Below are 70,192 nucleotides of genomic sequence, written 5' to 3' on the forward strand. Positions count from 1 at the left end.
AGGGCATGTTGGCCTCTGGATTTGCAGCTGTCTTAGCCAGGTTCTCTTCATATTGATGGAGGACTCTCCATGGGTGATTCCCAGCTGCGCGAAGCCCTGCCAGTGAAGGCCTGCAAGGAGGACCAACCAAGGCAGGAGTGATTTGGCTCTTCTGAGATGTTAGGGGTGGAGCAGGCCTGGATGGAGGGCAGAGGGCCTGAGTTTAGGTTTAGAGGGAGGTCTCATGTCCTAGAGTCCTCATTCAAGGTTGAAAATACACCACACTTCCTAAGTGAGGCTGGTGACACCATCTAGGAGGCTGCCTAGACCCAGGACAGTGGCCCAGCCAAATGAGACTTGGGGCAGCAAGTGAGGAACCTACAAAGGGACAAGACTTGCTGAGGCTTATTAGCAGAGGTCTTTGCTGCCCCAGGGTTTTAACCCTATAAAATCCAGGCCCTGTGACCCTTGACCAGGGATCTATCTACACAGCAGGCTGGGCATTGACAACCCCAGTGACCTACACGGCTGCTCAGGCTCTGGTGCTCTTGCAACTGTTTTGGGCTTTGCTGTCACGCCAGTATCATGGTGCATAGTCTCTATGAGGGCCATGGTGGTGGCTCGGGGAGCAGAGGTCAGCCTGGGTAGGGGAGGCTGAATTGGGGATGAGCTGGCAGGACAGGAGGAGAGGTGGATGGAGCCATGGTCTGGGTCCAAGGGTACCACTCACCGCTGGGATCTGACACCCCATTTTCCAGGTGCACAGAACAGGGCTATTCAGTCTCCCATTGTACTGCTCCCGTTAGTCACTTGTCCTCTGTGCCTGCCTTATGCAGGGCTAGGACAGAGGGCAGGAGAAAGAGGTGGCAGGTCAGAGTGTGAATCAGGAGTGGGGCCAGCTCGAACATCGACTTCGTTCTTATTCTTTTTGATGCTTCCAGCGATCCCAGGAGTCAGTGATGGGCGGTAGATGAGGGGCCGAGCAGCTCGCCGTGGATCAGCCCAGCGCCTGTGCTTAGTTTCGGGTTCCTGTCCCCAAGTGCAACACTGGGAGCTGGCCCTAGATGCTGGGATGGCGCTGCCGCGGCTTCATGGGCTTCTGAGACAAAGGGGGGGGGGTCTGGGAAAGCCGCCACTGTTCTCACTGAGGGCCTTAGGGCCGTGTCAACAGAGACCCAGGAGGGTTGGGCCCTTAGGAGCATGGCCTTCTGGAATGGGTGAGGCTGTTGCCACTGCCTGCGCAGGTGAGCTGCTCCTTACCGGGTGTCTGGAGTGCTGAGCCTCCTGGGGGCTGGGGCAGGAGAGCTTCCCCTCCCCCACTTCCCCTCCCCCACTTCCCCTCCCCCACTTCTTCCCCTCCCCCACCGCTGCTCTCTTGTGCTCTCACAGATGCTGGCCACAAAACCCTGGAGGACTGACAGTCTGAGTCCCTGCCCTCTTCATCTAGCAGCTGGCTGGAAAATTAAAAACCACGGTTAGAGAAGGAAAAAAACCAAACAACAACAAAAAGCAAGTGCTCTCTTTGTTTGTTTATTTATTTATTTCTGGCTAGATGGCTCCAAGGTAGATACCACATTTTTTTTTTTCCCAAGCTTCCCCCCCCCAATGGCAGCATGATCAGGGATACCTGGCTAGGGTGGGGGATAGATTGAAGAACTCTGTAGGGAAGCTTACAGAGGAGGGGTCCCATCCACCCAGAAGCACCAAGGGGCACTTGAGTGGCACAGGAAGGGTGCTGGGGGAGTTGGGCCGGGTGGGTCAGCAGGATCATTGTGGGTAGAGGCCTCACTGGTACTGGTTGGGGGCGCATGGAGTCTTGCGATTGCTGTAGGACATGTCCTCATATACTACACACGGTGAGTCCTTATCCCTCGAGGCACACAGTTCCTTGATCTGAAAAGACAGTGGCAGTGGCCAGCATGGTGACCTGGGCAAAGCGTGCCTGTCTCCAAGCAACCTCTTTCTTCAACTAGCAGTTTCCTCAGACCTGGGGCGCTGACCAGGCTTCCATCTGCACCTGGTAGGGTCAACTGCAGGCAGGTCCCAGGGCCGACAGCTGAGCGATCAATAAGAGCTGACCACTGTCAGGACCCTTCTAGCCCAAACCCTTTCCCCTTCTCACCCAGCACATGGGGACTCAAACTAGTACATGCCTCAGATACTCCACATACCCCATATTCACATACGTATGTGCACACCCATGAATTTCACATACCATATACACACGCATATTCACACACATGCTATCTCACTTTGCTGTGCACAGGGGCCTGGTCAGAAGCCCCACACTCTACCTCTAGGCTTCATTTTGTGTCCCTGTGTGATGCCTTGCTCACACCCCCCTCTGCTCCTTCAGTACTTTGCCATGTGCCCCTGACCTTTGGCCTTAAGCCTTCTCTCTCTCCTCTGTCAGCCCGTGAGAAGGGCCAGCTTGTTGGTAACAGCCGTAGGCTCACACTGACCTGTGTTTTCCTCAGTGTGCACAGCACCCCAAGGGCCAGCCCCATGAAGAAGGAGCCCACAGCCAGGGCGGCTGGGAGGGAAACGGATATCCTCAGAGGTTCCTGGGATCTGTATGCTTCTTGGGACAGTTTTTCTGGGAAGATGATCAGAAAGAGCATAGGCAGGAGAGGACTCTACTGGAGGCCTTGGGGCTCAAGCCAGGGAGGAGCTATGGTGGTAGCTGAGAGGCAGCCACTAGGATGCTTCCAGGAACAGATAGGCTCTGAGCAGACAGTTCCAGCAAGTGAAAAGAAGGTCCCTGCAGCCAGCGGGCTCCTGGCCTAGCCAGCGGTAGATGGGCACATTTCCTACCTGTTACCACAACCATGGTGGACGAGCCACGGCTCGCTCTTCTTCTGACGGCCTCGCAGAAGTAGACTCCAGTGTCTGCCAGCCGGAGGAGGCGCATGGTGATGGTCAGGTTGTTCTGGGGACCGGAGAAATCAATTCGGCCAGAGAAGCGCTTGTCTACTGTGGACTCCTTCCCATCTTCAAAGTAAATCACATCAGAATCCTGTGGCCAACTCTGCTTCAGGTAGATTCCTTCCAAGTCTCCCCTTGTAGAGCAGGTGATGTTGATGGAATCCCCCTCAGAGGCCATCATGACTTGGGAAGACTGCTGCATCTCTGTGAAGGACCAGCCACTGTTACCGCTGGGCTGGCAGGGAGCTCTTTCTGCCTTCCCACACAGCACATGGGGACTCAAACACATTAACACATATCTTAGCGACTCCATACATCCCACGCTCATATATGTCCATGCACATTCAAGCATCCCCCACAGCACACACACGTGTATACTCACACACATGCTAACTCTCTTTGTTACGCACAGAGACCTCATACTCTACACCTTTAGGCTTCACTCTCCCATTTTGTATCCCTGTAAGATTCCTCTCTCAAACCCCTCTCTGAAGGCTGGTGTAGGGACTTGAGGCCAGTCCTGTGGTCAACCCTGTGCTAATGTGGCACTTCAGAGAAGGTGCTGTGGGGACCTGGGAGCAGAGCTAGGTGCTGACACCCCTGTGACTATGCCCGAGTTCTGAGCAATCCATGGGCTTCAGGGTGGGCTGTCTGCAACTTTGTTGCATCCCAGCACTGGGACTTCTTTCCTTTTGACCACTCCCTCTGCCCCCAGGCTCTACCCTTTGTCTCTCTTAGGTGAGTCAGACCCCAGACAGCCACCCTCCTCCTCCATCATTTCCAGGTATCCAGAGCCTGTGGCTCTGTAGAAGGAGCACATGTTGGCTTGTTCATGGGATCCCCACTCTTTCAAATCCCAGCCTAGTTTGCCCTGCCGGGAGCACCCCCCCCCCCCCCCCCGTTTCCCTGTGTACAGCAGACTGAGTGCCAACCTCAGCATCGCACACACTGAATGCTGTGCCTGGGAGGGTGCCGGAGCCTCCACACTCCTGTTGCAGATTTCTTGCCTCTTACCACAGGACTTCCTACAGCTGCTCTGAAAGGGAACTAGAGGACAGTCCTCACTAGCAGCAAGGGCGATTGTTAGCCATGTAAACAAAGCTTTCAAGCCCCCACTTTTCCACAGAGCGGAGACTACTCTAGGACCCTGAAAGTTCTGGGACTCAGGGAAGTCAAGCTCAGCCGCAACCCTTCCCAGGCAGGAGTGTGAGATGCTCCCTGGAGCCCTGTGGTGCAGAGAAATGCTTACCTTGGGCATCCAGGGGGCCAGGCAGGACTCTGGCTAGTGTGAGTAACAAGGCCAGCATTGTCTCCTGAGTCATGTTGCCCACATCAGCTGACCAGAGCCAGATCACCACTTGGGCTGCAACACATTACTGAGCACTGTGACAGAGATACCCCCAAACGCCCCGTGAGAGGAAGAAACAGGGGCGTGGTATTTCAGCACGGTTGGTGGTGAAGAGCAGAGGAGGTAGCTTCCCGGAGGTGGGGTGAAGGTGGAGACTTAGAGGGCAGAGAAGCACAGCAAGCTAGGTGGGGGAGGCTAATTACATTGCCACCTGATTCCAGCGGTCCTCCTTAGCTGGTTGTCTGGTCCACCTCTTCACCCCAACCCAGAGTTTCCACAGGAGACATTCAAGAGAGAGAAGAGATAAGGGCTAGGTTTGCGACTGTAGTAGAAAGATAAGGGGGTTAGATGGTTAGAGGCCAGGGGGCAGCTGAGATCTGTTTTTTTGGTGTAGTTTTTCTGCTGGGACATGCTCAGGTCTGTGGTGTCACTTGTCAGCTCTACTCAATGGAGTCTCAGCACTGGAATCACAGGGCACACCTGGTTATAGCCTCCGAGGAGAAGCCAGGTGTGGGGCCAGGTGTGGGGCCAGGTGTGGGTCCTAGGCCATGGTGGCCTTGAAGGCCTGGATGCTCCTTCCTTAGAAGCAGGGTTGAGTCAGACCTGCTGGGTCACAGGGTGGTTAGAAACACCTTCAACAGCAGCCCACCTGGGGTGAGAGTGAGGGCCCTGTGTCCGGCTCCCAGGTCAAGGGAAATCTAGGACTCTTGCCCACCACAGAGCTTTATTTGCCGGTACCAGAGCCAGTGAAGGGTGAGCTTTGGTGTGTGTACACTGTCACATAGGGGCCTAAAGCCAGTTCCTCTGTGGGGTCCCACTCTGAGTGACTGCAAGATACTTGGTCGTGTGGGTAGATTTGGAGTGTTATGATGTGGACGGGGTACTGTGTGGGGCACTCCAGGGCACGTGACAGAGGAACTCGGGTAGTAGAAGGTCAACTTTGGAATGTTTTAGAAACAGAGGATTAAGCAGGGGCTGGCCATTTGTGTTCAACAGAGGGACAACAGGTATAGAACCCTGTAATTTGAGGAAATGGGAGAGAAACATGAGGGGAGCTGGGGCAGGTGGGCAGTAGGAGAAGATCATGAAAAGACAGAAGTTATAGGGAAATGAGAACATTCAAAGGCCTTAACCTAGTCTCCCTCCTTGGATTCCTGTGGCCATATAAGGGGCACGTGGACTGGACCTTGGCACCCCCAGGGATGACCTTGATGTAGCCGTCATGAATGAATACTTTTGACTGTTGTAGGTAGCATGTGGCAAGTTTCAGAGGTTATAGACACATTTGGCCCTGTGGACTGTGCACAAATGTACCCAGTGCTCCAGGGGAGATGAAGGCCCAAACCCAATGGACTTCACTGATTAAAGAGACATAGCTTGGACCAAGTGCCCCTGGAACCTGACAGCTGGGCCACCAACATTTATTATTGCTGTGAGTCAGAAAAAAGGAGTGTGACCGTGATCCCCTGAAGCAAGCTGATGTGGCCCTTGTTAGCACTGGAGACTATCAGTGAGTGGAGAGGCTCTGAGATGAGGGATCCGGCTGAAGGGATGATGCCCAGTTGTGTTCTCTCTCTCTCTCTCTCTCCCTTGATCTCTCATTCTCTCACTATCTCCAGAACCTCACTATGTCATCCTGGCTGGTATGAAATCCCCTATGTAGATCAGGCTGCCTTGGACTAACAGAGATTGCACTGCCTCTGCCTTCCAACCCTTCCTAACTCTTCCAAGTGCTGGGATTTAAAGACATGTGCCACCACGTATAAATGGCAGAGGCAGTGGAACCTGAAGGTCAAGTGAATTAAGGAGCAAAATCCTAGGGTTTTCAAGAGTCATTCTGTAGCAGGAATGTTAAAAGGTCTTATTAATAAAAACAAACCTGGAGCCAGGTACAGGGGTCAACATTGGAAGATCAGAGAAGCAAAACAAGCCACAACTTCCTCACCTCGCCATTTCCTCAGCTGATCCTGTTTTCTCAGACGGGAAGCCTCTGAGTCATCATCCAGAATGAATCTCAGCTGAACTGCTTCTCGAAAGCCCGAATGCTTAACCAGCCAAAAAGCTTCTAGTTTCTGGCCCTCACACCTTATATACCTTTCTGCTTTCTACCATCACTCCCTGGGATTAAAGGCTCACTTCTTGGGATTAAAGGCATGAGTCACCATGCTTGGCTATATCCTTGAACACACAGAGATCCAGGTAGATCTCTGTCTCTGGAATGCTAGGATTAAAGGTGTGTGCTACCACTACCTATCCTCTATGTTTAATATTGTGGCTGTTCTGTTCTGTGACCCCAGATTAGTTTATTAGCGTGCACAATATTTTGGGGAACACAATACCATTACAGTCATTCACAATTTATTTAGCAGCAGCTGAATTTCTCGAAGTGCTGGGTGAATATATCTTGTTTCCTGTGGCTAATGTGTGACGTTGCTCTGTGGGTTCCTTTTCCTCTGAATTTTGTTGGGGTTGTGTGTGTGTGAATGCATAGCCACACACAGAATCAATCATAGATGTGTCTAGTGTCCTTGAACAGAGCACTGCATAGCTATTTCCTCAGAGTTGAAACTTCCCCTTGTAGAAGGCGGCACCACTATCCCAGAAGTGACCTCACCCACAATGAGCTGGACCCTTCCTGCATCAATCACTAATTAAGAAAATGCCTTACAGCCTGATCTTATGGAGGCCGTTTCTCAATTGAGGTTCCCTCCTATGTCAGAATGTGGACCCAACAACAATCTCCTTCCACATGCACCCTAACTGAACCCCATCTCACTAGACTTACCACTTTTTCCATAGTTCTCATAGCAAAATGTAAGTACAAATTTAATTCTTTCACATTTTTTTTTCTTGCACGTTTTGTCAGATATTGGCCTTTTAAGCCAGGCTCCATCTGTATCACCAAGCACAGAGAAGTCCATTCCTGTGGGCACTCTTTCATCATACAAAGACATCATTCTGTTACACAGGACAAAAAGAATCTGTCTCTCTCTCAAACACCCCTAATTCCAAGGCAGCATATATGCATACAAGTCCGACAGACTCTAAATAAAAATTCAACATTGGATCAAGTTTTTCCTTAATTGTCCTACTTTGCTTTCTATCACTGTTATAAAGATTATGACCGGGCTGGAGAGATGGATCTGTAGTTAAGAACACTGCTTGTTCTTAGGATCCTTCTGTACACTGTGAATATGTGTTGCTCTCATTGGTTAACAATAAAGCTGTTTGGCCAATAGCCAGGCAGGACAGGGTTGGGTGGAAAAATCAAACTAAGGAGGGGATGAAGAAGGGCAGAGAAGAACAGACAAGGAGCCATCCATCCAAGAAGCAAGGATGCCAAAGGACCCACAAGCCATGGGCCACATTGTGGTGATATTGTATCCCCTCAATATATGTGCACCCTAATAAACTTGTCTGGGGTCAGAGAACAGAACAGCCACTAGATACAGAGGCCAGAAAATGGTGGCACACACACCTTTAATCCTAGCATTCTGAAGGCAGAGATCCATCTGGATCTCTGTGAGTTCAAAGCCACATTTGAAACAGCCAGGTATTGTTTAATCCTTTAATTAATTAAAGGCACACATGCCTTTAATCCCAGGAAGTGATGACAGGAAACAGAAAGGTATATAAGGTGTGAGGACCAGGAACTAGAGCCTGATTAAGCTTTTAGGCTTCTAGCAGCAGTTTAGCTGAGATCCATTTGGATGAGGACTCAGAGGCTTCCAGTTTGAGGAAACAGGATCAGCTGAGAAGCTGGCAAGGTGAGGTTAGATGTGGCCTGTTCTGTTTCTCTGATCTTTCAGTGTTTACCCCAATATCTGGCTCCTGTGTTTTTTATTAATAAGACCCTTTAAGATTCGTGCTACGCCACATGGTAATGTATGGATGAATAGAAATGGATTAATTTAAATGTAAGAGCTAGTTAGCAATAAGCCTGAGCTACTGGCTGAATGTTTATAATTAATATAAGCCTCTAATTTGGGAAGGGGCTGATGAGTATTCAAGAACAGGCAGGTGGGAGAAAAGCCTCTGTTTACAGTTATAAAGATTATGACTGGGCTGGAGAGATGACTTAACAGTCAAGAACACCAGCTGCTCTTCCAGAGGACCTGGGTTCAATCCCCAGCACCCATGTGGCAGCTCACAACTGTCTGTAACTCCATTTCCAGGGGATCTGGCATCCTCACACAGACATATATGCAGGCAAAACACTAATGCACATAAAAATAAAATAAAATAAGTTACTAAAAAGATTATGACCAAAAGCAACCTAGGGAGGACAGGGTTTATTTGGCTTACAGGTCCTGATCACAGTCCAGCACTGAGGGAAGTCAAGGCAGGAACTCAAGACAGGAACTGAAGCAGACCACAGAGGAATGTGTCTTAGGGCTTGCTCCTTATGCCCACTCAGCTTTCTTTTCATACAATCCAGGACCTTCTGTCCAGGGTGGCACTGTACAGAGTGGGATGAGTCCTTTCACACCAATCATTAATCAAGAAAATGCTCCCACAGATTTGCCTACAGGCCAATCTGATAGATTTTTTTTTTTTCAGTTGAGGTTCCCTATTCCCATAGGACCCTAGCCTGTGTCAAGCTGACAAAAAACTAGCCAGAACAGCACTTGTCCTAACTTGTCTACTTGGCAAGATTGTACCCTTTCTCAAGAAGCCCGTTGGATTCCTGTTCTCTCTAACAAACAATAGTGGGTCCTAAGCGATCCCCTGAGTCTTACCTCTTGTCTTGGTTTGAATGAGGGGCTCCATAGCTGATTAGAGAAAGAGTTCCATCTCTGTTGTTGATTTGACCTTGCTCAAGTTTGAATACTTGGTCCCTAGTTGGTAGACTATTTGGGAAATATTAGGGGGTGTGGCTTTGTTGGGGGAAGTGTCACTGGAGACAGGCTTGAGGTTTCAAGAGCGGAGCCAGTCACTGTGTTATCTGATGCCTGCTTATAAGATATGAGCTCCCAGCTGCCTCCATGCCTGTACTATGCCATCATGGTCTCTAACCCTCTGAAACCAGAAACCCAATTAAACTCTTTCTTTTATAAGTTTCCTTGGTCATGGTGTTTTGTCACAGTATTGTAAAAGTAACTAAGATACCTGTCAGGTCTCCAAGAAAGGAGGGACAAATGGCTGACTGAGGTGCCTATTAACATATCGAAGCAGATGCTGGCCAGGCTCTCAGCGAGTACCTGTTACAGAGTCTTGGCTCCTAAGCATTTCTCATATCCTCCCACTACCCTAGACCTCTCCAGCCACTGAGATTTCCTTCCCTTCTTCCCCTAGCTTCTCTTTTACTATGAACCCCAGCCATTTTGGCTATATGTTCTCTTGGCCTCTTGGTTCTTCTCTTGGCCCCATCATGGACCTCTCTTCTGTTTGTCCTCTCTCTTTTTCCCTCCTTCTTCTCTTCCTCTCTTCCTCCCCACCAACCCCATCTCCCCTCCTAGCCCAGTTCAGTCTGGACCCTTCTAGATGCCTCTGACTATTCTTTCTCTCATATCTATAATAAAGCCTTCTCCTCAACCACAGCTAGGAGCAATCATGTCCTAATTTTCACTCAGTACCTATACTGGGAAATAAAACAGTCTCAGCACCACAACACCAAATCCCTAAATTTCAACCTCTCCTTGGAGTGGTCATGACTTCCAGATATTTCTTTCATGTCCTAGCTTCCACTTTTGTTAAAATCCCTGGGCAGGAGAGACGTCTGCTCTCGCAGAGGACTTGGTTTTTGTTCCCAGCACATGTTTGCTTTTTTACACAACCCAGGACCACCAGCCCAGGAGTGGCAACACCCAACTGTGAGTTGGGCTCTCTCACATCAATTATCAACAAAGAAAACACACCACAGGCTTACCCATAGGCCAATCTTGTGGAGTCATTTTCTCAATTGAGGTTCCCTCTTCTAAGATGATTCTAGTTTGTATCAAGTTGACATAAAACTAGTCAGCACACCCTTCTTGTGTGGCTCAGCATTATTGCAGGAGTGGAAAGCAGAACATGTGTAATCAGATTGACTTCCTCCTCCTCCTCCTCCTTTTTTTCAAGACAGGGTTTCTCTGTGTATCCGTGCCTATCCTGGAACTTGCTCTGTAGACTAGGCTGGCCTTGAACTCAGACATCCGCCTGTCTCTGCCTCCAGAATGCTTCTTATGTTCATCATCACTTGTCAGTGAACTTACTGATGGGATTGGCCACCTTTCAGCAGCCCGCAAGGCCCTTCAGGACCAGCTTGGTCCTCTCTGCTAAGTAATTCTCCAAAACCATCATTCCTGGTTCTTGCCCGGCCCTGGGAGAGGAAGGTGGAGTCTATGCCAGTCCGTTAGGGACAGTGCCAGCTGCAGCTAAAAGACTAGAAGAACAGACATCAGACTTAAGAGAGAGCACTACTGAGTGACGGTGCCCTGGAAAGGCACTGGGTCTGGCTTTCCTGGTTACTAGTTCTCCTGGGTCCAATCACCTGCATAATTCTCCGTTTTTTGCTTTTTCTTACCTAACACTCCTGTACAGTTGTTGCAGATTACAGACCATAAAGATCCAGCTAGTACTGTCTCAGGAATATTAACTTTTACCATCAACACCAGTGCCTGCCTACTACTCCCAAGGGCTTCTTAGTCTTCAAGTAGTGCCACTCTCCAGCCTCGACCTCTTTCAATAACTACTCCTTCTCCCTTTAAAATGCAGCTCAAGCCTTTTATGCTTTATGGCTCTCTCTATGACCCTATGTCCGATAAGCAAGACCAACCAGGGTACCCCAAAGCCTCTCTCCATTCCTTCTCAAGAGCTTCATCTCTGCCCCTGATTGAACTTGTTGATCTGGGGGGAGATGGGTCTAGAAACCCAAAGGCCCCAAATTAAAAGCAAAAGGCCCAACTCTAACAGTCAGATAACGGCTCTTGGAGTTTTCTGAGCGACTTGTGGTGCCTTATGTAACTCCTAATGACCCATGACACCTCACCACTAATGATCTTGGTACTTACAAAAGTTACTACCTAAGAAGACAGTGAGAAGGCTGGGGAGATAGATGGCTTACCAGCTAAGAGTGCTTTGCTGCTCTTGCAAATTCCTAGCATGCACATCATCCCTCCTAACTGCTTGTAATTCCAGCTCCAGGGGATCAGTTGCCACCTTCTGGCTTCTGCTGGTACTGCACACACACACACAAACCCATACACACACATATACATAATTAAAAATAAAATCTTTAGCTGGGCATGGTGGCACACGCTTTTAATACCAGTACTCAGGAGGCAGAGGCATGCTGTGGAATAATCCTCTTGTACAGTGTAAAGAGTTGTCACTCAAACTGGTTTAATAAAACGCTGATTGGCTGGTAGCCAGGCAGGAAGTATAGGAGGGGTGACCAAACTAAGGATGCTGGGATGAAGAAGTGTGGAGTCAGGAGTCACCAGCCAGCTGCCGAGGAAGCAGGACATGTAGAAGGAAACGAAGTAACAAGCCATGAGCCACGTGGCAAAGCGAAGATAAGAAATATGGGTTAATTTAAGTGTAAGAGTCATTTAGCAACAAGCCTGAGCTATTGGCTGAGCATTTATAAGTAATATTAAGCCTCTGTGTTGGTGTCCCGGGCCTGATCTGGGCCAGGTCAAGGACACCAGGCAGTGTCCTCAGTCTCAGCCTTCATCTTTAGGATTCAGTGTGTAGTGCTAAGTAAGTGTTTTGTGGTTTTAAAATTTTTATTTATATATAAATAAATATATAATAAAATTTATTATAAATAAATTTGTTTATTTATTTTAGTTGGTTATTTGGGACCAGGACAGGAAAACTCCACCTACAGAGGCAGGTGGACTTCTGTGAGTTTGAGGCCAGCCTGTTTTATACAGTGAATTCCAGGCCAGACAGGGCTACTTAATCTGACCTTGTCTAAAATAAAATAAAATAAAATAAGTATTTTTAGAGGCTGGAGAGAATGGCTAGGCAGTTAAGATCACTTGTTATTCTCACAAAGGACCTGGTTTCAGTTTCCAGCATTCGAATAGTGGCTCACAACCTTTTGTAACTCCAGTTTCAGGGGATCTAATACTCTCTTCTCACCTCCAAGAGCACCAGGCAGCAAAATCATCTTTTAGAAAGAGGAGAAGGAGGAGGAGGAGGAGGAGGAGGAGGAGGAGGAGGAGAGGATTCCACTTTTTATCTATCCAAATGAGATTCTACAGAAGCAGCATGAGATAAAACCAAACAACTTCTCTTCTATTATAAAAGGAACATTTCCTTCCAGGGAGTGACTTAGTAGTAATTCACCCCTGGCCTCTGTCTATCCTACAGAATAAACTTATTACATTTTATACCCAGCACTAGAGACAGCTCACTGGGTAAGGTCCTTGCCACCAAGTCTGGTGACCTGACTTTGCTTCTCCACAGGGTAGACAGAGGGCACTGATTCCTACAAGTTGTCCTTAGACTTCCATATACACACCGCGGCACATACACACCTCCAAGCAGAAAATAATAAATTAATTTAAAAACTTTTATATCCAGAATGGATATACTTTTATCCTGACACCTTACTCTTCGTTCTTTGTGAAGAGAGATGGACATCTAGCCATGATCCATGAACACAGGGCCTGTTGGAGGAAGGGAGGTCAAAGGACAGAGAGGGGTAGGTCTCACGGGCATACCACAAGGACAGTAGATCTGGAGCCTGTGGATGGAGTGAGGGGAGAAAGACCCAGCAGGGAGTCGGGGTGGCCAGGCACTGCAGGGGCATCATTCTGCCTCAAGCAGAGGAAACCTGAAGAGGCAGAAGCTGTGGGGGAGGAAAGAAAAGCCAAGGGCTCCCATCCGGTCTCCCTTCTAGGAGTCTGGTGGCTGCTGAACTGGGGGCACCTGGATACTTGGCTCCTCCCATTATAACAAGGGTTCAGAGGTGACATCTGCTATGACCTTTAAGTAGCAACACTCTCGACTGGTTTAGGCAGCATGTAGCAGGTTTCAGAGGCCCCAGATGCATGGGTCCCATGAGCTGTGTCCAGTGTGACCCAGGGAATCAGAGGTGCTTGTGGGCCAACTTGGCTCGAATTTGCCCAAACCCAGCATCATGATGACAGGGACCTTAATTTAGACTAATAGGCGCACATCTCTGTGCACTTGGGCTCAGGGTCACCAACTCAAAGCTGCTTATGGGCCTGATCTGGGCCAGGTCAAGGACACCAGGCAGTGTCCTCAGTCTCAGCCTTCATCTTTAGGATTCAATGTGTAGTGCTAAGCAAGTGTTTTGTGAAAGGTTTTTAAAATTTTATTTATTTGTTGGTTTGTTTAATGTGTGTGTATGTGCACCTGAGGGTACGTCTCTGCACCACGTCTATATAGGAGCCTGTGGAGGCCAGAAAAGACATTGGATCCCCTGGAATTGGAGTTACAGATGGTTGTGTGAAGCGTGAATCTATCTAGTTTTATCAATAAAAACTGGGAGTCAGATATTGGGGTCATAACCTGAAAGATCAGAGAAGCAGAGGAACAGCCCCCAGTGACTTCTTACCTCACCAGATCCTCTGACTGAATGGGCCTGAGATCCTGTTTCCACCACCTCATATCCCTGTCTCCACTTCCCGATTGTGCTGGGATCAAAGGCCTGAGCCTCCACTGCCTGACCTCTATGGTTAACTAGTGGCTAGCTCCACCCTCTGATCTCCAGGCAAGCTTTATTTGTCAGAACACAAACAAAATATCATACAACAGCTGTGAGATGCCATGTGGGTGTGCTGGGAACCAAACTGAGGTCTTCTCCAAGAGCAGAAAGTGCCCTTAATCCTGACCCATCTTTCCAGACCTGTTTTGTGGGTTTTTATGTTTCTCACTGGTAAGCGTGTTTCCTAGCAGACCTATGGCTTTATATAATAATTGATTTACTATATTTACTTAACAATTTGTATCATGAAGTTTTTTTTCTGAAGCATGAGTTGTAGTCTATAAATGATGAAGTTATTCATGTTGGCATTACAATAAAGAAGACAACTGGGCCCAAGAGGAACAGCAGGTGAGGGTGGGGATAAGTAGGCAGTCAGGGAGAGGGTCTACAGAGAGAGGTTCACGGGGGATTTGAGGGCTTAGCTGTCCTCCCCAGGAGAGCAGTGTCCACCAGCAGGTATTGCGCCGGTGATGAGCTCCTTGTCCCCGAGGACACCCTGCAGACAGGCTCACTTCACCCCCTTGTGGCAGGAGATGGTGATGCATCGTTTTGGACCTCTAATTCTCTCAGACTCTGGGACCTACCTGACCACAGACAGGATCCCTGGAATTTGCTGTTGCTGTGAATTAGAGACAGATCTGTGGGCCTGGAGCAAAGCTGGTATAGCACCTTCCCACCACTCCCAGATGGTGCAGGAGACCATAGGGAAGTGGAGGGGGTTCAGCAGAAGGGAAGGAACCCCTTTTTAAATGGCAGAGGGGGACGAATCCTGAGGGCCAAGGGCTGTGCTGCTTGGAATTTCCCCAACTTTGGAAAAAGTTGAGGTGCAGAGTAAGCAACTAATGACCACAGGAAAAAGTCTGTTATTGTGAGTGCCAGAGAGAGGCCCGGGTCATTGCTTAGCAAGCCCTTCCGTGGTGAGCCAATGTCCCTGTTTCTGCACAGGACATGGATGGGATCCTGTGCCTCTCCCCAGACATAGGACATGGACTATTGTGCCTAGCAAACACAAACAGGATTCTTCCTTGTTGTCCCAAGTGGGTGGTGGTAGGTTCATGAATGTTTACAGGGTGATGAGGGCACCAAGGGGCTCCAGATCCTGAGAACATGATCAGCCCACGGTGCTGACCTTGCTCTGGGCTCTCCAAGCATAGGAATCCATTCTTCATGCGACTCCCCTCAGGTTCCAATCACCCATAAGGCTCCCTCGTCTGGAGAAAGAGGGAGATGGAGAGGGAGGATGAAAGGAAAGAAGAGAGAACAGAAGAAAGGGAGGAAGAGAGGAGGGAGAGAGGGGGATTGCCTGAGAGCCTGGCTTGGGCCTGTGTGAGGTACAGATCTGACCAGCACAGACAGCTTACACAAATAACCAGGTACACCACACACACTTGGGATACTCCGAAATACTTTGATGTCTCCCAAATCCCAACAGAGTTATGTTTTGAGTACAGGAGGGCTCAGTCAATTTCCAGGGCATCCTGAATCAAAAATCACAGCTCTGTCCTCAATATAAATTTCCCCTGGAGTCCTGGGAGGAACCTGAAGAGTACAGACCTCATTCTGTTCTCTGGGTGTCCCAGGGTCAAAGCAAGGGCTTGGGGACAGAGGATTTCTGTGAACCTGTCCCAAGTCAGGGCTTGGATTGTCAGCCATAGCCAGTCGAGGCTCTCTGTACTCTGCTCTCCGGAACTAATAAGGCCCCTTGAGTACCTTTTGGGGCAGGACTTGGGAGATCTTAGGCAGTGTCAGGTAGGGGATACCAGGAAACTTTTGAAGGCCCTGGGACTACAAATCTGTGGCACCTCAGGAGATGGGAGTGCTTGTACCAGGCAAATTCACTGATTCCTATTATGATGATGATGCTGAAGACGCCGACGACGATGATGCCGACTTCCTTGCTCACTGCAGATGGAGGCTCAGCACTGACTTCCAAGCTCTCTGGATCCTGGTTGGCAGTGGCTAGTTCTGGAGCAGAGAAGCAGATGATAATTGGCTTTCATACGTCATTCACTCTAGCATCACTCACGTTACCCCTGTACCCTTCCCACCCCTCAGCACTGCCATCATGGAGTATATGGGTAGGAAAGGGCTGTGGAGGAGGCTAGGAGAGGGCTAGGGGTGGGCTCTAAGAACAGTGGCTATGTGGCCGGAGGGGGAAATGTGTGAAGGCCTTATGCCTTTGGAATTGGAGAACATGAACAGTTTCTTACTTTCAACACCTTCCTGGTCTTGGGGCTCTGCTAGAGATAAATTATCAGAGTTGAGGACAGCAGCCATGATGTACCTCCAGGTTAAAGCACAGGGAATTCTGATGTCACCCCCAATTTCCTAGGGGCTCAGATGACTATGGTAGATTGAACTGGTGTTAAGGACCAGAGGGAGCAGAGCCGGAAGGGACTGTGCAGGAAGGAATGGGTGAGGGGGGGCAGTAGGTTTAGACACATAAGGTCCTTGTTTGTACATGGAAGCAGATGGAATCCAGAGCTCAACTGTGAGGGGTTCCTCCCTGATCCTTCCTCCCCTACTCACCAACTCACTTCCTAGCCTAAATCTCACCAGTAACATTCAGGATGAGGTACATATTTCTTCTCTGGCGTCCATTCAGTTGCCACAAGTACGACCCTGCGTGGATGTCCTGGGCATCTGTGATCACCAGCTGGGCCTGGCCTCCTTGAATCTGAAGCTGCCATGAATCATTAGAATAGTTTCCCGGGGGCTTTTTGTTGAAGATGGTCGTGGTCTTTCCATTGGCAGTCAGCTCAATGGTGATATCTCTGAAAGTGTTAGAGATGTTACAGGCCATCTCCACACAGTTGCCTCTGGGTGCAGACACTACTTCAGTGCATCTGGGGTTGTCCCAGTCTGTGTAAGAGAACACAATCTTTACTTTGTAGCCTAGGCATGGTCTTTGATACCCCTACCAATGCCCCGGCAGTGATCCCAGGACTGCTAGTGCTCTACTGTCAGCTATTTTCAGGGGTACATGACTTACCCTTCTGTAGCCCAGCTTCCATCATATTGAGTCTATAAAACCAAGGTCACCACCTGGGCCTGACCACGTCTGGCCTGAGGCCCTCCACTTGGGAGAAGTAAAACCCACACTTACTTTGATTATGGGCATTCAGGGAGACAACCAGAAGAAGGAGGGCCCAGAGAATTCTGGGACATGGGCCAGTGAATGTTATAGGGTAGGCCAACATGGCTCATTCATAGGATGGGCTCAGGAGACAACTGTTCTGGTCAGTGGTCTTTTGGACACTACCTAGAGGAAGGAAAAAGAAGGGGTCAGAAGTCCCCCAAAGCTGCTGTAGAGGTCCATGAAAACAGCACCAGCCTGACAAAAGCTCCTCCTGTCTGCCTCTCCCCAGGTTCCTGAACCTGTGTGTGGGGGGGCGCGTGGCAGGGGGGGCGCGGCAGGGGGCGGTGCAGCGGCGGGGGCGGGGGGCAGCCACCAGTGCACCACCCTCTCCTGTCCTTACATTTGCTAAGGAGTGTGGGGCTGGCTGAGGTAAAGCAATGGGCAGATAGACGAAGCCAGGAGTGAGGAGCATTGAGCTGGCTGTTCAGAGCTGTATAGTTAACCAGGCAAACTGCTAGGGTTGTACTTTGTGCAGAAACAGGGTCATGTTACAGTTTTGTCACATTGGCTTGACCTGTGCACTGCCCCTCTGCTGTGCACTAAGTGGCCTCTGTTCAGTGCGTAGCGCCTGAGGTCTCAGAGCTGCCCTGTTCTGACCAGTGGTGCCTGCTGTTCTCACATCCTGCCTGTCCTTCATTCACCTGCTCAGTCATCCTCACACTGAGCACCATGGCTTAGAGGATGTGGTCTGTGTAGTCCAACAATGGCTGTCTCATGTCAGAGAGGCCAAGAATCTGGTCATGGTTCAGTCTACTAGGCTGTCTCAGCTGTCCCATTCTGGGGCTGGAGGAGGCAGGATTGCTTCTGGGCTCCGGTTCTAACACTGGTGACAGAATGCTACAGCAACATTATAGAAGAAACTTCCAGCGAGGGTGAGGGCAAGCAGGCGAAAGTCAAAGCTTCTTCTTCTGTTCCTCTTGTCTGGGTGCCACCCGAAGGTGCTGCCCACATTCAGGGTGGTTCTTCTTGCTTCAAAGAATCTGATCAAGAAAATCCCACACAGAAGTTCCCAGCAGCTTGCATTTTAGTTGATTGCTGATCTAGTCAAGTCAGCAAGCAAGATTAGCCACCTCAGTAACTCATGCCAGTAAAGGCGAGACATTGGCCAAATCTGCACCCGTCTTTCAGCCAAGCAGCCTGCCCAGTGCCACCTTGCTTAAACCCTGAGCTCTGTCTACTTGCCCTGGTCACATATTACATTGTACTATACACTTCTAAAGCACGGGTAAGTTTTGTATTTCTTCTGTTTACCTCATGACAGGCTGCTTGCTACTTTTATTAGGTGAGCCATGTCTTCTATACCTCAAAATCAACCCAACTGACTGTCTTATGGTGGAGGCAACTCCAGATTCCTGGACATGCATGCTGCATCGCACCATCCCTCACAGCCTCAATGTGCAGTTCCCAGCACAGGACGGAGACCCTCCTACACATCCTCCTCACTAGTACAGCTTCTGTAATATGTGTAGATCCTGTTCTAGGGGTCCCTGGGACATTGACTGGCAATAAAGGAAAAGAGAAGGCTCTGCAAAACACTGACAGTTCCTGTGAGGGAACTTGTCCTCCAGAGAGCTCCCCAGAGACGGCATGGCCTGACTCCTACTTATAGTTTACTGCTTCCTTTGCAAAATGTGTAATAACCTGTTTCCTGACTCCTTCTACCTCCATAAATGTGTACACATGCACATATATGTACACATACACGCATGCATATACATGTACACAAATATTATGTTGGAGGAGGATGAGACAGCAGAGGTGAACCTTTAACAACCCTGATGATGTCACCAGCTCTGTTTCCCGCAGGCCTGGTACATACTCAGCACACAGTAGGTATTCCAACAAGTGCATCTGGACCCACTGAGATGTAGGAAGGGTAAGGGTCCCTGCCCAGCCTCTTCTGAGGCCTTACCTGACATGGACATGGAGCACAGCTTTACTCTTTGGGACCTTAGCCAGTAGCCCTTCAGGAAGGTTTGGTCAGTGCCCCATGGGAGGCCTAGTCCATATTCCTGGGCTGGAGCTAGACTGGTCAAAGGTCAGTCTTGGTCCTCATCTGGACCCAGGTGACATGGAAAGTTAGCAACCTTAGCCAAAAGAGTGTTTATGTAATGCCTACTGACCCACAGCTGGACTTAGGATAGGGACACCCACGGAAAGTGAAAGACAGAGGCTGGGCTCTGTCTTGAGGCTGTGGGAGCTAGGTCCAGCAGTCCTGGGAGGCTGTACTCTTCATCCTTGGACACTCAGCCCTCTGGGGGAGGCAAGAACCTCTCAGGGGGGCACCAAGTGTGATGGGAACTTTCATTTTCTACATGAGTCTCCTGGTTGGCTCTTAGGAAGCCTCTGAGATATTCTAGCATACCTCACACACCCAAGTCCTAATTACCCTGTAGTCATTTCACCTGACTCACTGTTTGAACCTACCTTCCTGTTACCCCTCACTCAGGAATCATACATCTGTGAAGCCCTTTAGAGTGTTACTGTGTATGAAATGCCACAAGACATTCCTATTAGATGGCATCTTGGCCCTGACGGTACACCAAACACCCCTGAAAAGCTGGAACTGACATCCTCATGGTGGCCTCCATAGGAAGCTGGAATCTTTGCTTGTCAAGAGTGCTGCCCAGGTTCAAGGCTTCTCCCACTGCCCAAAGCCAAGCCCATCTTCCAACTTCAGACTCTGATCATCCAAAACTTCTTTTCATGCTCACCATGCGGTCATCACAGCGGGAGTCCCAGATGGTTCTGAAATCCAGCTAGGAGATTCCATGGTCCCACCTCTCTTTTCCTCTCAGGTACCTCTGCTTGGGGTGGTGCTGTGGCTTTTGTTATGGCACCTATGGTGACTAAGTGAAGACCACAGTGTAGTGACAGACACAACAGTAGACCCAGAAGGACTGAGGGCCTAGGGGCCACATTCTTGTTCCTGGCCCAGATGACGCTGGGCAGGTTGCCCTGGCCTTGAGGTAATCTTTGTCTTGCACTATGGACATGGATGCCATGTGGTGTGAGGTTGGCCATCAGAGAACAGGACGAGCATAGCTATGTCCCTCAAGATACCTCTCAGTTCCCAAACTGAACAATCTTCCCATTGTTCCTGGAACTGGACGCCTATTTTCCCTTTCTTTCTGGGAGCCTAACTTTGCCTCTCCTAGGGACCCAGCTAGAAATAGATTCAGGAGCACAGTCAAGCAGGTAGGAGAAAAAGGCCAACTCTTTCCCTCTCTGAGCCGCAGGCCCTTGATGCAGGGGGATTTTGTCCTGACCAGAGCCTTGGGCAGCATTATAGTCTATGCCTTTCTGGGGACTTTGGACCTTCAGGCTGAGAGGCACAGGTGGATATTCTCTGCACTGAGTCAGGCGAATCCTCAGGGCTCTGAGAGTCCTGGGTCCCCTTTCACCCTCCAGTTGTACATGTTCTGCCCTTTCTTCCTTGTTGGTGACAGGACCAGCCCTGGCTGCCTGAGATCCTCGCCCCAGTTCAGCACAGAGAGTGGATGTCAGTGGTGCGGTCTGAGGGAACTGAGGGGCAGCACACACAGCAGACTGGGAGTGCCTCCTGACTGGCCTGTGACTATGTCCACCCCAGCACCCCATGCCTCTTTTTCTGAGGAAGGGTAGAAAAACAGGGAAATGATGGAGACATGGGAAAGAAAAGGAGCCTGAAGGAAGCCACTTGTTAGATGACAATCGAGAATTCCAGCATGGTTAACATTTTTTTTTTTGAGAGATTACTTATACAGAGACAATACTCCTTTATATAAAGATATTTTCAAGTAAAAATGTTAAAATAGTTGGCTGTGGTGGTACATACTTTTTTTTTTTTTTTTTTCTAGAAAGGATTTTTCTGTGTAGTTTTGGTGCCTGTCCTGGAACTCACTCTACAGACCAGGCTAGCCCTGAACTCACAGAGATCTACCTGGTTCTGCCTCCTGAGTGCTGGGGTTAAAGGCGAGCATCACCACCGCCTGGTTGGTACATACTTTTAATTCCAATAACTGGGACACAGAGACAAGCAAAAGCAGGCAGAACCCTATGAGTTCAAAGCCAGTTGGTTAACATAACAAGTCTAAGCCAGTTAGGGCTACACAGGAAGACCTTGTCTCAAAAAAAAAAAAAAAAAAAAAAAAAGTTAAAATAGCAATGAACATGCTTAAGGCCTGAGCATATATGAGCTAAAGTATGTCCTTATTCAATCTCCCTGATGTCTTCTGGTACTCAAACAAACAAGACTATTGCCTTCCGTTACGATAACGGTACCTTACCTTCTTGAATCTGTGATCCAGGATTTACTTTATCAATTGCAAGTCTGTCTAGTGTCCTCAGAAGTATCCTTGCAATCTCATTTAATTTTTTGAAAAAGATTTATTTATTTATTTGTTGGTATTTGAATATTTTTGCCTGCATGTGTGTGCACCACACACTTGTCTGTTGCCCTCAGAGATCAGAAGAGGGCATCAGATCCCCTGGAACTGGAATTATGACAGTTGTGAGCAGCCATGTGGGTACTGGGAACTGAAGCTGGGTCCTCTGCAAAAGCGCTAAGTACTCTTAACCTCTGAGCTGCAGCTCCAGCCTCACCATTTAAATGCCTTAGTAACCCATCGAAAGCAATAACTTCAAAACGCACCAAAATCCTATGCCTAACTATTTTAAATACAAAGAGGTGTGATTCTCCGTTGAGAGACTCACACCCACACTCTTGGGTGTGTCTGACTCTTTCCCCGAGTTGCTTTCTTTCTGCTAACCCTGTTCTCACATCAGTCTCTGTTAAATAACGTCCTTTAAGGGCTGATGAGGTGGCTCAGCAGGTGAAGGCGGTTGCCTCAAAGCTATGACCACTGGGGTTTTCCCCAGAAAACCTTGTAAAGACATAAGGAAAAACCAGACTCCACAGAGTTGTCCTCTGACCCCGCATTTGTGCGCACAAACATACCCACACCCACAGTCTCACACACACACACCTACACACATAAATTTTTAATTTATTTTTCCGAGTATGGTTGTGTCTGCCTTTAATCTCAGCACTCTGGAAGCAGAGGCACCAGAAAAATGAAAAAGAAAGAAAGAGCCATCTGCTCAGCAGGTAAAGGCACTTGTTGCCAAGTCTGATGATCTGAATTTGATCCTTGGGACACACATATTGGAAGAGTTTGGATCTCCACAGGCAATGTGGCTCCTGCTTTTCTCCAAAGCCCTAACTGCCCCAAGCGAGGGTCCTCAGCCTCCTTCCAGTAGACTGGGGTAGCGGACCACCCTGGCAGCTGTGAGAGCAGCTGGAGGGGGAAGCTGGTATTGCCCCCCTCTCTGGCCTCTGTCTAGTCCGTGGTCCCAGATCCTGGCCACCTAGGCTCTTGGGCCCTGGGAACCTCTGGAGTTCTTCCAGCTATAACAAGACCTCCTTACCTAGAACAACAAAATAACCAGAGGCGGGTGAGCCTGGCGTCTGCCTTGTTTGCAGCTGTCTCCTTTACGATCCAGTTCCTGCTCAACTCTGCACATAGGTATGGTATTACTCAAGTAGCACCCCTAAACCTAAATCCCTCATGGCTGGAGAAACAAAGACGAGTCACTGAGGCATCTGCCAGCTCTGTCCTGTTCCTGATCCCGAAGGTGCATGAAAAGTCTCCAGCCATTGTTCTTAAAGTGCAGCAGCCCTGGGTTTCAGAACAGTGCTCGCTTCTTGGGAACCCCATTGTCCCTTAAGTAACAAGGACTTCTTGGCAAACCCTACCCAATCAGAACTGAGTCAGTGACCACCTAGACCACACTGTGAGCCTTAATTATGTAGAACCTTCCTGTTCCTCTGCTTAAGCCCAAAACTCATGTTAGTTCCTTGGAGATGGATTGACAGACTCTGTTGCCATCCTCACCCAAGGATTGTGTTGGTTAAGTTCCTTTCTTGTGTTTTTATTTGCTTTCTTAGGGATGAGCAGCAGCACCCACATGGTGGAACCTCTAGAATCAGATCTGTTTCAGGACTCAGGTTACACAGACAACATGGTATGCCACCTTTCTGACACCCCCTTCCCAATGCCTTTGTAATAAGTGCCTCACTGAATCCGCTGGTGGGTCTGATACCCTGACCCATGTCTAGTGGATGTGAGTGCTGAGCCACAAAGGGGTCGGGAGCAGATTCGACCCCCCCCCCCCCCCCCCCCCCGCAGCCTGTCTCGAACGGCACAGCAGCCTCAGCTCAGCGTCAGGCTAGGAGTCACACGCAAGGAGCCTCAAGAATTTTGGAGTAGAAAGAAAGTCACAAAACGAATCTTCAACCCCACAACCCGAAGTTGGCTTCTACTTACATTAAGATGAGAACAAAAGGATCCACAGTGTCCCTGACCAAACATGACATAGATTCCCAATCCTGATTGACCAGCCTCACAAGTTCACAGATACCAACCACAGCTCCCCTGTGTGCACCAGGTCCCTCTTATGTAGACCTGGGCAACTGCATGCCCTGGCTTCCCATACTCATGGTCAGATGTGAGGTTGCCATTCTCCTCTTCCCATTCAGTACACACGGAAGAACCCAGCTGCTGTCTCTGCCCCTCCTGGATCTCAGTGTGGAGAGACAGATCTACCTTGCTCCGGGGGTCTGAGGCACCTGGGCAGTACCTCAGCCCCACTTTTATTCTGGACAAATCCTTGAGGCAAGAGGCAGCCAGTGAAGTGAGAGTCCCAGCGAGGCTGCAGCCAGGGACACCCTGTCTGAGGGTTCCATCTTCATTTCATATGCCCCAAACCCTCTGAGTGCTGCGGCCCCATTCCAGTCCTCACCTGTATGCATGCTCTCCAGCTTCTCACCTGCTCCTCTGGCCAAACTCTGTTGTTGCCACCAATGATCTCATCCAGCCCAGGGGTTGTGGCTGAGAGGAGGCATTCCAAGTACCGCCCATTCATATCTGGGTCTGGCCTCACCTAGGAAGAAAATAAGTTCTGGAAAGCAGTGTGACTTACAGGAACTACAACAGGGACAGAAGTATCTTAGTGATTCCCTCATTTATACATTTTAAACAGAAGTTCTGCAATAGCCACTCATCTTCGGAGGAGGGGCCAGGCTTTTTCTACGAGAGTCCTGGCTGGGGCTAATGTTTGATTCAGGGCTCAGGGGCTGCTCCTTTAGGAAAATTGGGTGATTTGTTTTCCTACGTGGGACAGCACAGGCATGACCACTCTGGGCAAGCGCATAGGGAAAGGCAGGAACTTTAGGATTGAGCTAAGGAAGATAGGAGCCTAGTGCCCCACACTGGACACGGTCCATGGATTCTATACTCATGGGGTACCCAGATACCCCTAGTGTCTACCCATATGAGAGGGTCAAATAACTACGATCCCAAGATCCCTCCTGGCAGGGCTTTGTCTGACAGACCAGAGGTAGGGGTCATTGGTAAGATGGGGCAAGAATGCCCTGTGGTAAGGAGTCTTGAAGGGCAGCTGAAGGGTTCCAGTGTCTCACCCCACCCATCAAAACCCTTTCGTGGTTGAATGAAAATGCACTGTGAAAGCGAAACTAGTTTGTTTGTTTTGAAACTACAAGGCCAGGAGAAGAACATTCCAAGTCTTCCCCGGTGACCGAGTCTCAACTTAGTGTCAATGTCCACAGGTGATGTGTGCTTAACCTTCTGGAGATTCTGTGTGCAAAAATACACTCCGGCCAGGCGAGTCTCCTCCCATGTGCACAGATAGACACAGCTGCTTGTGTCCCACCTAGCTCCACTAGGAGTCACCCTCTGCATGTCCCCTGATCAGAGGGACTGTGACACTTCCTGTCTCTGATCCATGGGGTTTTCAGAGAGTTATGCTCTGAGGTCACTCTCAATTTCTCCAGCAGGATCTGCTAAGGACTCAGGAGTGCTAGGTGTTTATCTCCTGTTGTCCCCTGTGGCTTAATCCTATTTTTAATTGTGTGTGTGTGTGTGTGTGTGTGTGTGTGTGTGTGTGTGTGTGTGTGTGAAATGTCCTACCTTAGGCACTGTCCACATTTTTTAAACAGGGTCTCTCATTGGCCTGGATTTCACCAAGTATGTTAGACTGGCTGGCCAGTGAGTCCCAGGGATCTCCCTGTCTCTGCCTTCTCAGTGATGGGATTACAGCTATGCACAGCATACTTAGCTTTTTATTTTTATTTTTTTCACAGGTTCTGGGGATCAAACTCGGGTCCTCATTTTGTAAAGCAATCACTTTATCAACTGAGACATCTCAGCAGTCCATCTCTTTGTCTTTCATGTTTACTGGGGTTGCATGCATGACTGCATGGTCACACACAGGGTCATTTGCACAGGTGGCTCATGTCTTTGTGTGTTCTCTTCTTGGGAAGCTGAGTTTTACAAGTGTCTCCATTATCCAGGTGGTCAATGGCATGGGTTACTCACTAACCTATTTGTACTGACTTGAGCCATCCGTGGTGGGGTAGGGGGAAGTAGAGAGCATGAAGTGTTAGTGAAGCCGGGATGGAGCAGGAGGAAAGAGGACACAGGGTGGAGGGAGGGGACAGATTGTAGCTGATGTCCCTGATGTCAGGAGCTTGGTCTTCAGGGTCCTTTTCCTCTGGGGTCTGACTTGTGTCCTTACATCTGCACCATCACCTGAACTAAAAGACTGGTCTGACTGAAGACCTGGCTCTGGCCCTGAAGAAGAGACACCAGGCTGTAACTGCCCCAGGAGTACAGCAGAGGCAGGTCACTGGGACCTATTGGTAGCCAGGAGATACCACAAGAGTGGCCCTTCTCCTAGGATGAAAGTGACAAGCTTGTGTCCAGACCCAAGGTCAAAAACCCTGCTGGCCCTGACCCCCCAGGACGGCAGGAGAAACATGTACTGTCATGGAGTCTCCTGTGAGCTCTCATACTAACGACAGAATCAGTGTGTGTCACTGTGAGGGTGATCTCATGTTCACATGCAGAGACAATGCATGTACACCATCATACAGGGATGCATGGCCCAGAGCACCTTCCTGTCTGAGTGAGTGACAGAGCTGCTCCCTGTGCTGCTAGTGAGTTTCAGGTCCTGTGACGTGGACAGCAGTACAGTGTATGTGCAGATGAGTTTCTTGGGACTAGCTTCCCATTCTATGAGGACAAACCTGTTTGGAGGCAGCGTGTGCCCGGGTGGCCTTTGAAGGTCCCTATAAGAATTCTATGTCCTGAAGGACTTTTCTCTTTGGCTTTGACGACAGAGAGAACCGGGGCAGGGAAACACTGTGGGACTGCCACTCACTCAATCCCCGGAAAAGAAAACTGAAGGAAGACCCACACTGCAGCAAATCGAGCAAAATTCAAGCCCCTGGACCTGTGGGCTCCTGTGGCTGCAGGGGGCAGAGGGACTTCAAGGACTTTGAAGTTTTCCCTTCTCAGTAGAGATTCAGACTTTTTATGGAACTTCATGCATCAGTACAGTTTATTGGTTTAGAAAACACATGACAAGCTTCAAAGTCCAAGACACACAGGGCCCTGAGCTGGTGCCCAATGTAAGAAGGGACCTGGGGAGCCAGTGGGCTGTGACAAGACCTGTGATCCTTATCCTGCACCGTCAACTTGATTGCATTTAGAATCACCGTGGAATCACACCTCTCCATATGTCTCTGGCAGTGTTTCCAGAAAAGTTTAACTGAGGAGGATGTGGGAGACATCATCCTGTGGGCTGGGATTTGAATTCCAGGTTGAACTCAAGAGACAGCAAGATGAGTACCAGCATTCTGTTTTCTGCTTCCAGCCGCTTCACACTTCTGCCACCACGCCTTCCCTGCTATGACAGACTGTATCCTCAAACTGAGCCAAAGTCAACCTTTCTTCCCTAAGCTGCTTAGTAACTAACACGTGGCTCCAAACAAGGACAGCACCGAAGTGCTGTGGATCACCTTACTGTGATCTGAGAAGCACAGGTCCTTCTGCATCTGGACACAAGCTGCAGCTCAGAGACACGCTGGGCTTGGCTCTGGAGACCACAGGCACCAAGCAGCATCCCTGGCCTCGGCTTTCATTCAGGCACCAGTGTCTGAGGTTTCCTGTAGATTTTTATGTTTTTGACTAATAGTTGTATTTCCCAGCTGACCTGTTGATCTCAGCATTGGTTTATTATATTTATTTAGAGATTAGCATCCAGGGGATTTTCTAAAGTACAGCATATCTAGTGGTCAATGAAAGGTTGCAGCCATTAAAAGCATTTACCTGATGACCTGAACTTGATCCCTAGAACCTATATAAAAACCAGACGTGGCGGCGTGTCTCTGCCATCCCAGCACTCTTAGGGTGAAAGCAGGAGGTAGAGTCTGGAGAACTGTCTGGATGCTCACGGGCTAGCTACACTGGAATATACCACACAGCAACAGAATCAAGAGAGATCCTGCCTCAAAACAAGGTGAAAGGTAAGGACTGACTCCCCAGAGTTGTCCCCTGCCCTCCGTACATGTGTCCTGGCATGCCCATTCCTGCACTCATACACAACAGCAACAACAATGCTAATAAACTAATAATAATAGTAATAACAATGATATATGGAATTTCTATAAAAAACTCCTTTTTTAATCTATATTTAAGGAAAAAACAGCATTGTAACCAAGACAAGAGGTCAGAAAAGAACAGTTGGTCATGGATTTGAATCAGGGAGTTGGGGCTGGAGGTCTGCTGAAGAGGGGTCCCTGGGGAGTCCCAGGGCTGGCCATCTTCCCTTGGAGAGCAATACCTGTCAGCAAACACTTACACCCTTCCATAGACCCTGTCCTGAGGGTGCTCCACCTTTCAGTGTCAGGAGTGGATGGTGGTTCATCTCAGACTTCCAATCTTCCTATTTTGGCCCCTGGAACTTAACACCTGGGGTTCCCAAACTTGTTACTATTGTGAATCAGAAAGCAGGTGTGTGCCCAAGTTCTACTTGAAGCAAATCTTGGTGCAGCCCTAGACTTGTACTGGAGATCTTTGTGTAGTGGAGAGACCCTGACCTCAGGGTCTCAGCAGAAGAAAAGGAGCCCAGGCCTTCATAGGAGGCAGAGAATGGGGATGCTGAGGGTCAAGGGCTGTGCAGATTGGAAAGACCTCAATTTTGGAAAGAGTTGAGGAGCTGATCAGATGACTGAAGACCACAGTCCAGAGGCTGCACTCTTGTTCATGTGACTGAGAGACGCCCAAACTGTTTTCCAGCTTCCAAGGCCCTTCTCCAGCAGGTCACTGTCCCCTCCTCTGCACAGAGCCAAGGGTTCCATCACCCTTGGGGAAAGATCCTAACATGAACAGTCTTTTGCTCTCCCAAGCATGTGATAGTGGTTCCATGGTGTTGGGTTCCAGAGGGTCATAGGGGCTGCCAAGGGCTAAGAATATGACATGCCCATGCTGGTGGCCTCTCTCTGGAAATCAGCTCTGCTGGCAGCTCCTTTAGCTTCCGCTGGCCCACAGACTTAGAGCTTCCTTATCTAGACAGGGAGAGATGAAAGGAGAGGGGGGGGGTGTGAATCTTTGAGCTCAGACCTGCGTACAGATAGGCATAGGCATGCACAGATGACCCATCATCTTATACATATGTGAACGGTCATGCCACCTTCGCTAAGAACACTCACCTCATTCTTACACACCTCCTCCCAGCAGAACCTGGGTCTAAGCCCACGGTGGGCTTACTTCCAGGGCATCATAGGTCTGAAACACCCAGGATCAGAAACCACAGGTTCCCTCCTAAACACAAGTTCCCAAGAGTCTTGAGAGGATCCTGAAGACTATAGACTCCATGCTGCTCCCCAAGGAGTCAGAATAAAGCCTTGAGAACAGATGACCCTTGCAGACCCAACGCAGGGCCCATGTTCTTGGCTATAGAAGACTAAAAATGTTCTTGCAGTGGGACCTGCTGTCTTGGTCCTGTGAAGCCTCCACAGTCTCCCTGAGCCCCTGTTGTAGCAGAACTCAGGGGACACCCCAAGGAGGTATGAGGGAAGGATCCCAGGAAGACCCCACACATACCTCAAGTCAGGCACTGACGAACATATCCACTGGAACTTCTAGGATCGGTGGTGCCTGTAGCAGATTAGTGTGCTGATCCCTGCGAGTCCCAAGATCAAGATCACAGTGACCACGACTCCCACCAGGGTCTTGGGCCTGGCCTCTTGCTGAGGGCTCTTGACCGGATCTGAAGTGGGTCAGGAGTAGTCAGGGGTGGTTTTTGTCATCACTGGTTCTTTGCTGGCATATTCCTCACTGGTTCACAGTCCTGTTCTTCCCGTTGTTTGCCACCTGCTGACCCTACACCCTCCTGGGCAGTGACACCCAGTGGGCAAGTACAGGAATGGCTAAGGGTGTAAGATCTCAGGTGGCCAGCACTTGGCTCCATGGCAGCAGGAGCAGCTGGAATGCTAAGAAGCCTGGGGACATGGTTATGACACCTACCTGGGGGGGATGTGGATAGCCTCGTGTCTGTGGCCTCATCCTTGTTTGAAGGCTCTGTCGGAGACATACCATCAGATTGAGTGTTATGTGACTACACCCCCAGTTCCAGCTGCTGTGGTCCTGTAGGGCTGGCTGGTCCCAGGAGGAACTACCATCAGCCTCACCTTCAGGGGCTCAGTGATTATGACAGACTGAACTGTTGTTGGGAGGGTGAGAGGGATATGGAGACTAGGGCCTTTTCAGGTGCAGAAAGGATGGAGTGGGCAGTGGGTTTCAGGCTGGGAGGAATCCATTTTTAGGTGCAGTAAGGATGGGCATCGGGGGTGTGCTGGTCTCTAGAGCGATATGGAGGTAACAAGAGGGCTGTGGTAGGACAGGGGTCTCCTGCAATTACTTTCACTTTGTGAATGATCATGGAAGTAGATAGGGTGGTGTTCTAGCTAGCCTTAACTGTCAACTTGACACAGCCTCGAGTTGCCTGAGAAGGGAGCTGTTGGGGGATGGCAGGATCAGATTGACCTGTGGGCGTGTCTGTGGGGGATTATCTTAATTGTTACCTGATGTAGGAGGGTCCAGCTCACTGTGGGTGGCACCATTCCCTATGCGGGCGGTCCTGATCTACATAAGAAAGCTAGCTAGGGTGCTACACACTTTGAATTCCAGCACTTAGGAAACAGAGGCAGGCAGATTGCTGTGAGTTCCAAACCAGCCAGGGCTACACAGTGAGACCCTGTTTAGAAATAGAGAGAGTGCAAGAGAGAGTCAGAGAAACAGAGACAGACAGACAGAGAATGGAGGGAAGAAAGAAGAAAAGGAGAGGAGGAAGAGGAAAGGAGGTGGGGAAACATGGACTAGACAGCAAGCCAGTGAGCAGCATCCTCCATGGTTCTTGCTTGAGTTCCTACAGACTTCCCTCAGTTACGGACATTGCTCATAACCTGAAACTAACTCTTTCCTCTCCTAAGTTGCTTTTGGTCATGGAGTTTGTCACAGCAACAGAATTTAACTGGAGCAGGTAGAAAGTGAGGCTAGAGTAGTGAGGAGGGTTCTGGGGAGAAGATCCAGGTACAGACAGGAGGGTTATCAGACAAAGGTCTTTGCTTTTCAACTCTTGTTTTGAGACAAGGTCTGACCCTGAACTCATGACTCTCCTGCTTCTCAGCTTTCCAAGTGCTGGAATCATATCACACCTGGCTGAACTTGCTCTCCTTAAGATGCACAGAGTCCGGGGCAAACCTCCGTGGTAGTGGATGTTTTGGGAAGGGGGATAGGATCACGGCAATGTGAATGCTGCTGGAACTGGGGCCTCACTCTGTGGTCACCAAGGCTTAGCGCATCCTTAGTGACAATTGCTATGGACTTCTCAATAGTAGGGTATAGCATGAGTGTCCTCGGCCAGACGGTGGCTGGATTCTTCTGGAGACTCCCAGAGCACAGAGGATCGGGGTGCAATTTTGTCTCCACAGCTGATGTGTGAGAGGCTTGGGGGTGGCAGGAAAAGATGTGTGTTGGCTTCAACTGCTTCCTGCCCACCTTTGATGGGCTTCTGCTCTGGAAATGGAACCCCTTTCCACATCTCAGACAGATGAAGCTCCTCAAAAAGACCAGAATCTCCACCTTCCCCTCTGCCCGCCTTCCTGTCCCCCAAGTCGCCATACTTCATCACACTCCGCATACTGGCCTTTATCCCCTCTCACTTCCTCACTCCACAGCCCTCACCTCACCTGAAACATCCAGGGTGATGTTTTTGAAAACTTTCTGGCGTCCATGCAGCTGCCACAAGTACAGCCCTGTGTGGATGTCCTGAGTGTCTTTGATCACAAGCTGTGCCTGGCCCCCTTGAACGTGGAACTCCCACCCACCCCAATGGAAGTTTCCTTGGGGCTTCTTCATGAAGATGGCCATCTCCTTTCCATTGGCAATCAGCCAGATGGAGACATCAGTGAAGGAATTAGAGATGTTGCAGGTCATCACTGTACGACTGCCTCTAGGCACAGACAACATGTCCTCGGTGCAGATAGGACTGTCCCAGCCTGTGTGGAGAAGATGATCACAGATGGGCAAGGTAGAGCTGCAGGACAGTTGCTGGCGCTCTTGTGGGCCATGGACAGAGGGGCAGGTGTCAAGGCCTCCAAGAGACAGAATGAAATACTTCACACGGACTGGGGCAAAGATAGGCACACACTGCATGGAAGGCATGGAATGGCAGTGATTTCACTACCTATGCCGGGGATGTTGGATCTGGAGAGCCGTGTTGGGGAACTCCCTGGGCCCTATTTTCTACACCCCTCTGATTGTCCTGAGTGTCTGCTGGCCTAAGGGTCCAGATGATGCCTAGGCTGCTGGACAAGGCTGGATGTATCCAGAGGAGGTTAAGCAGGTCCTCAGTTATGTGTTGGCCCTGTTGCCTGGCCAGGGCACCCTCTTTCCCTTGCAGCCTGGGTGTAGTTTTGGGCAATCCCACCAGTGTTCTAACACCAGCTCCAAGTGTTGCTGGCCCTCTGCTGTTAGCCATCCTCAGAGGTGCACAGTTCACACTTCTGTAGCGCCAGGCCTCCCGGCTGTCTTCAGTGCTGGGTGGCAGTTATCACCTGAGTCTAACCTCAGTGTGTCCTTCTCGTCCTGTCTGTACCCTTGTACCCTTCCGCTAGCATAAGACCCAGACCTACTTTCATTCTGAGCATTCAGGGAAACAGCAAGGAGCAGTATGCTGAACATCCTGGGAGTGTGGACAATGGACACCGAGGGGCGGGTCTTCATGGCCAGGTGGTGGAACGGGAGGCCTTAGGAGAGCCTTGTCATTTCCAGCTGTCTGGGAACACTGCCTAGAAGAAGGAAAACACAAAGGTCAGAGGCCTGTGAGGCTGCTGCAGAGCCTGGAGAGAGCAGTCCCAGCCTGGCCAGGGGTGTACAGCCCACAGTTCCCCAGCTGTTGACCAGCCCTGCCTGAGTACCCGAGCTTCTGTAGGATTCTGAGCCACCAGTATCTGGTGAGGTATCACAGGATGTGATAAACACATGAAGTTAGCAAGTGTCTGGATGGCACTGCTTATGGGAATGGAGTCATGGCAGAGAGAACATTTAAAGTCACTTGCTTGTTTGTTTATTTATTTAGACAGTATCTTGCTATGTAGCTCAGGGTGACCTTAAATTTGTACCCCCTTGCCTCAACATCGAAAATGCTGGAATTAGAGGCAGTTACCACCACACCTGAGTGATTTATAGAAAGAAATATTGACCAGAAAGCATAAAGGATTTCCATATACCTGTTTGACTCAACTCTGAATTTTCTTTGTTGCTGACTTCTTTCTTTCCTTTCCTTTCCTTTTCTTTGCTTTGCTTTCCTTTTCTTTTCTCTTTTCTTGAGAAAGGATGTTACTATGAAGCTCTAGCTGGCCTGGAACTTGCTTTGTAGCCTAGTCTGACCTCAAATCACAGAGATGCACTTGCCTCTGTCTCTGGAGTGCTGGGATAAAAGGAGTTTGCCACCATACCTAGTTCCTTTGTTGCTAATACCTTACATCAGCTGGTATTCAGTCACAGACTTATAGGGCATACCCTCAGTGCCCAGGGTCCACATTCTGCACAGGATTCCTTCTTCTTTTAAACAAACCCATCCAGAGGCACAGCATCCCATCTTGGGCTATGTGAGTACAACTCCAGACTCTCAAATTCCTGTCCTACCCTGTGCTCAGCACCAACTTCCACCTCCACCCTGGCTCACATCGCTCCTGTTTCACCTGCAACCTGTTCCCAAGCCCCTGGAGCAGACTCTGGGCAAGGCAAGGGGGCTCTCCCTCCAACAGATATTTTTCAAGCTGTTTCAGGGTGACAGCTTGAAGTTGGGTCTGCATTGTTGGTTCCAGGACTGCGGTTGGAGTATCTTTGAGTTTATGGCAGTTGGTGTTGTTTTTATCTTATTCTAAAAAGCTTTTCCAGACAAGCATAGTATTGCATGCCTGTTATCTTAGCCCGTGGGAGGTAAAGGCATGAAGATCAGAAGATCAAGGTCAATTCGCATTGCATAGCAAATTCAAGACCAGCCTGAGATTCATGAAACCCTGTCTCAAAAAACAAAACCAACAGTAACCTTTTCTTTTTTATTTAGAGACAGAATCTTCCTATATATCCCAGGGTGACCTTGAACTTAAGATCCTCCTGCCTCAGCCTCCTGAGTGTTAGGGTTAGAGGTATGTGTCACCACTCTGGGCCCTTTTCTTATTTCTAATTTATTGTTACAAGAAGGACAGTTTGCTTAAATCACTACATTTCTCCCATGCTTCTTTAAAAACAACCTGCAACAGAAAAGTATCAGGCAAGCTAGTCGTGGTGGCTCATACCTGTCATTCCAACACTGGGAGGGTGAGGCGGGAAGATTTCTTTGTGTTTGAGGCCAGCCTGAGCCGGAGACTCTGCCTTGCCACTACCACACTTCTCTCCCAAAGAAAGAAATAATGAAAAGTATATGATAGAAACTGCTAGGTAGACACAAGCCGAGAGAAGCCAGAAGCAGGTAAAACCGTCCTTCATGCATGCCCTGTGTATGTCATATGCACACACACACAAATGAGGTCATTTTTATGTGAAGCTTAGTTCCAACACCTCCCTCTTTCCTTTTCCTCATGCCTCTCCCTTTCACACCATCTGTCCCTCAAGACAATTATCCACTGAATGACTGTGACCTTATTTGGAAATAAAGTTAGTTCAGTGTAGCCAGTCAGGATGAGGCTGTACTGGACCTGGTGAGCTGTACCCAGTAGGATTGATATCTTAGAAAAAGGAATTTGGCACATGGGCACAGAGACGAAGGCCATCCGACACTGAGGCAGAGATGAAACTGGTGAAGCCACAACTCCACAGCCACAAAACCTAGTCTCCTGGAGCCTCAGGACAAAAATAGACCCTCCCCGAGCCTGTGCATTGTGGTACATAATTATGACCTCCATTTCTGACACCCAGGACTGTGAGAAAATAATTCCTGCAGCTGTGAGCTGTGGGATTTGTGGTCACCTGAAGACCAGAACACTAATGATGAGGTTGGGGATTTAACTTAGTGGTAGAGTACTTGCCTAGCAAGTATAAGGCCCTGGGTTTGGTCTTGCCCTAGCCTTTCCTCAATCCCTGCAGCCTCCCTCTAGTGACCAAGAATCCAGGCTTTACCCAACTGGTGTCATCACACACAAATCCCAGACACATGAAGAGGGTTTTAGAACCCTCTTTCTGCAACCTGCCCACTGCTCCCTGTTACTCACACATCCGTGGACTCACAGCACAGGGAGCCAGTGCTCATTTCCCAGGGCTGCTTCTTGCTCCTTGGGGGTTGGTTTCTATTTTGCACACTGCCCGTTCTAAGCCACTGTCAGTTTCTCATGCAGCCATCTGACTTCTGATTGGTTTATGAGACACTTGTGTTTAGAGAAGCACACTGTCTGCCTTACACAAAGTAAATTCCTTTCTCGGTTATTCCTCTCTCTCATTTCTTTTCCTTGGAAACCGAAAGACTGTACACATCGATGCTTTTCTTGCCTGTTTTTTTCTCTCCAAGCTTCAAGTTTTAGCTTTAAAATGTTTGCTGGAGGCTGAAGAGATAGCCCAGCTAGCAAAGTGCTAAGCAAGACGACCTGGGTTTGATTCTTAGAACACACATTTAAAAGTCAGGTATTGAGTGAGGCACGGTGGTGCACGCCTTTAACCCCAGCACTCGGGAGGCAGAGGCAGGCGGATCTCTGTGAGTCTGAGGTTAGCCTGGTCTACAAAGCCAGTTCCAGGACAGAGAAACAACACAACACAACACAACAACAACCAAAGTCAGGTATGAGTGCTAGAGCGATGCTCAGCAGTTAAAAGCACATTACTCTTCCAGGAGACCAAAGTTTGATTCCCAGTCCTGCATGCTGACCTACGATAGTCTGTAACTCTAGTCCCAGGGGATCTGATGGCCTCTTCTGACCTCCAAGGGCACCAGGCAACCAAGAACATTATATATATAATTAAATAAATAAAAAAAACATAATATTAATTTTTGATATACCCTTTAATAGCATATAACATATATTATTAGCCAGAATAAATGCAGCGCAAAGCACACAGCCCCGCACATAAGATTTAAATCTTTTAATTAAAAAAAGTCAGATATGGTGGCACACACTTATATCCTTGCCACTGGGGAAGTGGAAATAGGAAGATCCCTGGGGCTTGCTGGCAGCAAGCCTAGCCTACTTGGTAAGCCCCAGGCCAATGAGAGACCATGTCTCAAAAAAGCAAAGTGCCTGAGGAACAACACCTTTCACAAATATATACATATGCACCCATATATACATGCGCGGGCGCGCGCGCACACACACACACGTTCTCAAATCTTCCTGGAAGTCATGTTGCAAATTGTGACTATGAGAGTCTGCTGTGGGCAGCATGTCACGAGACGCTGGTTAAGCAGGACTAGCTGTCCACTACACCAAGAGCCCAGATGCTCAAGCACTTGCGGCCCTGACTTGGGCATCCACCTTTATTTTGCAAGTTTCAGCAAGCAGCTTTGACACCTGACTTAACACCTGGCTAAATAATCTCCCTTCTTTGGTTTTTATCTTCCTCTAGATCTGTTTCCCAGGCAGAATGGTGACCTAACTCTGTACCTTATTTCCTTAGAACCAGGAGTGTGCCAGAACCTATTTTGTACCCTACAAATGCAGCCTATGCATTTTAGTCTTCCCATCCCTACCCATCATCAGGGTTTACAAAACCAGTTTTCCAGCATTCCGGTTTGCTGGGGTGGAAACTTCTAGAAAGGTGTAGCAACTCTCTTAAGGGGGCTTTCCACCACTGACAAGATCTACCTAATACTTTCCCTGAGACAGTGCCATGAAACACTTTCTCCAAAGTTTCTGCCAGAACACAACCTCCTAAGTGACCTTGCTGAACACGCTGACTGTGGGTTTGCTGAGTCCCCATGCCTCCTGTCTGCTCTCAGAACCGTGGTTGATGAAGGGCCCTGCCTGGGGTGCTGTCCCATCCCAAAACTAGGCTGTGTATGGGGTTGCATCTCATATTAACCTCAGTCTGTCTTGCCTCTCTAACCAGAGGACACTAGGCAGGCCACTTCTGGATTTTCTGTTTCCCACCTGTCTCCTCTTCAGTAGATGAAACCTCAGGGCTGGAGTTGGCAGTGGGGTTGGGGACAGAATGGGTCCTTTTGGTTGTAGGTGTTTTGCTGGATCATGATGTATAAAGCACATCACTCAGGCTCAGCACCACTGTATACCATAGGGCCTTTGCAGGTCTATGTAAAGCCACCTTCCAGGATGGCCAAGGCCACTGTCTTGTCATAGAGGTCTGTCCTGTGTTGGCCTGGGCTACTTTGGATCCCTTCTGGAGGTCACTGAAGAATTCCTGGCCTTAGAGACAACACTTTTGTTCCTGACAATCTTTTGTCTCCTGGGCCACAGGCTCTTTGCTGCCTGAAGATGTCCTTTAAGAGATAAGGATGTACCCCAACTCCCCCACCCAGTTCCAGGCATAGCAGGCAGAGGGTAGACCAGGGTCTCTCTTGCCTTGAAGCATGTAAAGACATAATCCCAAGGACCATTGACTGAAGGCGCCAACCCCACAGATCCTGTTTCAGTCCCTTGGGAGATGTGAAGGCCCAGCAGGGCCAGTGTCACAGATGCAGTGGAGCATCCACCTCCTGGACATGAGGCTAGAAGCTGTCAGTCAGCTGGCCTTCTACAGTACAGTGCCCAGCTCAGTAAGAAGCACAGTGGGCCCTGATTCAGTTATTGCCTGAAGGATGACAGCCAGCATTTCCTACATGTTAGTGGCCTGTTGTGTGTGTCCACTCAATGCTAAGCCTCATGAAGTTTATGTCCTCTGGCATGTGGCTAGGAAGGGTAGCTAACACAGAAACCCTCCACCCTTGCTGGGAGCAGATGGCCCCCTCCCTGCTAGGACCCCATCCCTTTCAGGGCCTCACTTCCCAGAGACACAGAATAGATGCCCCAAGGGAATTAGGCTCAGCCTCAGAGTCTCTTGGCTGGAACTCCTAGACCCAAGAGAGATAATGTGATTTTCACACTGCAGATATTGAAGGTGGGAAGTAGTTTGAGAAAGTACTGCCCTCACAGGAAACAATGAGGGGAGGAGGAGCCACTGAGCACCCTGGTATCTAGTCAGAATGGGTATGTGTGCATGTGGGTATGTGGGAATGTTTGGGGTGTGGGTACGAGCAAGGGCAAAGGCTCAGGATCCCACCAAAAAGTGTGTGCACACACCCATGGGTGATGAGAATGTGCAGGAATCTCTGCTACTGGGTGAGTTCATTTTTCTTATTCACAGACCTGGAAGCACAGTGTCTGTCCTCCCATGCTCCAAATCCTCTACCATGCGTGTTAGAGGGCAGAGAGGAGAACTTCATCCTACTTGCCCCACTCAGTGAATGCTGAAGAACTACAGACTTCCTCTACTCCTCCAGAGCCAAGCTGGGGCACCTGAAGACACACAGGTGTCTCTGAATGCTGAATTCTGAATGAATGCTGAACACAGCCCTGACCCTTGTGTCCTGTGTTTTCTGAATCCCAGCTGCCCTGACTGGTGGCCCAGCTCTGCCTCTGCTCATTCCTTTTCTGAGGCAGCCCTTCCCACTCCACAGAACCCTCACCCCGAGGTGCACCTGGATGCTCCCTGCGCACCCCAGTCCCTCACCTGCTCCTTCTGCAGCAAGCTCTCCAATGTTACCGCTTCAGCTGCCACTGGAAGTCTGAAATTGGCCAACTCTCAGTAGGAAACTGAAAGCCTAGGGGGAGGGGCTAGAGAAGGCAGCCTGTCCAGTTCCTTGCCAGGCACTGTGTAGGAAACGGCTCAATTTTCAGGAACTACTCTGAGTTAACATAACAGTGCCATGAGTTCCTTAGACATTCCATCATTAATATGTTTTAATTAGAAGCCTTGCATTAGCTGCATCTCAGGAACACTAGAGGAGGGTCCAGGATTTTTCTAGGGAAGCCCTGGATGGAGCTGGTGTTTGCGTCAGGGCTCAGGGGACTGCCCTTTGGGGACTTGTGTGGGTTTGCTCCCCTGCAGGGGTCAAGGCTAGAGGCACTTTAGGGTTGATCCATCTGGACAGCTTTAGGGTGTGTGGCAGGAACAAAATGCCGGGTAAGATGGAGTGGGCAGCAGGAGAGAGCAAGAGGGTTTGTTTACATCCCGAGTGGCTTGCGAGCTGTGACGAGACCTGTATTTAGAAAATCTATGCCCACATGAGTACAGTGGACGTAAGACCTGAGGCCCCACAGTGATGTCTGTGGCCTTGTGGAGATCAGAGGGAGAACCCTGAGGGGTAAGCTCTGTGGGTGAAGAGCACTGGAAAGGCTATGCAGCAGGCCAGTCCCTTTCCCACACTGGACCTTAACGTGGCGTGCTGCACAGGGACGAATAGAGACCTCTGGACACTAAGAAGAGGCCTCACAGTCTCCAGACACATGGTGACCACGCCCTAAAGAAGGTGATTGGGGGATAGTGTGATGTGGTGGCCTCCCAGTTACGTGGAGGAGAAAAGGAAGCAGATTCCAACTCGGAGCCTGCAGCTGTGGGGAAGGGCAGAACAGACCAGAGTGACGTGGTGTGGGGCCCAGATGTTCCACAGGCAGAACTTCTAAATGTCACAGGCATTCAGGAAGTGAGAAGGGACACATTGGGCCTGGAAGAATGGCCAGCCCAGAGTACAGAACCACAGAGAACAATGTCTTCTGTGCTCTTTCAAAGCAGTAAGTTACTTCAAATTGGCAGATAAAACCAAGAGCCTGCAGCTTCAAGAAAGACAGTTCCATGTTAGTGTGGACTGCTTCCATGGGGCTCTGAGGCCAGGCAGCATCCTCACAGGTTCTCCAGACACTCCCAATGCCATCACATGCTGGAGAAAGTCAAATGCCTCTGACCTCGTGGCCTCTATACCCTTGCCCCTGTCCCTGAGACTACAGTCCAAGTTACCACTGCCTACTTTTTCTCTCCTCTGGCTGCATCTCCCAGGCAGGGCCACCAGGGTCTTCGTATGTGAGAAGTGCCTCTGGCTGATGAGGAGCTAAGGGGCGGCTGAGGGTACCCAGCGTCTTACCCACAGAGATGCCCTTCACAGTTAAGTTTATTTCCTCCTAAAGATCGTGCACATCATGAAAGTGCAACCAGTTTGTGTACTTCGAAAGTAGTAGAGAAAAAGAGCAAGAAAAAAGCAGGCCAGAATAATCCCAACTTCTCAGCAACAGTTCCCACTTCAGCTTCCTTTTTATTTCTTTGTCTCCATTTTTTTTTTCTTTTCTATTTTTCTCGTTATGGAGCCCTGGTTGGCCTGGACCTCCTTAAGTAGACCAGGCTGGCCTCAAACTCACAAAGACCAGTCTACCTCTGCCTCCAGAGTGCTGGGATTAAAGGTGCTTACCACCACTCATGGCTCCCACTCCAGTATCAACATCCACCAGTGACAAATGCTTAGTTTTTTGGAGATTTCATATTTCATATGCACAAACATGCTCTTAGGTCCAGCATCTTAGTAGCTGATTTGGACTGGTGTGAACCCTCTGTGATGGAGAGAAGTGTGTTGCAGTCTGAGTCCTCACTAGCAACCTCCAATAAAATGCACCAGGATTCTCTGGTTATTTTCTTTTAGACAGGGTCTTATGTAGCCCAGGCTAGTCTGGGACTCACTACATAGATGAGGATGACTTTGATCTTCTATTTCTCTTGCCTTCACCTCCCAAAGGCTGGGATTGTAGGTATGTAACACTACACCCAGAAATGCTGGGATTATTATTTATTTATTTGGAGACCAGGTCTATGTAGCCTTGGCTAGCCTAGAACTCACTGTGTAGACCAGGCTGGCTTTGAACTCACAGAAATCTGCCTGCTTCTGTCTCCCAGATTCTGGGAATGCTGAGATTATTATACCACATAATAGACTTTCAGAACTAGTCAATACAACACAAAGTTAGAATTTATTAAAAAAAGAATTTAGGACCCAGGGCAATGGCTCAGTCGGTAAGCTCTTTTTGTGTAAGAGAATCTCCAGCACTCACACAAAAAGCAGACATACCAGCACAGACTTGCAATGTCAGATCTGGGTAAGGAGAGACAGGAGGATCTCTGGGATTTGCTGGCTAGCCAGTTTAACCTATAAGTGCAAGGTTCAATGAGGGACCCAGTTTCAAAAACGTGAGGTGGAAGGGCTGGAGTGACGACTTAGTGGGTAAGAGCACCTGCTGCATGAGCACTTGGACCTGAGTTTGCATCCCTGGCACCCTGTGAAAAGCCACATATACCTGTGTACACCTGTGATCCCAGAGGACTGGAGATGGGGCGATCAGCAGAGCTTGCTGGCTAGCCAGGCAGCCTAACCAAAAAACCAGCAAGCTTCAGGTTCTGAGAGACCGCATCTCACGAGAATGAGGCAGAGAGTGATAGGGCTGGAAGTGCCCAGTGTTGACCTCTGACCTCCACAAGCACACTTGTATGTGCATATTCATGTATACACACACACACACACACACACACACACACACACACACACAGGAAAGAGATAGAGATAGAGTTTTAATATAGATTTAACTGTGGGGGAGGGAGACAGGATTTTCTCTTAATTTTTTTGATGTTTATTTATTTTGTTGTGGGGGGCACATGTGCCATGGCAGGTGTATAAAAGCCAGAGGACAACTTGAAGGTCTCTTCTCCAATATCATTAAGGTTCCAGAGATAGAACGTGGGTTGTCAGCCTTGGTGGTAAGTACCTTTACCCAACTGAGACATCTTGAGGGCCAGGTGCATCCTGGAACAGCACGAACTTCTGGAATCCAAAGGATAACCACATGTATGGATTTAGTGGCTTTTACAGTCATGATGGTCAAAGGTTTTAAAGATTAAATATCAGTGTTTCAGTTTGCTTATGAATGAGATCATAGGGTGGTTTTTTCAGGGCACAGGACAGTCATAGATGGCTAAGATAAAAACAGATCAAAATGTAGGAAGATGTGGTGGCACATGTTTTTAATCCCAGCATTAGGGAGGCAGAGGCAGGTGGATCTCTGTGAGTTAGAGGCCAGCCTGGTCTATAGAGCAAGTTCCAGGACAGCCAGGGCTATTACACAGAGAAACCCTGTCTTAAAAAAAAAAACCAAATAATAATAATAATAATAATAATAATAATAATAATAATAATAAAAAATTCAGGTGAAAATGTCAGATAAACCCTTGGCTTATTAGGTTACAAGGAAGTCAATGTATGTTTTGACTGTGAACAAGGCTGATTATGTTGTTTTTGTGATTCTTAGGAAATTACAGGACTTTGAACCAGAAAGGAATAAGGCTAAATTCAAATGAATATATGTTAGGATATAAACATGGATCATTGATATTTTAACATCCTTATCTGAGCTATGTCTATAAGTAAGAATTCTAACTGAGCATGGTGGCTCATTCTGTAACTCTAGCATTTTGTCATCTAGAGCAGGAAAAGTACCACAAATTTTAGGTCAACCTGGACTACAGAGTGGAGACTGTCTCAAATAGCAATTGACTCTGTAGACTTTCCTCACAGTTAATTTTATTCTGGTGAAACCTTAACTCTCAGCTGGTGAGAGGCCTCAACCAGACTCTAGGTGAGGGCTCATTTTTCTTTCTGTATCCCTGAACTTTCCCTGTCTTTCCATTCAGCCTCACTTTGCTGTTGTTGGTTTGTAAATGTAGGTTGCTGGATGATTCCAAAGGATTAAAGAAGCTACACCATTCAAAGAGGACTTGCTAGAGGAAGAAGCCAATACAGATGCATAAACAGTCACTACAAGTGGCTAGTTATTAAGGCATCCATGGGTCTGCAGGATAGCTTAATGGGTAAAGGTACTTGTCCCTAAGATTGATAACCTGGTAACATGAGTTACATTCCTGGAATCCATGTGGTGGAAGGTGAGAACTGACTTCTGTGGTGGTATTGTGTTCCCCAAAAAACTTATCTGGGGTCAGAGAACAGAACAGCCACTAGATACAGAGGCTAGAAAATGGTGGCACTCACATCTTTAATCCTAGCTTTCTGGAGGCATGGATCTCTGTGAGTTCAAGGCCAGACTGGAAACAGCCAGGCATGGTGACTCATGCCTTTAATCCCAGGAAGTGATGGCAGAAAGCAGGAAGGTATATAAGGCGTGAGGTCCAGGAACTAGAGGCTGGTTAAGCTTTTAGGCTTTCCTAGAAGCAGTTCAGCTGAGATCCATTTGGATATGATGACACAGAGGCTTCCAGTCTGAGGAAACAGGATCAGCTGAGGAATTGGCAAGGTGAGGTGGCTGTGGCTTGTTCTGCTTCTCCAATCTTCCAGCATTCACCCCAATACCAGACCTTTGGGTTTGTTTTTATTGATAAGACTTTTTTTTCTTTCTTTCTTTCTTTTTTTTTTTTTTTTTTTTTTTTTTTTGGTTTTTCGAGACAGGGTTTCTCTGTGTAGCTTTGTGCCTTTCCTGGAACTCACTTGGTAGCCCAGGCTGGCCTCGAACTCACAGAGATCCACCTGGCTCTGCCTCCCAAGTGCTGGGACTAAAGGCGTGCGCCACCACCGCCCGGCTTGATAAGACTTTTTAAGATTCCTGCCACAGACTTCTGCAAGTTGTCCTTTGATCTCAGCATTCACATCACAGCAGCCTTACGCTCTCACACACAAATAATAATAATGACCATGATAAGAAGATAATAAGGAAACTATTAGGAGGTCCAAAACTTAGCCGAAGAGTAGAATCAAGCCATAGAGGCTCAGGGTGGCAACTTCAGTGCACTATAGAGAGTGATGGAGATAGTCAGTGCCTTTACCAGCTCAACCATCTCACCAGCCTTAAAAGACATTTTAAATTTAGATTTTTAAACATGAAGGTTAAGAGAAGGAAAGAGGTGCTTGGGGAGAGGGTAAGACATGTCCTAGGGTGTGGGCACCAGTCACAGACAGCCAAGAATAGAATCTGGGTGGATTTTGAAGTGGCTCTTTTCAGAGGGTTGCTAATGAGATCTCAGTGTGGTTCTTGAGGGACACGTGACAGGATACTATCAGCAGAGTTAAAATCCAGATCACAGGAACGAAGGAAGATTACGTTCTGCCCCTGTACACAAAATTAATTGTCATGCATTACATCGATGTACAGGAAAGGAATGGCCTTCAGTCTGGTTCCTTACTATTTTATTTATTATCATTTTTCCTTGCTAATTGAACATAAAATATCTATAAACAAAAGGAATATTAACTGTATGTTGTTAACTGTGCTGGAGCTTCCTGGGTCCCCTTAATTCCTCATCTTCCTAGAGACAGGGTTTTATTACTAGGGTTTTAAAGATAAACCTCTAAAGGTGAACTAGGGTTTTAGAGGTAAACCTTTAAAGGTAAACTAGGGTTTTAGAGGTAAAGCTTTAAAGGTAAACTAGAGTTTTAGAGGTAAATGCTCATGCTTTGTTTTAAACACAAAATAAAAACAATTACATTAGCACTCTTAGATAAATCACTGTCTTAATTTTTTGCTTGTTTTATTTTGTTGAGACATTCTATGTAGATTAGTGCTGTGGGATATCTTTCTGTATGTTGTGAATATGTGTTGCTCTGACAAATAAAGCTGTATTGGCCTATGGCAAGGCAGCTTAGAGGCAGGCAGAAAATAAAGGCAGATAGGCAGGAAGAAGAAAGGCAGAAGAGAAGAGAGGCTGTGAGCCACCGGCAGGAGAAGCGAGATGTGAAAACATCAGCAAGCCATGGCCACGTGGCAATTTTTGAATCAATAGAAATGGGTTAATTTAATATACAAGAGCGAGCTAGCAAGAAGCTTGAGCCACAGGCACCCAGTTCATATTGATATAAACCTCTGTGTGTTTACTTGAGTCTGCGTGGTTGCAGGACTGGGCAGGACACAGGAAAACTTCTGACTACAGACTAGGCTGGCCTTGGAGTCATAGAGATCTGGCTGACTCTGCCTCTTGTGCTGGGACTAAAGACTTGCACCACCATGCCAGCTTTACTGTCTTAGTTTTGTTAGCCATTGCTGAGATAAAATACTCTGACAAGATCAACTTAAAAGAGAAAATGTTTATTTGGCTCACAATTTCAGGTCACAGCCTACCATTCTGGGAAATTCAAGGCAACAAAAACTTGAAGCAATTAGCCACACATCACATTGACAGCCAGGAGCAGAGAATAATGAATTAATGGATGCATGCTCATGCTGAACTCACTTTCTCTATCCTTATCCAGTCCAGGGTCCCTTGCCTAGGGAATGGTGCTGCCCACAGTGAGTGGGTCCTCCCATGTCAATTAACACAATTAAGATAATTAGTCATTCTCACTAACCAAGTGACTCTAGATTATTTCAAATTGACAATGAAAACTAACCATAGGGGCTGGAGAGATACCTCAGTGGTTAAGAGTACTGGTTGCTCTTCTAGAGGACCTGGGTTCAATTCCCAGCACCCACATGGCAGTTCCCAACTGTCTGTAACTCCAGTTCTAGGGTACCTGACACCCTCATACAGATATACATGCAGACAAAACACCAATGCACATAAATAAAAAGAAAAAAGAAAACTAACCACAACGATTACCCTAAGTTTAATTTGAATTCTCTCTAGGGAATATAGTAGTATAGATTTAATATTTTTCAGAGTCACACAAATCAAAAGAGGTATCTTCTATACTCTTGTTTTTCTCAGTTCCTTATTTCCTTTTCCTGCTTGCTACCCAAGATCCAAGCTGTCCTGGAATACCCAAATAGTTCAACAGAATTCAGATTTGCTCAAAAGTGCTCCGCAGGCTGGCCTGTCACACAAGTGGCAGTCACTCCAACGGTTCAACACAACTCTAATGATAAGGACACCACACTTCCTGTTAGACAAGTAGCAGAAAGTAAAATTAATTCAGAATGAGCCCAAACAGCTCCAAAGAATCTCCAAACTGCCCGGGGAAAGGATTACAGGTGTGTGCCACGACAGCCTTCTGCGTTTCTCACTTACAAAATTAGTGTTTCCTTGAAGGTGCTGTCAGCGGCAATGCACGCACCTCGTTAGTAGGAACACACGCCAGCAGAGTGGCCGGAAGCTGATTTTCAAAGAAAAAGACAGAGCAAGTCTCTGTGGTCCAGATCCTTCAAAGAACACCCTAGGAAACAAAGAATTTGCCACAGCATAGGACACTTCCACCCACTGCCTCATAAGAAATTCCAAGATTTTCCTTCTTTCAAAACCTGGGGCACCAGTAAGATGGCCCAGCAGGTAAAGGTGCTTGCCACCAAGCCTGACAGCCTGAGTTTGACCCCAGGGCTCCACATGGTGGAAGAAGAGAGCGGACTCCTGCGGGTTGTACACACACACACACACACACACACACACACACACACACACACACGTTTTAAATAATGTAAACAAACAAAGCCAAGGACAATTTACAATTTTGGGGGAACACAGGGTCTTACTGTGTAGTCCTTGCTGGCCTGGAAATTGTTATATAGACCAGACCAGCTTCAAACTCACAGAGATCTGCCTGTTTCTCCCTCCCGAGCTGGGATCAAAGATATGCACCACCATGGCCTGCCCGATTTCTTTTTAAATTGGGAATGGATAGGCAGTGTGGCACATGCCTGTGATTCTAGCACTAGGGAAGTAGAGGAAAGAGTATCGGGAGTTCAAGGCCAGCCTGAGCTACCTCATGCTCTGTCTCCAAAACAGAACAAAACAAACAAAACATCTAGAATGCTTTTTCTGTGAGATGTAGAGTCCTGTGTCCTCCACCACCCTATCTAAGTTTCTTTCAGTGGGATCTCCAGTTTAGAGTAACATCCACGTGGTTCCAACCCGTGCTGATGCCATAGCTAGTTCTTTTTTTGCTTGCATAAGCCTGGGCCTCATGTCACCACTGATAATGGACAGGTGCTGATATCTGTCTTGGCATTTGCACTCTAAATAGAGCCAAATGCTGCTTGTAAAATGGAGTCACCAGGGGCAGGCACAGCCTGAAGCCACTTCTCCACACAAGATGGAGTAACTTAGAGCCCGGCACAGCTGATCGAAAGAAGCCAGCATCTTGTTTGTTTAGCTGTGGCTTCAATTTAGAGTTCACTGTGCTGGGGTAAGGGGCGTGGCAGAAGCAGCTGTGCCAAGGACAGCTGACAAGGGCACAGCCACTGAGACAACTTCTCTTCAGAAAGAAGGCTGGGTGAGCAAAAGGAGGAAAAAGAAGCCACGGAGCATGCCAGCATCCGGACTCCGGACCATAGGACAAAAATAAAAATAAAGAAGGATGTGTGGCCAGCAGCATATTATGATCCTTTCTATCTTTATCATGTTCTTTTTTAAAAGTCTGTCTCTCTCTCTCTCTCTCTCTCTCTCTCTCTCTCTGTGTGTGTACCCAGTGTCACACCCAGGATTTCGTTCATCTTAAGTAAGGGCTCTACCACTGATCTCTCCATATCCCAGTCCTTGTTTTTTATCTACTATTTTTCAGACATGATCTCATATAGCCTAGGTTGCCTTGAACTCAGTATGTTGCCGAGAATGACTGAACTTTTGATCCTCCTACCTCCATCTCTCAAGTGCTGAAATGACAGGTGATAAGATGATAGGAAGTGGGATAAATATATCCCATATGTTGTTGATAAGGGAGAAAAGACAACAGGCAGGTAGCAAGCTGTAAGTTAAGAGCTGGCCACATTGATGTTTTCAGGGAGCTTTGCTAGGACCGGGAGGCAGTTTAGTAGGCAGAGTGCTTGCTATTTAAGCATGAAGACCGGGATCCAATCACTAGAATCCAAACCAAGAAGCAAACAAACAAAAAGAGAAAAAAGCAGCTGAGTAAAGAGCAAAGAAACCACTCAGTGAGGATCAGTCAGTGAGTTCTCTTTTGGAGGATCTGGATTCAGTTCCCAGTACCCATATGATGGCTCACAGTCATTTGTAACTCCAGTTCCTGGGGGGTCCAATGTGCTTCTCTGGCCTCTGGGAAGAGAGGGGTCAAAGGACAAGGATGACCAGGCACACACATGGGGCATATGCATATGTGCAGACAAAATACTACTCATTCAAAAAAAAAAAAATCAATACATCTTTCTGTGGTGATAATGTGTTCCCCAATATATCGTGCATCCTAATAAACTCATCTGGGGTCAGAGAACAGAACAACCACTAGACAAACATAGAGGTCAGAAAATGGTGGCACTCACACCTTTAATCCTAGCATTCCAGAGGCAGAGATCCATCCAGATCTCTGTGAGTTCAAAGCCACACTGGAAACAGCCAGGCATGGTGACTCATGCCTTTAATCCCAAGAGTTGAGCCTTTAATTCCAGGAAGTGAGGACAGAAAGCAGAAAGGTATTTAAGGTGTGAAAACCAGGAACTAGGCTGGTTAAGCTTTTAGGCTTTTAAGCAGCAGTTCAGCTGAGATTCATTCTGGATGAGGATTCAGAGGTTCCAGTCTGAGGAAACAGGATCAGCCGAGGAATTGGCAATGTGAGGTGGCTGTGGCTTGTTCTGTTTCTCTGATCTTTCAGCGTTAACCCCAATACCTGGCCTCAGGTTTGATTTTATTAATAAGACTCTTTAAGATTCCTGATACATCTTTTTTTAAATGCCAGGTATGGTGACATATTTCTATAATGCCAATGCTGAAGAGGTGGGACCTATAGATTCAAGTAGAAGCCCACTCAACTTGGTGAGCTCAAGGCCAATCTGAGACCCTATCTTAAAATAAGGTGGAAAGTGATGGCCTACATTCATGTGCACAAGTATGTATACACACACACACAAAGAGAAAAAAATCATAGCCTCTCATATCAGCTGGGTAGGGTGGCCCACATAATCCCAGTATTCGGGAGATGGAGGCAGGAAGATCAAGAGTTCAAAGCCACCCTCAGCTACTTGAGACCCTGGCTCAAAAAACAAAACAAAACAAAAACAAACAGGAAAGCTGGCTCTTTGTGCCAGAATATTCCTGAGTGTTTTTTTCCTAAAACTCCCCTTGTGCCGCTGTGTGCTGCATGATCGGAACACAGCGTTTACTCGAGGGCTCCGCTGGGCACCACAGTTCCTGTTCACTGGCCTTTCCTCGTTGCTTTGCTCTTGCGGGTTTCTAAGTTCCTTTATAAACACTTACTTAAAACAAACAAACAACAACAAAAGCCTGCCATACATACCTCCCCAGCAAGATCAGACCCGCAGTGCCCTCCGCCTCTGGCAGAACTCAGCACTCATCTGCTGACGGCCTAGACTGAGCCTTGCTGTTACTGGAATCGGGTTCCCGAGGCAGGGATTAGCAAAAGGAAATGCTTGTAGTCACTGTTTGACTCATGAAGTGGAGTGAAAAAACTTGCAGTTTCTTTTCACCTTCTCTGTAGCAATGTTAAGCAATGTTATGTAGAAGAGTAAAATGAAGTCAGGAAATACATACTTGAGGTCTAGCTGAGGTAGGCTATCAGAGCTGAGTTAACCCTTTCCTGTGAGTAATCTGTCAAGTCTTTCCTTAGACTGCTCTCATCCACAGCATAGGATGTCCTGCAGGAATTTAAATTCATTCTCTCCCTGCCTCCCCGCACCCACCTTCTTGAGACAGGGTCTCGTATATCCCCCAGACTGGCCTCAAAGCAGTCTACATAGCAAGGATGACCTTGAGCTTCTGATCTTCCTGCTTTCAACTCTAGTGTGCTGGTATTATAGACCTGTGCTACTGTGTCTGGTTTATGTGGTGCTGAGGTCAAATCCAGGGCCTCATGCATGCTAGACAAGTACTCTATCAACTGAGTTGCATGTCCAGCACTGAAATTTGAATTGTTTAGGGTCCCTGTTACTGCTTCATCACGGACAGCTAACTTCCTGAGGGCATGGACACTGTCACTTCTTACGTATGCAGTCAGCTTTATGACTCTCAGCTCTCCTGGTTTTGAGGCCATCTCTAAGTGGCCAAGCTCTGAGATTCGTGGGCCTTAGGGTGTGTCTGACTCCTTCAGGCCCAGTGATACGTAATGAGACACAATTCCAGATTTTTTTTTTTTTTTTTTTTGTGGGGGCAGAGTTTCACTTTGCAGTCATATCTAGACTTCACTATGTAGACTAGGCTGCTGTGGAATATTTGTACACTGTAAAGATGTATTGCTGTGATTGGTGCAATACAAAGCTTAACAGCCAATATTTAGGCAGAGAGGCTAAGTAGGATTTCTGGGGAGAGAGAGGAAAAGGAATCTAGGCACTTGCATTACACCAGTGAGATGCCAACAAGACACAGAGGGAGTCAGACATACAGAATGAAAGAAACATAAAAAGCCATGTGGTAAAATGTAGATTAATAGAAGCAGGTTAATATGTCATAAGAGCTAGTGGGACAAACCTAAGCTAAGGCCGAACTTTCATAATTAATAATACGTCTCCGTGTTTTTGTTTGTGAGCTGGTGGCCCAAAGAAAAATTCAGCTACACTAGGCTGGCCTGAAAGTCACAGAGATCCTCCTGCCTCTGTTCCTAAGTGTTGTAATTAGAGGCGTGTACCACCATGCTCAGCACAATTCTAGAATTTTGTTTCCCATTTTTACAGTACTTTGGTTTCTGTGTCCTAATCTCTTCCAGAACAGATGAAGAACGAGATGTTTGTTGGTTCCTGTTTCTTTAGGAATAGTTTTTTAAAACTTAGTATATGTGGTGTAGGTGTGTGTGAAGGCCAGATATAGACACCTGGTTCCCTCTTCTGCCACTCACCTTCAGGGAAAATTTTAAATGTTCTCAGGACGTCTCAGGACAAGGAGCCCCATGGTGCAGTTCAACCCTCAAGGCCTGGAAGTTCCCTTTGGCCACTGGTAGTCTGATGTCACAGACGTAGCAGGAAGAGCAGAGCTTGCACTTAATAGCCGGCTTTCTCTCCTTGTACTTTTATGCTACCTGGGCCCACAACCTATTGGATGGTGCTGCCCACATCCAGGGCAGGTGTTTCTCCCCGGTTTCTGTCCCATACGCCCAAGTCTCTGGAACTGCCACCACAGACACACCCAGAGGTGTGGTTCACTGATCTCCAGCAAAGGAAGCTATCAGCAGAGCAAACAGGCAGACCCCTGATTGCCATTCCCATGACAAAAGGAGCAAAGTCTCCATCCCAGAACAAAACCCTGACTTAACACTGGCCACATCAAAGAGTTCCTCTAGTCCCAGTTACCAGTGACAACCAACATTAAATCCTCACCTGCCAATGGGTCTCAATTCTGTTATCAGGAAAACAATAATTCTGCCAGGTGAGCAAGGTAACTGCGTAACAACTATTTGAGAATAACACTGATGTACCTATGAAGTAGTTCTGGCAATATCTTTGCTGCGGAAATCGCCCACCTGCTCCAGTGACCAGACTTGCAGTCCCCTGTCCCTCTCTCTGTTTACATTATTCAAGGTTTGAAAGAGATTCAAATATGACAGCATATGCAGAATGTTTAAGCCTAAGACAGAAACTGGTGACATTTCTACTCAAGGCTGCTTCTCCTCTATGCATTAGCCAGAACCAGTCCTGTGTTATTATTGAGTGTTCCACTTTATTAATCTCTAAGTGTGAGGAGTGATTTCTCACAGAGAAGACATATTAGTTCTACAATGGTTTTGTCTCTGTTATTTCCTTTTCTGTGGCAAATCTGGAAATTCAGTTTTTGGGGAATTGAAGTAATAAGAACCATTTTTTTTTGCATTTCAAAAGAATCCAGAACTTTCTATTCCATTTAGACAGTGATTGTGAAAGTCGGCTTTTAAAAAAATTCCACTGGCCATTTGTGACCAGTCCCTAAGGACATGTGTCACATTGGCTCCGCAAAAAAAAAAAAAAAAAAATGATTAAAAAAATTATTCTCTGGGAAGGAGTTCTGAAAGTCTAAAAAAATTTCCCTTTTTCCATCTGTTTATAGCTATATCAGAGTATTCTAATATGCAAGTTTTATTGCTATATGTAAAATAGAATATAATTTTTGATAAATTAAAATAAAAAGCCAAAGATCCAGTTTTGCCTGAGTTAAAGTCCCTAAAAGGTTCAGGTGAATCCTCGGGCTGCTGTACCTGACCCTGTCTCCATCCCTGTGGGTGCTGACCCTAGGGGAATCCCTTGCTCGAGTGTAAAGCTGGGAACCCACCCACCCAGGGAACTCATTTCCCTGCCCTTGCCTCTGTCTCCACCCAGTATCTTCCTATATCTTCTCCTTTGCCAAGAAGCAGCCCAGCAGTACAGCTTCAGATGTCACCTTCCTGAGTATGGCAGGAAGGATGCAGGGGTAGGCAGGGGCAGAGGCAGGCAGAGGTGGGCAGAGGCAGGGCAGAGGTCTGCAGCACACACCTGCATAGTTGAGGGCTTCTAAAAACAAGCATGGTCTTCCCTTTATTATGATTTTTTTGTGAGATATTTAAAAATATTAAATAATGGAAAATTTAAAATCACCTGTAACAATGCCCACAAGGGAATTTTCCAGCCTCTGCTATGCCAGGTTCTCTGAGGTTTAAATTCACTCGGTGGGTCCACACAGTGCACTATGGGCAGCCCTTTTCTCCTCTGCACACTCTGAGTGTTACTGGTCCTTCTCCAGATGCAGGCAGATGTCACTGATGTTTATGGCACCATCCTCTCCCTTTCCTGCAATCAAGTATGTGAGGAGCATCCACATTTGAGGTGGCGGCCTCTCTCTCTGCCTTTGGGCTTGGGCACAGGCCATAGAACCTGGAGATGAAAGGCAGAGCTCCTGGATTGGGGTCTCCTTGCACTCTGCAGACAGAGGAACGATGTCCACTCACCTCCGGGTCCAGCCTCCCACCAGACCCAGCAGCCTCTGGCCAGGGGTGATGTCCTCATCAGCATGGCTTAGGTCTCCAGAGAGCTAGCCCCTGCTTTGTCCTGGGCCCTCTGAGCTCAGACTGAAGGCACCACACCCCTGACAGGCCATTTTCCTGGAAACTTGAGTCTTTCTTTTGATAATGTCTGAGAATCCTCATCACTCCTGATGCGATGACACATGGGCTCTAGGGAGGGCGGCAGGAGACGGCTTCCCTGCCAGGAGCTGGAGCCCAAGATGAGGCAAGAACAGGCCGGTCCCTCAGCCCCGCGGCTTTCTGGAGGACTTTTGGGACAGTAGAAAGCTAAAACACATGGCTCTGGCCCACTTAAGGGGTTTGACTTCAGGCCCCAGATGTTTCACCTCTGAGGAGAGCCCTGGGCCCTGAGGGGAGCCCTGGGCCCACTGTCTGGGTGCCCAGCAGGCGTGGACAGGCCAGTACTTCTCAGGCTCTCTCAGAGAACTGCACCTATAAAGTAGCAAGGCTCCTAAGAGCTTTTCTTTGACAGGGCCCATATACGTGTGTGTTCTCAGATCTTGCCTCTTTCTTAAACTCCTCTATGCTATAAACATGAGTTTCTCCCAGATCTAGTTGTGGTTTAATTATCAGACATTGGCTGAGGACTGAGCGGGATCCCAAAGCAGGGAGAATTACTGGGCCATGCCTCTTGAACCAGGAGTCCACCCATCCCCTAACCACAGCATCATCAGTTCCCTTCTCCCAAGGATCTAGATGAGGTACACCACTCCAGGAAGGTGGCACGGACTGAGGGCTAGTGTTGGTTTCTCTCTCAGCAGCCCTGATCTTGATGGCCTTCTGTGTCTTCTCTGGCAGGGCTTTGATCATCAGAGCCAGGAGTGGTGCTCAGCACAGAGAAAGACTAACTGAGTCACCCTGTCCTGTTGGCTGCCTGCCTCCCCTTCCCAGAACTATCCTACAATCAGAGTGCTGGTCCTTGGAGACAGGACACGACAGTGAGTTAAAGGACAGCCATACCTCAGTCCCTAAGCACCCAGGTGATGGGCCGTGGCCCTAGGATGCTACTCTTCTCTGGTAGGAAGACAGAGTTTAAGAGGCATCTCAGAACCAGCCTTGTTCTGCTGCTGCTGGGGATAAGGTGTTGAGGAGGGCCTAGGTGCCCCCCACTGTCTGCTCTCAATTCCAGTTGGGGTTTCATCAAGAGCTGAAGGACAGCCAGGGACAGGGACTTGCTGGGCACCACTTCCAGGCTTGATTGTCATTAGTCCGCCACCACCGGGCAGAATGAGGAGATGTTTCTAGAACAGCAGAACAAGGACCAGGGATGTCCTGAGCAGTGCCTCCCCACTGTAGCAAACCTGGCTGGCACTCTCCAAAGGTCAGAGCAGAAGATTGCAGGAATCCAGATACCACACCTAGAGATTTAGCTGCCACCAGCCAGCTTCTCCAAGTGCCACATTAGAGAACACCTATAACCCCAGCTGTCAGCAGTCTGTGGCAAGAGGATGGCCATGAATTTGAGGCCAGCCTGGGATACATAGTGAGACTAATAATAACCAAGAATAAATAATAAGAATAAAAAATAAATGCTGATGAGATGGCTCAGTGGTGAAAACACTTGCCACCAAGCCAGATGGCCTGAGTTTGACCCACACTGTGGAAGGAAAGAATTAACTGACTGCCACACACACACACACTGTAGCACAAAGTGCCCACACACATAGGCACACCCAAATAAATAAATAAATAAATAAATGTAATACATTTTATGCATATATTTTTATTTATGGACACATACGTATGTCTATGTGAGTGTATGCCACATGTTTGCACATGCCCAGGAAAGCTAGAAGGCGTGAGATCCCCTGGCACCATTGTTAAAAGTGGTTGTGAGCTGACTAGCATGGATGCTGGCAATGAACTTGGGTCCTTTGGAAGAACACTGAGTACTCATACCAGCTAGTCATTTATCCAGCTCTGAACGGTAACTTTTTCTTTTAAAAGAACAACATAAAATAAAATAAAACATATTCCAAATCTGTCTCCTTTAAGCATTCCACATCAGAAACCAGTGGGTGGTCTATTTTCCAGAATGTTTGGCGACTTCTGCAAGACCATGTCACAGTATTAACATGTACTTTCTTCCCAAGCTCCATCAGGATGAAGACATTCCTGCATCTCTCCTCCATCTTTGCACAGTGTTTGAAAACTGTTCAGACATCTCACCTTAATGTTCAGCTAAGTGAAGAGTCTGAGTAAGAATGAGATCCTTGGCTACAAGGTAACCTAACAGTCCATTGACACTAAATTCCTCGTGTCTGGCTCACTAGTAAGTGTTGTGCCCAGGTCACAAGACCCCCAAGCAAGACCACCACAGAGCCAATATCCGATGCAAGCACACAGAGGTTTTTAATAACAAAACAAGCAAGCTTGGTCAGCATCCAACATCAGACACAGTGGGTGGAAGAGAATAGCCCCGAGCACTTACTTTAAGGGATTTATATAGGAAAAGTTTACATGTAGCATGGGATTGGACGAGGGGGGTTGCGGGGAGGCAGTTCTTTGAAGTTACTGTGAACTATAAGCATGAGATTACTGATGGCTAACAGGAGTCAGGGTATCTACAGAGACATAAATTTTTACTCCCTATGTCCTGCTTTTGTTGAACCCAGGATATATACATTCAGATTTATTGTTCCAGTCCTCCTCTCCTCTGAGGTCAACTTCTGGTCAGTTGAGTCCATTACTCCCCATATCTTGTTTTGCCAAGTCCAGGATACATAGATTTATTGTCCTAGCCTTAAGTTCAACTTCTGATCACTTCTAAAACTACTGGTCAGCAAATACCTTTGGAGGAGGGGAGGGAGAAGCATCTCTCAAGATGGCTACTGATTTTTCCCTTTCATTAAGCATGGGTTACTGAGTCTAGTTGGTTGGGGCAGGAGATTAGCCTTTTTGGAGGCCCATGAGACTGGAGATGGGCTATGGACAAAAAGGCCCCTCAAGCGGTCTCACTGGAGAGTTGAGGTATGTGGGAGGGGAGTAAGGTTACCACAGGTGGGAGTGGGCAGCGGAGTTCCTGTTCTTTCCTTTTAGGAACTGTTGTTAATAGCTGGCCATTTTGCAGGTATTCCTGTAAGCCAAGCTTCCTGCTTGCAGGCTTCCTGTAAGCCAAGCTCAGAGAAGCTCACTTCTTTTCCTAGAAGTGCTGAATCAGTCCCATCACCCAGATTCCTCCATCCACTTATGTCCTGAGGGTCCCATTTCATTACTTGTATTTATATCCCACTTTCAAGGAGCTGCTGGACCGTTCTGGGAACCAGGGTTGGGCTGATGGATGTCCACAGCCCACTTCCTTTAATTAGGAGTGGAGAACTTGGGTTTGCTCTGTCCAAGGGTGAAGTTCTGGGTGTACAGACCACAGATGGGGACACAGGTCATCTGAGGAGAATACCATTCACCACTCAGATCGATGTTGGCAGATCTGAGCCAGCTTGCTCAGGAGTTAGGCCAGGGAGCTGTCATACTGACAAGATAAACTTCCCCATAGGTCCCTGAGCAGGGTGCTCCAGGCTGCCACCAGGCTCTGCCTTGGAAAAAAAAAAATGTCTATAGAGAGCCACATGTAGCTAGCAAGTGGTGGGACCCTGTTCAACAAGGTCAGCAGCATCCCTGCGATAACCATGGATGCTGGACACAGGGTAGAGAGCTCCAGCTAACACTCAAAGGAATCCCAGGGCTGTTCAGGAGTGCTTCGCCTTTGCTCAGCCTCAGGGTACCCTCACAAGTACAGCCTGGAAGCCTCATATTCCCAGGGGCTTGCTAACATTGAGACATCCACACTGTACCTGCTTCATTGCTAGCTCACAAGCCCCACTTCTCCTGGGACCCTGGGTAGGTGGGAGATGGTTTGTTTTAGGGCCACAAGAGATGAATTCATGCTAGCTCCTACTCCCTACCAGTCTAGAGCTTGAGAATGTTAGACCCTTGAGTTGGGGAGTAGGGGACAGAAGCAGCAGAGCTTTCTGTGACTCCACCCTGGCTCTTTGGCCACAGAGTACCTGCCTCCTAAAGGAAGGGGCACTCTCTGGCATGTGCAGTGTAAGTGCCTAGCTAGCCTGGTGTCTCCTCTTTGCATCAACGTCCAATCAGGGACTTTGTTCTCATGATGGACATTCACACTTGTTTATCCCTTTTGTTTGTCCTTACCAGAACAGCTTTGGTGACTGGTGATGTTGGGAACCACTTTGGACAATGTTTGAAAAGCTGGAGCTTCTGAAACACCATGCTACTCTTCTCTGCTTTGGTGCCCTTGGCTCGGGTCACCCAGATGTGCTGGGGTTCCACCTGCCTCTGCTGTGCCACAGCCTGAGCAAGTCTGGATCCTCAAGAGCTCAAGCACTCTCTGGTCCAGTCCTCCATCTACCTTCATCCCCTGGGGCCCCCTGCTTTTTCCTCCCTAGGGTGAACACTTTCCCAGGGTTACTGCATCAAGGAAGCCAAGTTACCTTAAATTCCAGTCACTGAGGCTGGGCTGCCTACTATCTGCTGAGACATTTTAGGGTCATAAGCAAGATTTCTGTTCCCTTTGAAATGTGTTTGAAGGGATGGCTAAACAGTTAATGGCACATGCTGCTATAGTTCATTTCCCAGCACCCATGTTGGGTAGTTCACAACTTTAAGGAAGTGGGAGGTGGCAGAGCTGCCCAGGGGCTCTGTAGCCATGTCCCCACCATGGACGTGGTGCATTTCTACCAACCTCAGTTGAAGACCCACAGACAACCATTATCCCCAAATTAATAAAAATTCAGCGGCTTTCATAGGACAACTACTTGTTAAGTCAGAAAAAGTGGTTTTAGGGAACTGGGGAAGTGGTTAAATGGTTAGTATGTTTGCCATGAATGTGAGGTCTAGGGTTTGAATACTACTCAGCACCCACACGGGATATGGACAGCCCATCTGTAACCCAGTGTTTGAGAGGCAAAGATGGAATCCCTGAGGCCAACCAACTAGCTAGAAAAGCAAAAGTGGGTCTATAACTCACACGAAATAGCAAAGAGGCAGGGATCAAAAGACACTTTGAGACTTGGATGGGCTGAATCTCCCATCCCACATCTACAAGAAGTAGATTATTGGCCGGGTGGCAGTGGCTTATGCCTTTAGTCTCAGCACTCGGGAGGCAGAGCCAGGCGAATCTCTGTGAGTTCAAGGCCAGCCTGGTCTACAGAGCAAGATCCAGGACAGGCACTAAAGCCCTGTCTCGAAAAACAAAACAAAACGAAACAAAACAAAACAAAACAAATAAAAAAAAGTAGATTATTGGTCAGAGAGAAGGGCAGGCAGGAAATAAAGGGACAGAGAGTCTGGGGTCTGCGGCGAGCTCCTCGGCCAGCGAGGAAGAACGACCACCACTCGAGGATTCTTCTCAGATCACACTTTATTGGAGCGCCTCTTGGTTAAGGGAGAGCGGGAGGTGAGGGGCCCCGAGGACTAAAATGCCGCTGCTTATATAGGGAATCAGGCAAACGTGCCGTACTGTGATTGGGTCCCGCCAGAATGCAAGCACGGGGAGCCATGGGATAGGCTGAGGACATAAGGTCGATTACCATACCCGCACATGCGCAGGTCACAGGACACGTAGTCCTGAGAGCATAGCCAAATATGGAGTTGTTTACAGCTAGGCTACCAGGAAGCCAGCGCCATCTTTGAATGGCGGCTCCCTATAGGGGTCGGTGACAGGGCATTCCAGGGCTGGTGCTGTGTGTTAGTCACCAGTAGATATCTCAGTTCTGCCTGAGAGGCCAGGGCCGCTGTCCATTGGGGTTTGTGTGTTGAAGCTCTCTGACCAGTGCCTATGGGGAGATGGCTGTTCTTGATAAGCTCCTGGGTCTTTATGCATACTGGTGTGCACATATGCCAGTGTGCATTGCATAACCAAAGGGGTACGGATTAGCATGTGCCAAGTCACGTGAACTGTGGAAAAGGGAATGTGTATGTGTGCAAGTGTGCTGTGTGTGCTGTGGCCATCAAGCAGGCTCCCCTCATCAGAAAGAAGGGCCTTGGAGACACCTAATGAAATAAAATGGCTTTGGCAGTCCCCGGGACAAAGGCGCACACGTCCGCCTTCTCTGAAAATGACAAATGGGAGGAATTCTACACTGACAATGGTAGTGAAGGTCCTGGAGCCAGGCCTGGGTGAAGGCTGTTCCTCAGAGTCACTGCCCAGAACTTCCTCCTAACAGTAGGTGAGTAGAACTGGATGTGACCTCAGGAAGGCCACAGGAGGGAAAACACGGGAGGAAGGACCAGGTCTGCTACCCCTTGGCCACCTGCCCAGAAGAACAAAATGCACGAAAAAGGAACACAGTGAGCACGCCCTACAGAACAGGGACAGATGCCTGTCAGGGGCCCATGTCTAAAGGAAACCGGGGCAGTTCCAGCTTTGGGACTCAGGGACTCACTGTGAGGTCCAGGCTGGGCTTGAGTGTATAACAGCACTCCTCCTCAGCCTCCTAAGTGATGGGATTATTGGCATGTCACTGTGTTCAGCAGGTCTATCTTTTATCCTAATCGGTAAACTTGCAAATTCTGCTTCATACTGACTAGTCCTGAAATTCTTTTCTTCAGTGTGGGGTCTAGAATCCTGGGGATGCAAGTCACTGCTTTCCTAGCATGCATGACGGCCTAGGTTTAAACCCTAGAAATACCAACACTGCTCAAAAAAATGTTTTTAGGTATTGGATACCCTTATATGAGTTGGTCAGAGAGTCACAGTCTATTGACATTGCTCTTGGTTTCATACCAGAACAAGATGTTAAAGACACAACATGCTTTGTTTGTAGAACATATAAACATCAAGTTGTAACTGATCTGGAAGTTTTCTCTCTACTGTCTAGCTTTCATAGTGCTGGAGGGTGCTATACAGGTTTCTGGGAGAGAGAAATCAGCAACAATCTTACGCAATGTACCCTACAAGCTACAATACAGACCTGCCAGTTAAGATATACCCAATGATATAGTAGTGGCGTGAGTGTTATGGAGGTAACCAGCTACTTTCTGGTTGGATTTGAGGTATATTTCACTGGAGAGAAACCATGTCTAATATCATAAATCTGGTCAAAAGCCTCTGGCAGGGGAGGTCACAAATTCCATGGAGGGACCTGCTACTGTTGTTTTGCTAAATGTGCATGTTATCTAAGCACCTTTAAGATATTTAAGTTTATATCCATACTGTGTTGCTTTGAGCCTTGTTCTGAGAAGCTTCTCATTGTAATGGGCAACAGTCAGACTCACAACTGGTCAGAGTGCTGGGAATGAATGACTGCTGTGTGCCCTGGGAATGAATGACTGCTGTTTGCTCTGTCCTAACAGGACATCAGTATCACTTCCTCAAAGGCTCAGAAAACCACTGCAGATGAGGGAGTAGAAAGAAAGTTAAGAGCCAGAGGATGGGGAAGAGTGCAATGAAGAGCTGTCTTTCGATGTGACATGACTGTTGCACTCATTAGTTCAGCAGACATGATTATCTATGAGTATCCTAGGTAAAGTTGGACCGTCAACATTCTGTTGTAGATGGGGGAGGGGCTCATGAGGATATATCCCTCCCCAAGGAGCCATTGACAGATAGTGGTTGATGGGGGAGGGCAGTTTTCCTCAGTGGTTCAATCATTTGTAAGTTCTCCACGCTCCAGTGAAAAAAACAAAAAACCCTACCCATGCTCATGTAAGCAGCCCCAATTAACGAACAAGAGACCGAAAAATAAGAGGTGGCTTGTTTGGAAGGAGGGGTTCAGCATTAAGTGGGAAGGAATAAGAGAGGGTAAAAATGACGCAAACCTTATGTACGTATGTATGAATGAATGCATGTATGTATGTGTGTGTGTACATATATATATATATGAAATTATCAAGAGATTTTAAAACAATCTTTGCTGTTGTAAAATACAGCAAAGCAGTTATGTTTTTGTTTTTCATGACAAGGTCTCTTTGTGTAGCCCTGGCTGTCCTGGAACTCATTCTGTAGACCAGGTTGCCCTCGAACTCAAATCTGTCTGCTTTTGCCTCCCAAGTACTGGGATTAAAGACTTGCATCACTACCTCCTAACTGAGAAAGTATATATTTTTATTAAATCAATTTGTAGTTTTTCCTTTCATTCTAATTTGTGTTAGATTGATTCATCAGTGAGTTGAAATCCACTTGTAATATGCCAGTAGGCATAAACTTTGTTTTCTTTAAACCAGTGTGGTTAATGGGCCATTGTAAATGAAGTTTGTGAATACTGGGATTTTCCTCTTGAACTCATGTGGCAGTTCTTAGCATTTTTATATGCTCTCATTCTTTTTCATGAATAAATAACACCTTTGAAAGCAATTTTCTAAAAAAATGCATAACAGAACACAATGAGGTACTGGCCATATTTTGGAACAGCCTACCCCAAGCTCTCTGAAGTATACTTTCCTTTTTTACTTTATAAATAAACTTCTTCATAAACAGACTGTGAGAGAAGCCCAGGTGTGGTGGCACCTATCTTTAATCTTGGAAGGCAGAGGCAGAAGGATCCCTGAGAGTTGGAGGCCAGCCTGGTCTACATATAGAGGTCCAGACCAACCAGTGAGACCCTGTATGAGAAAAAAAAACGTCACTTCTAAGTAGAGGCTCCCGAGGCGTGGTAGAAGGGGAACTCTTCAGGATGTAGCTCGCAGTGTTGAGCTGTGTTCCCCACTGCTGGTGACATCCCCATCTCCATGTCACTTGCTCTCCTGGCACTCTGAAGTTTCCACAACCAGCTGTGCTATCCCAACGACTTCCATAGTAGGTTCCTCTTAGTCCTGACAGTCGCCAGGCAGAGTAGGTGTTTGCCAGCCCTTAGCGTGGTGAGAGGCTTCTAAGGGCCTCCAGCTCCTGTAGCTTCTCTTCCTCCAATGCCAGACCCTAGAGCTAAAACAGAGACCCAACTCCCAGTGCATGTGCAGAGGCCAACACAACACAGGCCTCAAGACTTTCCTCCATCTCAGTCTCCCCAAATGCAATGCCCCACCACCACCACCAATGCTGGTATGAATTACTGAATGGGTTTATTCTTTGTCAGTCATTGACCCAACGCCTTCACTACCACCACCACCGCCACCAGGACGATGACGATGATGACGATGACGACGACCACCACCACCACCACCACCACCACCACCACCACCACCACCACTACCACCCCATTACCTAAGGAACAGACAGACCGTATTGATGGGTGGGGTTGACTCTACAGTGAAACGCAGCTTGGAGTCTGAACTGACAAGAAACCAGCATCCACGAAAGGCAATGCTTTTCCCCATGCTGTGGGTCAATTTGGGCCCATTCCTCCACATCAGTCCCCCATGTTGCCTGGCTAGAGACTCAGAAAAGAAGAATAAATGTTGAACTTCAGGCACATGTAGGGCATAAAATCCCCACTCTGAATCCAGTTTCCAAATGTTGGAAAGGCATTTCTGGGGGATTCCAGAGCCTACTGTGACTCCACCTCCATCTGAGTCATTATTAGGCACTGTCCAGTGTCCCTTCTCCTTTGTCCACCCTTTCCAGTCCCCGAATGATGCCAGGCACACAGGTGAGTGGGGTCAATCCCTACCCTGCTCTGAAACAGCAGGGCAGTAGAGCCAGCTGGCAAAAGCTCCAAAGGGGTTGGTATCCCAAAAGAAGCTCCTGTTTGATTGACATTTGACTGATTGAGACAGGCTTACTGTGCAGCTTTGGTGAAGCCCTCAGACAGGTTTGGCATGCTGTGTAACCTCACATTTGTGTAACTCAGGCTGGCCTTGAACCCAAGATTCTACTGCCTCAGCTTTCTGAGCTGAGAGCTGGGGTTATCGCACTACACAGGCCAGCTCTGAAGATTTCATTTATTATGGAAAAGTTCAAGCATTGACACAGACACAAAACAGTAACCCAGGGTCACCCACAGCCCAGTTTCAAGAATTATCAACAGGGAGCCTCTTCCGTTTCCTCCCTTCTAGCTCTTGGGGTTAATCAGCAATCTTGTCGCCTCTTCTCCCAGCGCATTCCTGACCTTCACCCCACTTCCTGACACCAGATGTGAAGGTGCCATGCATCCTTTGAGCCTCCTGCTAGAAAGGACATGTTGATTATGTGCATGACTGGGAGAAGGAGCAGTGTTTCTCTGGCTAAGGAGCATTCTCCTTTCAGCCCAGATGTCCCGACAAGCAGTTTCCTGGAGCCTGGACATGTACCAGGAGCAGAGGCCATAGCTGTGCTGAGGCTATGTGGGGTATCTCCTGCGTGCTACACAGCCTCCGTGGGAGGCCTGCCAGGCCCCAGGGACACTTTCCCACATTTGTTGTCTTTTAAAAGCTTGTGTTTTACCCAGTTGGTGTTTTAAGTGGTGCCAGAAAGACTCTGGGGTCAACTATTTCAGCACGACCGAGGCATGGAGTCTATGTCCTTGGGCTGCCTACAACACTGCCAGCATTCCAAGCTTCTCTGAGGGCTTCACCACAGGACACATCCAGTTCTCAGGACCAGCACAGTCTATTAGCCTGTGGACTTCCAGCCCTAGGAAGCCAGGGATTCTGGGGGCCCTACGCCTGACAAAGCACCTTGTGATAAACCTTGTCCAGGGCTTGGGATAGGGTCAGTCAACATGACCATCCTGGAACTGTTTGTTAAAGAAATCATATCTGTAGCCAAAGTTGATGACCCCTGTAGCTGGAGAATTTCTCTCCAGCTCCTGCCACCAAGTCCCGCCAGTCCCAGAGCCCACTTATAAAATAAACACACAGACTCTTACATTATTTAAACTGTTTGGCCATTAGCTCAGGCCTATCATTGTCTAGCTCTTACTCTTATCTTTAGCCCATTTCTATTAATCTTTACTTTGCCATGTGGCTCGTGGCTTACTGGTACTTTACATCTTCTTTGTCCTGGCGGCGGCTCCAGGCAGTCTCCCCTTTCCTTCCTCAATTCTCCTCTCTGTTAGTCCCGCCTATACTTCCTGTCTGGCTATTGGCCAATCAGTGTTTATTTACATGTATCGATATCCACAGCACTTCTCTTTTCTTCTTTTTTAAAAAGGTTTTAACTTTAACATAGTAAAATTACATATAACAAAACAATTATCAAGCAAGAATTATAGTTACAATATTAAAGAAGATTTCCTGTCTTATATTTGTGAGTTTAAGGTTTTATATCTAACTTATCTTTTATCATAACTAAGGAAAATTATAAGTATCTAGTCTTTAACCACATCAAAGACCTCAGAAGGATATAATACTACCTGAGAAATGGGAGAAGGATGCAAGCAACTTTCGGGAGTCTTGTAGGGTAGACAGAGACAGCTGACAGCCTGGACAGTCATCTAAAGTTCTCTTGTAAAGTTGGGGCATCTGTCTTCAGCCCACACGGCTAGAGTCTCTTAGTTATTTTTTGTGTGTGTGTCCTGTAGAATGTCTGGCAGTTTCCTCTGCAAAGCAGGAACCTGAAGGACCATTTTGTCAAGCAAAGTTCAGTGGTCACCTTCCTATGGGTCCTGCATGTCCAGTCGATCAAGCAGTCCAGGCAAGAACAGTTTCTTGCCCAAATGGCTATTTTTGCCAAGGTGAAGATAAACTCCATATGGAGTGTCTTGGATTTCCATACTCCTCTCTGAAGTAAATTGGTGCTGTCAGGAGCAGACATGTCTCACTGTCCAGAAAGTCTAAATTTTTAAAACATTTTAAATGCCATATTATGTAGGTCTTTGAAGTGTTTGAAGACTACCTATCTGAAATATATCTATGTATACCTAGAAGACTTAACTAACATGGCTACAAATATGATTATCATAGATGACTAATTATTAATCTATTTTTTAATTATCCATTACAATTTTAAATGAGTTACATAAACATAATACCTCAAACAAGGATAGAAATATATATATAGTATAACAAAATTAAGTTTAAATTTGTGTCAGTAAACTAAAATCTATGGCAATGTAAAACATTTTAAACAAGTTGTTACTCTTTAAAAGTAGGTTCATTAATCTACCCTTTCATCCTATCATATCTAAACTATCCCCTTTTTTTCTTTAGAAAGAGATTGTATTTATAATCAACCTGCTTTAAATAAAAATATTGGTTTTTCTCTGTCCCATACCAGAGGGCTCTTCTGATTTGGGACACAAGACTCTCTTAACCATTTTTTTAAAGCAATATGTCTGGGTTTAGAGGGGGAGCGAGCCAATTCCATCTTTAAAGCCAGCTTGGTATATTTGGGAATTTGGGCGTAGCTTCTCTTACTACTTCCTGCTGGAGGGGGTCACTGTATCTTATGGGGACACAAAGAAAATTTTAGGATTAGGGAGTAGTCCATGAGGCTGTATTGTCTGAGCCAGTTGCCTGAAACCATTCTGGATGTTGGATCATCTGGGCCATGGTGTCACTGGAGACCTTTCAGGGGGTCTTGGCTGGTCAAACCTAATGTATCTTAATCTGGAACAAATCCATAGCCTTTCTGTGGAAACAAAAGCAGAACCTCTTTTCCAAAATAACATATCCTTATATCCAAATTTTGAAGTCAAGGTACCTTTAAAATTTATATTTTGGTATAACTCAACAGCTTTTACAATCAAATGTTTTTCTTCAGTTACAAATATCAAAGAGAACATAATCCAGATTCTCTGTGTGATAGCCATCTTTACGTGGCTTATTACTTTTACTGTTTTTTTTTTTAAAGACTTTATTTTTAAAAACTATTTGTTTATATAACGGTATATATTTCTTTTTTTTTCTCTTTCAAGCCTACGTACATTTTTACATGCATTATAAACTATTACATCTGAATCAGTATTATTGTGAACCTATTGGTTTAAATTGTAGCCTTCTAAGACTGAAACGGCGCTGTGGCTGCTGGCTCCACCCACTTTAGCTTCCCAACATGGCGGTGGTTCGTTTTTCTGTGGGTCTATGCTTCTATCAAAGCAGCATGTAGCCCAGAAACCTCTTTTTTTTTTTTTTAAATACTAGTAAAGACTAAATCTACCACACAGCGTAATGTGCCGCTGGCAGACGCCTCATTCCCACCATACTGCAGGTCAAGCGCAAACGCCAGGAATCCGCCAGCAGCACAAACCCAAGTTTTGTGGCGTCTAGCTGCCCGTATGAGACATGAAGCAGGAACCTGGTTTTGGCTCTGTTTAGAATTGGTTAATAAATATTCTCAGGTTTAAGGTGGAAACTCGAGTCGTTGGGCGCCATTTGTAGCTGTAGAATTTCTTTCCAGCTCCTGCCACCAAGTCCCGCCAGTTCCAGAGCCCACTTATGAAATAAACACACAGACTCTTACATTATTTAAACTGTTTGGCCATTAGCTCAGGCCTATCATTGTCCAGCTCTTACTCTCATATTTAGCCCATTTCTATTAATCTTTACTTTGCCACGTGGCTCGTGACTTACCGGTACTTTATATCTTCCTTGTCCTGGCGGCGGCTCCAGGCAGTCTCCCCTTTCCTTCCTCCTTCCTCAATTCTCCTCTCTGTTAGTCCCGCCTATACTTCCTGTCTGGATATTAGCCAATCAGTGTTTGTTTACATATAGCGATATCCACGGCAGACCCACTAGCCAACCACCTGTCACACCAGCAGAGGGGTGTGTGTGTGTGTGTGTGTGTGTGTATACTTGTGTGGGTGCAGGCAGATAGAGGAGATTTGCCTTTGTCACAGAGGAGGTAAAGCAGGAGAGGATGGGTTGGGCGACAGTATCTGGTGATGGCACAGAACTTGGAGCTTTGTGCCCATTCTGGCCAAATGATTCAACTCCACTCCATTTTCTTGAGCTGTCCTGTGTCATCCTCACAAAGCCTGTACCTCAGCTATATTGTGGGATGGCCAAGAAGGGGTGGCTAGGTCCTGGTTATCTTGGATATCTTTTCATGACTCAGCCCAGCTGGACTGCAGATGAGGGGCTGCATACCACATAGGGACATCATGGCTCTTTCTTGTTACACAGAAATTCAAGTAAAAATTTAAAGTTTTGGAAGTCACAGATGAGCAGAAAATATGAACATTCTGTGTCCTTTCTTTCCAACGGCAGCCTTGGCCAATACTTGGTGTTTGGTCCCTTCACCTTGGGCTCTTTCCTTCGAGTCCCTGTTACTGGTGCTCACTTTACTTCAATATGCACATTTCTAGAATACCAACCATACCAGGTACCTGCTCTTTGGAGCCTGGGAGGGTGCACCTATTAGCAGGGGCATAGGTGTCCATATGCTCAAACATGCACACACCTACACATACTCATGTACACTTAAACATGCCTGCTCCCTCATACACACAAGCTCACAGCTGGCCTCCAAGTATGGGCATGTGTGTTACTGGGGAAATCAGGGTTCTCTTGTGAGTTTTTAGTCTTATTAATAAAAAAAATAAAAAAAAAAAAACATTTAAACACAGACTCAGGGCTGGACAGATGGTTCAACAGACAAGAGGATTTCTGCTCTGGTGTTTGAGTCCCAGTACTCCTGTGACGGCTCATAACCATCTGTAACCCCCATTCCAAGATACCTGATGCCCTCTGCTGGCCTCCTAGGTCACCAGGAATACACTTGGTGCAGGCAAAACACTCATACATAAAAATAAAAGTAGATCTTTTTGTTTGTTTGTTTGTTGAGACAAGGTTTCTCTGTATAGCCCTGGCCTGACCACGGAACTTGCTCTGTAGACCAGGCAAACAGCCCGGAAGAGCAGATGGAGAGGAAGTCAGTCTTTGAAGTTAGGCATGGAGGTTACAAACACAATGAGGAAGTCCACAGTGTCAGACTTCTGATATTGAAAAGAGATAGAGATAAGAAAAAAGGCTCAGTGCCCATGCTGTCTGAGTTCAGAGGGAGCTCCATTCCAGGCTCTGGAGTTCCAGGACAAAGCATTATATCAGAGACACTGCTGTAGGATGTTCTGTGTGTTAAATGTGTTGCTCTGATTGGTTAATAAATAAAACACTGATTGGCCAGTAGCCAGGCAGGAAGTATAGGCAGGACAGGGAGAGAAGAGAATTCTAGGAACAGGAAGACTGAGGCAGGGAGATGTTGCCACCACGATGAGGAGCAGGATGTAAAGTACCGGTAAGCCACAAGCCATGTGGCAAATATAGATGAATAGAAATGGATTAATTTAAGATAGAAGAACTAGACAACAAGAAGCCTGTCACGGCCATACAGTTTGTAAGCAATGTAAGTCTCTGTGTTTACTTGGTTGGGTCTGAGCAGCTGCAGGACTGGCAGGTGAGAGAGATTTGTCCTGACTGTGGGCCAGGCAGGACTGGAGAAAACTTCAGCTACAAGACACAGAGTTAGAAATAAGGATAAGAAGCAGCCAGGAATAGTGGTAGCCACTCAAGTATACCTTTAATCCTAGCACTCTGGAAGCAGAGGCAGGCAGATCTCTGTAAGTTCCAGGCCAGCCTTATCTACAGCGCAAGTTCCAGGCCAGTCAGGGTAAGAAACCTTGTCTCAAAAATAAAGAAAGAAAGAAAGAAAGAAAGAAAGAAAGAAAGAAAGAAAGAAAGGAAAAAAGAAAAGAAAGAAAGAAAGAAAAAGAAAAAGGTTATTAAGAAAGAATAGTGGGACCAGGCATAGTGGTGCACACCTTTAATCTCAGCACTCGATAGGCCAGTAGGTCTACAAAGTGAGTTCCAAGATAGCCAAGGCTACACAGAGAAACCCTGTTTCAAAAAAACCACACACACACACACACATACACACACACACACACACACACACACACACAACACACACGAGGCCTTGTGGTGGTAGCACACATCTTTAATCTTAGCACTCAGGCAGAGGCAGAGGCAGGTGTACCTCTGTGTCTCTGTTCGAGTCCAGCCTGGTATACTGAGGAAGTTCCAGGACAGCCAGGGCTACACAGTGAAATGTCTTGAAAAAGAAAAAAGAAGAAGAAGAAGAAGAAGAAGAAGAAGAAGAAGAAGAAGAAGAAGAAGAAGAAGAAGAAGAAGAAGAAGAAGAAGAAGAAAAGAAAAGGAAAGAAGGAAGGAAGAAACAAAGAAACAAAGAGAAAGCAAGAAAGCAAGCATTCTAGAGACAAGGAGTGGGCTGGTGCACTGAGAAGGAGCCCATTAAACCCTGAGTCACAAAAAACACAATCCTTTATGGAACATATACGTAGCACCTGCTGTTCTCACATTTGTATGCCCCAGGCTTTTTGTGTGCATGATCTGTTTATTCATGTAAACTGGCCTGAACATGCTCAGTTTGTTGCATAAAGCCCATGGGGAAATTTCCAGTTTTTCTCTGCAAGCTGTTTTCTTTCATATGTTTACCTGGTGTTTTAGGCTCTAGGCCCTGCTCACCTGCCAAAGGTGGAGTAGGTTGGAGGGGAGGGTTTCCTGGTCTTTCTTTGGCCCAGTCGCCCACCAGAGTCATGTAGAAGAGGACCTGGGACACATAAGGGCGTACCACCTCTGATCCAAAAGCGAGGACAGAGGACATCAGAAGGCTGGAGGTCAAAGGAATTTTTAAGGGGTTGGCAGTTGACTCTCATTTCTTCCTAGGAAGGCCTGGAGAGTATAAGCAGATACACCAGAGTCTGATCAGTCTGAAGGGACCACCAGGTTGCGCCACTGGCAAGCAGAAAGTTTCAAGGAGGCCTACCCTGGAAATCAGTCCTACTATGGGGTGGTAGGCTTCTGGACACTCCGGCCAGCGTGGGTAGCCAAGTGCTCCCAGGAGCAGTACATTTCCATTAACTTTTCTCTACCAGATGTGTGGGCTGGCCTCAGTCCTGACTTTGGGGGCCTGTGTGCTCCAACTGTGCCTATTTAAACCAAACACTCAGCACAGCAGGATTCAGGGATGGGTTTTTGGCCCAAGTCTGTCATGCCCACACCCATCCTGAACGTAGGGCTCTGTGCCTGGGCCAGGGTGTACACGGTCCTGTCTTCCCTGGAAAAGAAAGGGCATCAAGGCAAAACCCTAGACACCTGATCACTCACCAGAAGCAATGATTGAAGGAGGGGCTGTGATAGTTTGGGGAACCTTTTGTGTGCCTGCCAATGGTCTCTAGAGGTCTCTCATAGGATCCTCAAGTGGGACCCATGCTGACCAGGACAGTGGGGGCACACCTAGTCTAGAGCTTTTAGGAATGCTTTTAGAACTGCCAGGATGCATCTCACCCTCCATCTTTCCAAGAGAGAGGGACTCACAGCCTGCAGACAGTACCCTTGTAGCCCACAATTCCAGTCACTCAGCTCACATCTTTGGTTTTGTTTAAAGCTCAAAATAAGGAAGCTACATAAAAATATTTAAAGCTATTTTCAGCCCAAATATATATTATTCATTGTGTGCAGTACTGTCTGTCACTTGAATGATGGGCAGCGAGGCCACCCTCCCAAAAGGGCAGTCAGCCAGTGACTAAGAGCAAGATGATTGATTGGCATTGGTCTGATTCACCCAGAATAGTTCATTCTTGAATGTTGCTTAGATTTTTGTCTTTTTAAGCCAATGGATGACATTTTGGAGGGTGATGAAGAAGCCCAAAACAGCCCCAGCATCTACCTGGGCACCTAGCCCTGCCTCCATTATAATGGCCTGGATGGGATAAGGTGGTGGTTATACTCCTTGTCACTGCTAGATCCCGGGGCTGGCATTACCTATTTCCATAGGCTTATGGGCAGTTGATACACAAGGCCTAGATATGGCTGTTATTACCAAGACAGGGCTTAACCTTACCTCTGGCTTTGTGATCTGCTATGTGGAGAAGGCAGAAGAGTGGGAGGAAAAGAGTGCCTGTATTCTGCCAGTGATTCAAAGGTCAGGAGGACTGGGATGATAAGCAAATGTTTCAGGTCTCCAAACCCCAAAGACATCAGACTTCCAGAACTCTCTAGAACAGTGATTCTCAACCTATCTAATCTCCAGTCTGATCTGGTCAGATCTCCTCTGATCTGCTTTCTAAATTTTGAT

General features: G+C 47.6%; 3 protein-coding genes across 10 annotated transcripts; all 3 read right to left on the minus strand.

Moving 5' to 3' along the window:
- Nucleotides 1–1,500: 1,500 nt before the first annotated feature.
- Nucleotides 1,501–4,509, minus strand: Cd7 (CD7 molecule). The gene is made up of 4 exons (XM_028885003.2): nucleotides 4,154–4,509; nucleotides 2,794–3,108; nucleotides 2,442–2,575; nucleotides 1,501–1,872 (listed from the first exon to the last, which is right to left on the minus strand). Exons 1-4 carry the CDS (start codon nucleotides 4,224–4,226, stop codon nucleotides 1,765–1,767), a joined length of 630 nt encoding a protein of 209 aa, XP_028740836.1. The 5' UTR covers nucleotides 4,227–4,509; the 3' UTR covers nucleotides 1,501–1,764.
- Nucleotides 4,510–14,115: 9,606 nt separating this feature from the next.
- Nucleotides 14,116–23,939, minus strand: LOC114703950 (secreted and transmembrane protein 1b). 6 transcript variants are annotated; one of them, XM_037201111.1, is made up of 5 exons: nucleotides 23,839–23,939; nucleotides 17,023–17,178; nucleotides 16,473–16,778; nucleotides 15,743–15,881; nucleotides 14,116–15,127 (listed from the first exon to the last, which is right to left on the minus strand). In XM_037201111.1, coding segments are annotated over exons 2-5 (540 nt in total). In that variant the 5' UTR covers nucleotides 17,117–17,178; nucleotides 23,839–23,939; the 3' UTR covers nucleotides 14,116–15,126. The 6 variants fall into 6 exon arrangements, with proteins under 6 accessions (XP_037057006.1, XP_037057002.1, XP_028740827.2 ...); XM_037201107.1 differs by lacking the exon at nucleotides 14,116–15,127 and adding an exon at nucleotides 19,770–19,904 and having other exon boundaries at nucleotides 15,139–15,881; nucleotides 23,839–23,932; XM_028884994.2 differs by lacking the exon at nucleotides 14,116–15,127 and having other exon boundaries at nucleotides 15,139–15,881.
- Nucleotides 23,940–26,427: 2,488 nt separating this feature from the next.
- On the minus strand, nucleotides 26,428–38,195 carry LOC114703958 (secreted and transmembrane protein 1A-like). Of its 3 annotated transcripts, XM_028885007.2 has the most exons (6): nucleotides 38,121–38,195; nucleotides 32,096–32,251; nucleotides 31,151–31,459; nucleotides 29,427–29,480; nucleotides 29,004–29,169; nucleotides 26,428–28,465 (listed from the first exon to the last, which is right to left on the minus strand). In XM_028885007.2, exons 2-5 carry the CDS (start codon nucleotides 32,184–32,186, stop codon nucleotides 29,042–29,044), a joined length of 582 nt encoding a protein of 193 aa, XP_028740840.1. In that variant the 5' UTR covers nucleotides 32,187–32,251; nucleotides 38,121–38,195; the 3' UTR covers nucleotides 26,428–28,465; nucleotides 29,004–29,041. The 3 variants fall into 3 exon arrangements, with proteins under 3 accessions (XP_028740840.1, XP_028740841.1, XP_028740839.1); XM_028885008.2 differs by lacking the exon at nucleotides 29,427–29,480; XM_028885006.2 differs by lacking the exon at nucleotides 26,428–28,465 and having other exon boundaries at nucleotides 29,080–29,480.
- Nucleotides 38,196–70,192: the final 31,997 nt, after the last annotated feature.

This window comes from Peromyscus leucopus, chromosome 8b (assembly GCF_004664715.2).
Source record: "Peromyscus leucopus breed LL Stock chromosome 8b, UCI_PerLeu_2.1, whole genome shotgun sequence".
In the NCBI taxonomy this organism is placed as follows: Eukaryota; Metazoa; Chordata; class Mammalia; order Rodentia; family Cricetidae; genus Peromyscus; species Peromyscus leucopus.

Coding starts and splice junctions, on each gene's coding strand:
- LOC114703950 (XM_028884994.2), bottom strand. CDS start 17,116: ATGTTGGCCTACCCTATAACATTCACTGGCCCATGTCCCAGAATTCTC. Junction 16,779..17,022: donor CCTGAATGCCCATAATCAAA/GTAAGTGTGGGT, acceptor TCTCTTACACAG/ACTGGGACAACCCCAGATGC. Junction 15,882..16,472: donor CCTCATCCTGAATGTTACTG/GTGAGATTTAGG, acceptor TCTCTGCTCCAG/AACTAGCCACTGCCAACCAG.
- Cd7 (XM_028885003.2), bottom strand. CDS start 4,226: ATGACTCAGGAGACAATGCTGGCCTTGTTACTCACACTAGCCAGAGTC. Junction 3,109..4,153: donor TGGCCCCCTGGATGCCCAAG/GTAAGCATTTCT, acceptor GGTCCTTCACAG/AGATGCAGCAGTCTTCCCAA. Junction 1,873..2,441: donor GCACACTGAGGAAAACACAG/GTCAGTGTGAGC, acceptor CTGTCTTTTCAG/ATCAAGGAACTGTGTGCCTC.
- LOC114703958 (XM_028885006.2), bottom strand. CDS start 32,186: ATGAAGACCCGCCCCTCGGTGTCCATTGTCCACACTCCCAGGATGTTC. Junction 31,460..32,095: donor CCTGAATGCTCAGAATGAAA/GTAGGTCTGGGT, acceptor TTCTCCACACAG/GCTGGGACAGTCCTATCTGC. Junction 29,481..31,150: donor CATCACCCTGGATGTTTCAG/GTGAGGTGAGGG, acceptor TGTCTCCGACAG/AGCCTTCAAACAAGGATGAG.